General features: G+C 43.2%; 2 protein-coding genes across 2 annotated transcripts in view; both read left to right on the forward strand.

Moving 5' to 3' along the window:
• Nucleotides 1-4,920, forward strand: part of LOC138796494 (vomeronasal type-2 receptor 26-like) — a 9,965-nt gene extending 5,045 nt beyond the window's left edge. Inside the window, exons 3-4 of the mRNA XM_069976100.1 lie at nt 887-1,010; nt 4,022-4,920. Of these exons, the coding sequence (XP_069832201.1) occupies nt 887-1,010; nt 4,022-4,920 (1,023 nt within the window). The remainder of the gene's footprint in view (nt 1-886; nt 1,011-4,021) is intronic.
• A 5,753-nt stretch (nt 4,921-10,673) lies between these two features.
• On the forward strand, nt 10,674-29,910 carry LOC138796495 (vomeronasal type-2 receptor 26-like). Its single transcript, XM_069976101.1, has 7 exons — nt 10,674-10,867; nt 12,078-12,369; nt 14,994-15,857; nt 24,301-24,360; nt 24,903-25,124; nt 27,036-27,159; nt 29,012-29,910. Exons 1-7 carry the CDS (start codon nt 10,674-10,676, stop codon nt 29,908-29,910), a joined length of 2,655 nt encoding a protein of 884 aa, XP_069832202.1.
• The last annotated feature ends 42,179 nt before the right edge of the window (nt 29,911-72,089 follow it).

Consider the following 72,089-nt stretch of genomic DNA (forward strand, 5'->3'; position numbering starts at 1 on the left):
CGGCGTAAGCGCAAAAAAATCCCAAAGTGCAAAATTGTGCATTTTTGGTTGCATCAAATCCAGAAAAATTGTAATAAAAAGCGATCAAAAAGTTACATATGTGCAATCAAGGTCCCAATAGAAAGAACACATCATGGCGCAAAAAATGACACCTCACACATCCCCATACACCAAAGGATAAAAGCGCTATAAGCCTGGGAATAGAGAGATTTTAAGGGACATATATTTGTTAACAATCATTTGAATTTTTTTACAAGCCATCTTATACTATAAAAGTTATACATGTTACATATATTTTTAATCGTAACGACTTAAGGAACATATATAACAAGTCAGTTTTACCCCAGGGTGAACGGCGCAAAAACAAATACCCCCCAAGAAAACAAAATGTGTTTTGTTTTTTTCAATTTCACCACACATTAAATTTTTTGGGGGGTTTTGCAGTCTACTTTATGAAAAAATTCAGTCTGTCATTGCAAAGTACAATTAGTGGCGCAAAAAATATGGGCTTGTGTGAGTTTCTAGGTGAAAAAAATGCAAGTGCTTTTTTAAGCACAAGGAGGAAATAAAACAAAGTGCAAAAATTCAAGTTGGCTCTGTCCTTATACAGGGTTATACAGCTCCTGCTGCAGCCACGTGGGTACGTGCCGTGGCTTCTGCAGGAGCTGTATACAGCGGTTCAGGGAACCATATCATCCCGATTGGGCCTTTAAAGATCTCTCTTGGAAATCTGCTACAGGTAAATTAAGCTAACACCATTCACAATTTTAATGGGCCATCAATAGTTTTGACTGGGAGACCCCTTTTGAGAAAGAAATATATAATAAATTAGCAAACTAAAGAAAATAAATAATTTAAGTAAAGGAAATATCATTGTTTTTAACAGATACCAAGATCTCAATGTTCAGAGTATTGTCCACCTGGCAGCAGAAAGCTCAAGAATGAAAAGAAGCCGATCTGCTGTTATGACTGTGTAATGTGTCCTGATGGAGAAATATCAAACACCACTGGTAATTTCAGAAATGTCTTCGAATGTAAATAAATAAATAAATTAAAACAAACATTATTTACTTTATTTTCATCAGGTTTATGGTCTGTATATTGAGTCAAAACCAGGAATTGGGTTGACGAAGGCAAACAATAATGAAAAGATTTGTACAGTTTCAGTGTTTTAAACCCAATCCTGATTTTGGTTAAAATAATACTGACCAAAATACTGGGCAAAATATTGTCTGTGAACATACCCTAATAGCTATATCAGTACCAAACTAAGCTCAAGTTGAAGGTCAGCACTCCGTTCAATCCTTGAGTTAAGTATCTCCATAGGACTTTGCTTCCTAACTAGAGATGAGCGAATAGTGAAATATTCGATTCGATTAGATTCAATTCGATTAGCTCCCGATATTGAACTATTCGAATATTCAAATATTGAATCCCATTATAGTCTATGGGAGAAAAATCCTTGGGACCTGGAAATCAAGATTCGACGAATTGGAGGTCACCAAGTCCAAGACATCTTTAGAAAGTGATGCAAACACCTCTGGAATGCATCTGGGAAAGCAGGGAATCAGTATTACAGGGCACGGTATTACCGGGGTTAGCGATCCCCGGCAATAATGCCGATTCCTGTAATAGTTAATATTTATTTAATAAAATAAAGTTTTTCTTAAAAAGTTATTTTCGTTGTTCAATAGGTTAATTAAAATGAATCCATGCTTTTGCAATTAAATATACTGTTAATAAAAAAAAATATATATAAAAATAAATATGTATATTTTTTTATTTATTTACAGTATATTTAATTGCAAAAGTATGTATTCGTTTTAATTAAGCTATTGAACAACGGAAATAAGTTTATTCGAACAAAAATGTGTTTTATTAATAAAATATCAACTACTACAGGAAGCTCTATTGCCGCCAATTCCTATTGCCGGTAATACAACTGAATGTACTAAATAATACTTTACTTAAAACAGCAAATGTTTCCTCTAATGATGCTATTTTTTTTAAATCACAATAGCAACATTAGAAGAAACATTTAGATTTATATGTCCGCTCAGCTGATTGGCTGAGCGAACATATAAAGAGCTGATCCCGTCACACTAAGCTCAGTGTGCTGGGGACCGGCGAAGAGAGAAGATAAAAGAGAGAAGATAGAACACATCGGAGGGTTAGTAGAAGCTCCCCCCCCCCCTACTGCACTACACCCATCCCAGCAAGGAAAGAGGGTCACTTAACTCCTTCCTTGCTGGTATGGGTGCAGCCTGACATCAGTCTGGCCCCTAAGGGGTTAAGTGGGGACCCTTATGTAACCCCCTGGGGCCAGATTGTTCAGTATGGCACCCATTGGGTGCCACACTGTAAGCAGCGATCTGTAAAGATGCTGCATACTGTAAGGTGCACAACACCGCTCACAATGATGGGTATTGTGCTCCTGTTTGTGTGTTTTTTTGTGTGTTGCTCCCTTTTTGTTTTTCAGATAGCAGTATCATGTGGATTACGGCGGATTCGATGGACTACATCGAAGACCAGCGGTTGTTGGGATTTTTTTCTTTAAATAAAATGGTCAACAAGGGGTGTGGGGGTGTTTTTATTTGAATAAAAAATATTTTTCACTTGTGTCTTGTCTTTATTTCTTTACTATATAGACTTAGTAGTGGAAGCCGTCTTATAGACGGAATCCATTACTAAGTCAGGTCTTAGTGTTAGCCGGTATAAAATGGCTAACACTACCCCCCCCCCATTATTACCCCAGTACCCAATGTCACCAGGGAAGAGCCAGGTGCCAGTGGGCCTGGAGCATCAAAATTGGCGCTCCTGGACTGGGCGGCAGCAGGCTGGTAATTTTAAGGTTGGGGAGGGCCAAAAACAGTGGCACTTCCCACCCTGGTGTTACTAGGCTGCTGTTGCTTGGTTTTTAACCCGGCTGGTTGTGAAAATAGGGGGAACCCTATGTGTGTTTTTTTAATTATTTATTTATAAAAAAAAAAAGGGGGGGGTAGGGTTCGTCCTATTTTCATAACCAGCCGGGTTAAAAACCAAGCAACAGCAGCTTATGATGTGCTCCCACATAGAAATAATGTCCCCTGCTGTGCACCTGATACAATAATGCCCCCTGCTTTGCCCCCTTATGCTGATAATGCTTCCTGTGGTGCCCCTACATAGCAATAATGTCCCCTAATGTGCCCTCCATATAGTAATAATGTCCCCTAATGTGCCCTCCATATAGTAATAATGCCTCCAGTGCTGAGCCAAAATGAAGGAATTCCAAGAAGGCGTCTGTCAATCGGGATGTTGGGGGAACACAGCCTAAGGCCATATTCAGACGTCCCGTAATTTACAGATCCGTATTTCCATATTCGAGTTAGTGCACATTGATGTCTATTAGGCTATTCACACAATCAGTAGATTACAATGATCCTCTCATAGAAATCAATGGGATCCGCTATTTTTTTACAGATTGTAACCTGAGGCCCTCCAGTATTAGAGGGCAGAAACGCGTTTCCACCATTAAAATTGTTGGAATCATTACTGATGACTCCAGGTTTACTACCGCTAATGCACACAATCCAAGCGGTTTGTTTGCTTCCATCCTGTTATATCACCTGTGCCATCTTCAAGGGAGGTATCTTTCCCTTGTTATAGTAAAGTAAACCAGAAATGGCAAAGTAAAATGGCTGACAAACAATTATGTCACATATTTTTTGGTGGTTGGGCATACTGGTGCTATTTTTTTTTCAAAACTACTCAACTTTATTATTGGTATTGTGCAGTCAGTAAAAAAATGGATTTACGGAAATACGGTTGCAATATGGATACAATACGGGTGCCAAATCCGTAATTTTTAGCAGATTGTGCGGAAGGACTTTACGGACTTGAAAACAATACTGAACGTGTGAATAAGGCTTAACTTTATTTTACAAACAAATATTGACAGTGTTGTGGTCAAATTTACTTTTGCCAAAAGTAAATTTAAATTTTTTTAACATGTTAATATTCACACGTTATTGTTTCTTTCCAGATAGTGAAAATTGTTTAAAGTGTTTGGATACTGAATGGTCTAGCAGTAAAAGAGATCAATGTTTTCCCAAACTTGAAGACTTCCTCGCCTTCTCCGATGGACTCTCCATAGCTCTATCCTCCATTGCTGTTCTGTTCTGGACAATATCTATTCTGATATTAGGGGTTTTTATGTCACATAAAGATTCCCCCATTGTGAAGGCAAATAACAAGACCCTGAGCTTCATCCTCCTCATCTCGCTGTCATTGTGCTTCCTGTGTGTCTTCTTATTTATTGGTCGTCCTGTCGATAGAACCTGCAAATTACGACAAATAGTTTTTGGCATCATCTTCTCCATCTCGGTATCTTCTGTTTTGGCCAAAACCATCATGGTCTATATGGCTTTTAGAATATCCAGACCTGGAAATCGATGGAAAAAACTGATTGGGGTAAAAGTGTCCAACTCTATAGTTGTGGTGGCCTCATCCATTGAGGTTATTCTCAGCATTATTTGGCTGTACTTTTCTCCCCCATACCTGGAGCAGGACACCCATTCCTATCACAGGAAAGTCATCATTCAGTGCAATGAAGGGTCTCAAGTTGGTTTCTTTGCTGTTCTAGGTTACTTATTTGTCCTGGCAGCTGTTAGTTTTACTGTAGCTTATTTGGCCAGAACATTACCAGATCGTTTTAATGAAGCCAAGTACATCACATTCAGTATGCTGGTGTTCTGTAGTGTCTGGATTACTATGGTCCCTTCCTATCTGAGCACCAAAGGAAAAAACATGGTGGCCGTAGAAATTTTCTCCATCTTGGCTTCAAGTGCTGGACTTTTAGGCTTTATATTTTTCCCTAAATGTTATATTATTGTGATCAAGCCTCAATTAAATACAAAAATGCGTATACATATAGGACAATAAACAGACTAAGGAGTCAACATATGTAAAAAATATTCTAAAACAAAGAAAAGTATGTCTTCCTTTTTAGGTACATTCTTTCTATTAAATAATAATAATTAAACTACTCATATTATTAAAATAATTGAAACTCTTTTTGAGAAAAGGTGGATTTTGCATACCTTCTGAGCAGACATTAACCCTCTGTATTGTAATTAGGCATGAGCGAATTTACTGTAGGAACAAAGGGGCATTCTGCTCATTAATCTGTGGGACTCTGAAGTGCTCTCCACTCCATGCCGCTCCTCCCCAGGTGCTGGGAAAAAATGGATCCCAGCCTGGGAAACTTCACCTAGTTTTCCAGGACTGTATCCATCCTTTTTACAGTACCTTGGACGGAGCAAATTTCAAAGCCCCGCAGCCCTGGTGTCCTAAAAAGAACAACTCTGTAGTCCCGTATATCCAGGAAATTGGTCCCGCCTTTTTCTTTGGGAAGCATTAGGTCATTAAGGGCAATTGGAGGGGTTTTCCCTATCCCATTTGAATTTTTTACAGCTTGAGTTCAGTCGTCTCCTAACAGAAAGTTTAGGAAGTAGGGGGACAGTTTGTAAGGCATATAATAATTTAGAAAAGCTGCACATTTTAATCAAACGGCAGCGGCCTCCAAACAAAAGAAGTTCAGGCCAACAATGCAATTCAGATTGGATACCAGTGATTAAGGGGGATAATTTTAAGCATGGAGGGACAGTTTTTTGTTTTTTCAATGTTAATACTTTTAATATAATTTTTTTTAGAAAGTTATTAGATGCCTGGGATTTAGGGAGAAGAAGGATTTCCAATTTAGATATATTAAATCTATATCCAAAGTATCTCTGGAAGTACTCCAAAGCATCAAGCACCAATAAAAGTGCTGAAACCGGGTTCCTCTTTGAAAAAAATGATACTGTCTGCAAAAGGAACCATACAAACCTATTGCTGACCTACCTGGATACCCTGTACCACCTGGGGAGAGTTTAGATACCAAACTAAAGACTTGAGGGCTAAGTCAAATAATATTGGAGAAATTGGACACTAATGGCATGTACAGTATATTTGCAGAGGTGGATGATAGGAGTAGATTCTTGCTTTAGGAGAGGCATAAATAAAAACACTCACAATACCCACAGGTAAAAGCACAGACCCCTAATCATCTCCAAATGACATTATCAAACACTTTTTTCACCTCAAGTGTTAGCAAAGAAGGGACCTGTTCTGGTAGTGGTCTGTGCTGAACCCTATTGAGCACCATAAGCGATGTTCTTAAGTTAGTGTCAGCGGATATACCCCACCAAACTGCTGAGAGACTTTCTTTTTCAGTCCAGAGAGATAGGCAATGATATGTCCTCTAAGAGCAACCTTAGCTGCATCCCAGAAAACTGTGGGGCATTCGTAGAGGAGAAGCCTTATCACCAATGTCTCAGAATTTAAGAAAAAGATTCATGCATGTAAAGCATTGTTGGAAAATATCAGATATTGTTGGTCCCACTAGGAAACACTTCACTTCTTCAATAGGCCCTTCTAGATTCTAGACTTTTAAATGCAGTAAAGGGCAAAAAAAAAAAAAAATCATATTTTCTTGAAAAGCAAATTGCCTATCCGCAGGATGAAAAAGTCTGGAGGCATCCACCATCCTGTTACTTTCCAACAACAGAGATAACAAGAGTTTAGCGTGATTGAATGAAAGTTTTGCTTTTGGGTAGCGGGGATTGTAGGAACGATGTATCTTCTAAGAGGTCGACAACAGCATTAAAGTAACCCCCTTCTACTTTAAAGGGGTTATCCAGCGCTACAAAAACATGGCCACTTTCCCCCCCTACTGTTGTCTCCAGTTCAGGTGCGGTTTGCAATTAAGCTCCATTTATTTCAATGGAACTGAGTTTCGAACCCCCACCCAAACTGGAGACAACAGTAGGGGGAAAGTGGGCATGAGTTTGTAGCGCTGGATAATCCCTTTAACTGCAGTTTGTCAATCAATAGTTCGGACTGAAGAGAATGTGGTTTGATTCGTCTGTGGGCCGTAAACATTGTAAACACACAAAAACACAGGAAAAATGCAACAGCTCACCGCAATGGCAAAATACAGACCCCTACAGACATGAAAATAGTTAAAATGCCCGGAGCATAGGCGTATTAGATGCCATGGGGAGGCCAGAATACAGTGTTGGGACCATCCCGAGCATGAGGCCACCTCATCGTGGTGGGAAGGTTTTCACTGTTTGCAAATGGTAACCAAGAGCCTCATTATTATTGCGGGGGGGCTGCTTTTAACTATTTTCATGTCTGTAGTGGGTCTGTATCTTGCAATTGCGTTGAGCTGTTGCATTTTTCTGTGTTTTTGTGTGTTTGCAATTTCAGCAAGAGCAACGTGCTCCTGTCTAGTGTGAATGGTGTGCTAGGAGAGCTGACTAAACTTGTCTTTTTTTCCGTAGACATTGTACACACTAACCACTCCACGAGGAGTGTCAAATGATACGATATCCAAGCCACCTAGCTGATCAGAGGTAGAATGAATCAGCTTACAGAAAAAGTTCTTACGGATAAGTGTTAAGACTAGAGATGAGAGAATTTACAGTAATAAGGCAAAGATATCTGCTCATCAACCTGCTGCCTTTAAACTCACTTCCGCTCCGTGCTTCTCCTCCCCGATTGCAGGGCCATATTAACAGCTGCTGCTGCTGCCCTAGGCACTAAACTTTAAGACACCTCACCACAAGAATGGTAGATTGATAGGTAATATCTCCAGGAGTCATATTTAACACCGCCATACCAGACGTGACCAATACTGGCTGGATAACACCATCATACCAATCTCCCTAACTCTACTCTGCTCCCCCCCCCCCCCCAAAAAAAAAAAAAAAACAGATTTACTGGCAAGTCGTAAAGGGAGGTGGGAGACTACAAAAAATACAAACCAAAAAAAAAAAGGTGATTTCTTTCCCCTGCTCCCTGGTGCTGCCCCCTGCAAGGTGCTGCCCTAGGCACCGGACCACCGGTGCCTAGTGGTAAATACGTCCCTGCCCGGTTGCTGAAAAAAGCTGGATCCAGTCCTGGGAAACTAGTAGAGGTTTCCTAAGACTGGATCCAGCTTTTCCCAGCAACCGGGGAGGAGTGGCAGTGAGTTAAAAGGCAGCAGGCTCATGAGAGGATTGCAGACATAACAAAGAGCTTTGCTTTGTGAGGGTATATGCACACTGATGTCTCTGATAATTCGCCACCCTCGCTTCCATCTGAAGATCCGCTCGTCACATAGGCTCCATTCTAAGCCCGCAATGTAAATTGTTTTGGGGGACAGAAAAATCAACCTGACCATAGGATGGACTCTGTGGGACAGGCAGAAAGCCAAGTGGTAGCACGCGAGGATGAGAGGCGGAATCTGTGTGGAGTTATCAACAACATTTACTCAGTGTGCATATACCCTTATTACTGTAAAAACGCTCATCACTAATCAAGACCCCAACTTTACAGCTGCAGGATTGACCTCAAAATACCATCCCCACCCAAGATTTTCTTATTCTGTGAAAATCTTTCACTCACAGGTGCATGTCCTGTAATAAAGCTATGTCAGCTTTAAGTTTGCTGAGGTGGAGGAGAATCAGTATTCGCTCTTCCGGGGAAGCCCCAAAGCCCCAAAGAAGCAGACATTTCCTAGATGTGAAAGAGAACATGTTAACATCAGTACATGAAGAATAATATGACAGTAAAAACCTCAAACATACTTTGCGCCCACGGCTTAGGGTAACAGGACCTCTCAGGTCTTCCTAAGTAATAAAACACTCTCTTCCCAGAGAACCTGCTGATATGCCGCAGTAGCTGTGTATGTCAGTAGTAGATAGCCATTACTTTAACCCCTCTACGCCATCGCATTGTGTGTAAAATCACTTAAATTGTCACTGTCATTAAAAAAATTTTTTTGCAGAAATCAATAGTACAGGCGATTTTAAGAAACTTTGTAATTGGGTTTTTTAGCCGAAAAATTAATTTTTATCATGAAAAACCAGTTTGAAGCTCTCCCCCCTGTCTTAATTGTTCTCCTATGGAGAGAGGGAAATAAGACACCAAAACAGGACAACAAGGAGTTAATTTACAACTACATTACCTGGCTATCTCCTCTGACAGTCAGCACTGACCTCTCTTACCTCTGAATACCGCTGTCACCCACCTCCGTGTTGTGTAATCCTTTGTTCTCTGCTCTCGCTGCCGACTCATGTCCCTCCTCCCCCTCCCCTCTCTTTAGAACAGACAGGGTTGTGTCTGATGCAACAAGTCACAATTTCCTGATATTTTGCAGTGAATGGAAAAGAGGAGGGGGGGGGGGGCTGGGAAAAGGCTTTTTAAATGCAGATAATGGCATATTTGCCTAATAAACCCAATAAACAACATTTCTTAAAATCGCCTGGACTATTGATTTCTGCAGAGAGAAAAAATACCACAGTGACTAATGTTCTTATGCAAATTACTACCATAAGAGCATTTAGGGAGTTGCTCGGGCCCCGCCCCCTGGCGTCCTGCCCACTATGCATATTTGGCTGCACAGGGGCATGCGGCTGCACAGGGAAGCAGTCCAGGCTGCTTCCCGCACATGCGTGAACCCCCTGAGCCTCCGCCGATCCTCCTGGAGGTCCCTCAGAACGTAACTGTAAGATAGACTTTATACTTACGTCTCATAATATGGCCCCATACATCCCTCACAGTTTCTAGTGTTATTTCACCTGTATTTTTCTTCTCTGCTGTTCAGAGTATTGCCAATAGGTTCTAAAACCAATGATGATAGTAATTTATTTTTTCAATATAGGAACCAGAAGAAAAGAAAGCACTATACCAGCACACCTTTGATATGCCACAAAAATTTATAATTTTATTAGAGCACAGAAAAGTGTTAAAAACATTTAAAAACATACAAACATATAGTACAATCCATGATAAGGTATACTACCAACTCTGTACAAAGCGGCAATGGTATATTGCCTATATCCCTGAATAGGGGAAACAAAACTAAATAGACTAATGCAAATTGATTTGGGGTGCAGATAAGTACATGATCCAGATATCAAATATGCATAATATACTGCTCCTTCTGGCCTTTATATTCTCATGCACTAGGGCACTTTTGCATATAGGAAGAAGACAAAGCAATACAACCTGCATCAGGTACTGTCAGTGAGGACAGAGAGGGTAGAACAGCCCAACGCGTTGCGTCCCGCAGTGCTACTTCGTCAGGGACAAAAAAACTGTTCCATGTCTTTTATATGTTCAGGATTACTTAAAGCAGGTGCCACCATGTCCCAGTGTCTCGCCACGGCCGCGCAGACCTGAAGCGTCCTCCGAACAGGAAATGGTATATGGCGCATACGCAGTGGTGTGCTGCCCCACCGCTTTGTGGACATTAAAAGAATATTATTACTCTATATTTATTTTTTATCTACATCATTTAAAGGACGGACCGAAAGAAAAAGTAAGACAGATAAAAAAGACAAAAATGAAATAGCAAACTTTTATTAAGTTTGTATTCATGACTTGGCTACATCTGATGGAATAAGATTAGAGCGTGTATTCTCCAGGAATTAGTCTCCACAATATATATAATGGCTGAGATTCTGCATGTTTAATCATTGATGGAAAATCATTCTGATATGTCAGGGAGGCCGTTTAACCTATATACAAAAAGTTTCACTGCATGAGATATTTCTCTAACCATATACAAAATGCTGATATTCGGAATATCCTGCTTTCCAGCAATGATGCGTCTGATCATCTCATCCCTGACACTGTCTATGACTTTGGCATTGTCCTGTGTGTGTAAGCTGAGCCTGAAAACCGCATTTGAAGATTATAAGTATTATAAGCATGGGGACATCATCATCGGAGGGATATTTACTGTAAATAACTTTATGGATGAAATTAATACATTTGAGAAAATAATATATTGTGAAGGGTAAGTCATCAAACATGTAAAACATAGTATTACTATATCACTGTCTCAAAGGCTATAGGTGTCTGTTGACTGAATCGTTTTTATAGTTATTTTCCTAATGAAAGATAAAACCTATTTCTTAGCAATCTTTATAAAAAATTTTATACCATTTAGCTGCTATTTAGGCAATAAGACAAAAAATCAGAACCAGTGAAATTTCTTCTCTGTCATTGATAATGTATTGATAATTGAGTTTACACACCAGCTCAGATAATACAGAGACGTGAGGGAGAATCCTTGAAGGACGGTTCACACAGGCTTTTTTTTTTGTTTGTTTGTTTTTCCTAGAAGCTATAGCAAATTTTTCAGGAGTCCTATAGGGCCTAGTTTAATTTTTATGCCATGAAGGTTATGGTAAAAAATGACATGTCTATATTCTGCAGTTCAGTGCGATTGGAAAATACCCAATCCCAATGTACAGTATGTAGTTTTGGTTTATTTTACTATTTAAAAAAAAAACTCAATTTGCTTTAATTTTTTTCTTGTTTTAACACCTATAACTTTTTTTTTTAATGAAACTGTATGGGGCAAATTTTTTAATATATAATATTTATTGCTAACATCTTGGCTTAGATGGGATTTTCCGATAATTTTTAAAATACCTTTTCTTATATATATCATGTGACCAAAATTAGCAATTTTTATGTTTGGCTTTTTTTCCATTTATCCATGACATCACTGTACCATAGGTGGGACGGGAACAGAAGAATGCCCAAAATCACGGGCAAGTGGGTCATGTATCTTGAGTATATACTGACATGCAAAAGGGTTGAAATGTTTATCTCACCATCTACTACAGCTTAGAACGTGACTACCATCATTTTATAGGCTATCATTTTGGTTATCTCAATCATACATTTAACGTGTAACTATTTAGCACATGGGTCTCCAAACTGCGGCCCTCCAGCTGTTGTGAAACCACAACTCCCATCATGCCTGGACAGATAAAGCTTTGGATTTGGCTGTCCAGGCATGATGGGAATTGTAGTTTTGCAACAGCTGGAGGGCCGCAGTTTGGAGACCCATGATTTAGCATATGCTGAGTTATGCAGATTTTTGTCATGTAACCGCATTGTTACTGCTGCTGTATCCAGTCTACATACAATTGCCTGTATAACCGACAGTCTTTCAGTATGTATTGCAATCTGCGTCATATGTTTTATACCTGCAGAATAATTGCAATGAATTACAAATACTTTCTGAACTTTCTTTTTGCTATTGAAGAAGTGAATAAAGATCTAAACATTTTACCCAATGTAACTTTGGGCTATCACGTCTATGATTCTTGTTCCAATGCGAATAAAGCTGTGAAAAGTACAATACAGATATTATCTGGCCCTGGAGCTACTGTACCCAACTACTACTGCACAGGAGAAGATAACATTGCCGGATTTATTGGAGATCTTTTATCTGTAACCACTGTGCCCATAGCACAACTCCTGAATGTGTACGGATATACACAGGTAGCTAATATAATTGTAGGTACATTCATTATACATTACATTAATACCTCCAGCTTGCTACTGGAAGGTCTTCCTTGTCCTGCAAAAACAGAATTTGTTGAGATATGTAAAGCCACCCTCAAGACAACATGCAGTGTGAGGCTATGTTCACAGTACCTAAGTTTGATATTAATCACGGCCGTTGTTCCCGATTTGCAACAACGGCTTAATGTAATATGAAACTTACATTATGATTCCGTCTATGGAATCAATGCCGGAGTGTATATACAAAGTATATACTCCGGCCAGGATCGTTAGCGGCCACGCAAAAAAATGAAATGTCAGTTTTCTGCGGCTGCTGTTCATAAAATAGTGGGCGCAGAGAACCTGTCAGTTCACACAATGGAGCGTGTGCAGCGGGGAATTCGTATGCGTGCCCGCATCCGAGTTCAGCAAAAATAAAGATCATCCATCTGGTACTGCAGTACCGGCTGGGATGATTTTCAGTAACACCAGCCGTTCTGTGATCCGGCCGGGTCACAGAACGGCTGGTGTTATACTTAGTGTGAACATTGCCTGACACTGCATTGACCTTAAGCATGTCGCCACTGAGGAGCATTTAGTCAGGACTCTATGGTATCCTGATCTGATCTGAGATTCAAAGCACTGTGGCTCGGTGGGCACTTGGATGTGAGGCATGTTACCCTATGTCCGACCAGGTGATGCTTGATAGGGGCATAGTGGCTATAGGATACAGATTTTCCTTTACTGCATAAGTGTTAGAGTCTGTCAGTTACCTAAACTGGCCCTAAAATGTAAGTAGTTCCACAAAAGAGGGAAATGATAAGAAAATGGTTGGTAAGAATGACAAGATGTTTAGATCACCAGGAGTGGGAAGTAAAAATAGGGCTAGCAGCAAAGAATGAGGTCATAGTTTTGGGGAAAATAAAGATCAATCTATCACATCTGATAGGGAGGGATCAGATCAGCCTAGATGGCGAATGAAAGTTCTTTCCACTATTGCAAAATGTGATTCAGTAAGAGACACTTGGTACAGACATTTATATAATATTGATAAGATAGGAGAAAGGTTTGATGAAGCTGAGCAAAGAATCTGCAACTTGGAAGGTGAGGTTAAAACCTTCAAAGTAGAATGAGGGAGTCTCAAACTTGACCATCAGCAACTAAAAAAGAAAACACTGGATTTGGAGGATAGGTCCAGGTGTAGCAACCTTAGGTTGGTGGGTTTTCCAGAAGGAGCAAAATGTAAGGACCCAAGAACATTTGTCCACCAGTGGATGATTTTAACTATTGGGCAAAATTATTGAGCATCTTACGACTGCATTGAAAGAGCACCTAGAGTGTCCTCAAAGCCACCACCTCCAGGAAATTGCTCAAGACTGACTAAAGTTATGTTTCAGTGATTGTGTGAACTGACACACTCCCCAGCTGGCCCTGCCTACTTGCCTTTACAACCATCAGTTTTGATTATCGAAAATGTAGCATCTTAGGTATTACTAATGACTGGTTTATGCATTCTGTCTGCCCATTAGTCTCGGGGTGAAACGCAGACAAGAATGACAATTGTTTCCCTAATAAACCACAGAATGCTTTCCAGAATTTGGAGACGAACTAAACACCTCTATCCGACGCAATGTTGTCTGGAATACCGTGTGGATGGAGGACATACAGACTTGCAAACAAACAGACTTGCCTACGACTTACCACATTTTTCAAGGGCCACTAAATGACATATCTTACTAAGTCTATCAACTATTACCCATACTACAGTTCTTCCCCGAGAGGGAGGAAGATCTGTGACACCATGTGAGACTATGGTTGAATGGGCAAAGGGAGGTGTTAAAGTAGATCCTCTGGCAAGGATCTATGGGTTTTTGCCCGGGCACAGATTTCACAAGACCTCACATAGTCTCGGATATCCTTCTGCCACGAAGGTCACCAACAGGAATGGTTAAGCTGATAACCTGTCCCAGCTATACCTGGGTTACCAGCCAGGACACAGGAATTAACTTATTTCAACACAGCCCACCCGAGATTCATTGGCACCTATTATTTGTCTATAGAAGCATTTACAGGAGCATAATTTTAAGCGTTCAGGATAACATTTTTCATACTGGCTAGGGTAAAATAGTCTCTGGTTCTACCTCAGGTGTTTCACTGAAACCAAAACTCTGAGATAAGGCGTCTGCCTTTATATTTTTAGACCCTGGGTGATAGGTCACCATAAAATTGAACCAGGTGGAGAAAAGAGCCCAGCGAGCTTGTCTGGGAGTTATCCTTTTGGCTTTCTCTAAATATAACAAAATAATTTTTATGGTCTGTAAGGACCATAACTTGGTATAAATTGCTATTACTTTTGTTGGGCAATAACATACTTTAAAATAGCTTTTGGCCGGATTGCTCCTTTAAATAAAAATTAAAATCCACTGAAGAATTGCAAAACGGGGGTGGGGGTGGGGGGGTGGGGGGGTTGGGGGAGCATATACCAAATACTGTATACATTCCTTTGCATATATATTATTAGACCAACTTTGCTTCTTGCTATACCTCTTTGAATGGAACAGCCTCTGCATATGGCATAAATTAGTATTATAGAACTCAAACAAAGATGTATCTCTCTCTAGATCAGTTATGGAGCTACAGATCCGATGCTCGGTGACAGAGTCTTGTATCCATATCTATTTCGTACAGCACGTAGTGACCATGTCTCTGCTCTGGTAACTGTACTGAAACATTTTTCATGGAACTGGGTTGGGATTATCACTAGCGCTGATGACAGTGGAGCCAAAGAGAGTCAAGTTGTCTCCTCAATTCTTAATAGTCATGGTGTCTGTATAGAGTATACAGTGAAAATTTTTACTGCAAGTATTTCAGAAATAAAAAATATAAGAGCTGTCAATAAAAAAAGCAAGATGATCATCTCCCGTTCCTCCGCTAGTATCATTATTGTTTGTGGAACAGATTCCTATTTCATGTTGGAAATGTTTCTGTTACCTGATGATGTTCTCAATACAAAGACTTTTCTCTTACCACCCAACTGGTTCATCAACATTCAGACACTACACATTTATTTTAAGGCTTTTAATTGTTCCTTGGGCTTTCTGTTCTTTATGAACGATGATCTAGAACGTAACAGTGGTCAAGAACTTTTGAGGGATCCATACAATACCAACAACATGAAACTATTTCTTTTGAACATTCACCCTTCAAATTATCCAGATGATAAATGGCTTGAACAAGTATGGATTATCCATTTTAGGTGCTTGTCGCCAAATAATTATAAAAACGAACTCTATCGATCATTAAAATTGAAAAACTGTTCAGGAAAAGAGAATATCACCGAATTACCTCTCATTCTATTCCATGATGGTTCTCCTATTGTATACAATGCATTAATAACCATGGCTTATGCACTTCATGCTATGCATACATCTCTAGGAAGAGAGGTTCCTGCCAAATATAGGAAAGCATCCATATATAGACATAAGGTACAATACAAATAGTTGACTTCAAAGGAGAAAAAAAAAAAAAACACAGGTTTGAGTTTTAAAACCACAGAATGGACAGGATAGAGTTCTGAATTTGGGACTAACTGAATGAAATAAGAGCATCTAGTAAAGGAGAAGTTCGGCGATTTCTAAAAGCCGGCAGGCTACAGGGGGAGGGGGAAAATTGATTACAAGTAACAACTTACCTTTCCCTGTGCCTGTGGTGAGCAGCCAGAGTGGTTGTGGTTGCAGCCCTGTGTCAAATTGGCGTGGCCTAGAGTACCCATGCCCTTGGCTTGCTCGGCCTCTGCAGGCAGGATTTTTCCTATGCATCACCTGTTTGAAACAGCACAGGTGCCTTAATATTAGTGTTCACACAGGTGATGAATAGGAGAAATTGTTCTAGGGTCATTCCTAATAATGAAGAGGGCGGAGAGGAGGAACGGAGGGGTGTTGCAAACCTAGGACATGGGTACTCTAGGCCATGCCAATTTGACACAGGGCTGCAAGTTTTAACCCCTTGCCTCTAAAGCCTGTTTTGGCCTTAATGACCAGGCTCATTTTTTAAAATCTGACCTGTCTCACTTTATGCACTTATAGCTCAGTGATTCTTTAACGTATGCTAGCCATTCTGAGATTGTTTTTTCGTCACATATGTCACTTTATATTAGTAGCAAAATTTGGTCACTACTTTGTGTATTTTTTGTGAAAAACATCAAAATATCATGAAAAATTTGAACATTTTGCATTTTATGAACTTCTGAAATTCTCTGCTTTTAAAAAAGCAAGTCATAGCACATAAATTAGTTACTAAATCACATTACCAATATGTCCTCTTTATTCTGGCATAATTTGGGAAACATATTTTACTTTTTTAGGGTGTTACGGGGCTTAGAAATTTATTAGCAAATTATCACATTTTGTGAAAATTTCCAAAACTGATTTTTTTTAGGGACCAGTTCTTTTTTTAAATGGATTTAGAAGGCTTGTATACTGGAAACCCCCATAAGTGACCCCATTTTGGAAACTAGACACCTTAAAGAATTAATCTAGGGGTATAATGAGCATTTTAACCCTACAGGGGCTGGAGGAAATTATTCACAATTAGGCCGTAAAAAAATCGAAAATTTAAATTTTCAAATAATATATACGTTTAGATTAAAGTTTCTCATTTTCAAAAGGAACATGAGAAAAAAAGCATGCCAAAATTTGTAACGCAGGTTCTTCTGAATACAACGGTACCCCATATGTGGGCGTAAACCACTGTATGGGCACACAGCCGGGCTCAGAAGGGAAGGAGCGCCAATTAGCTTTTTTAATGCAGATTTTGCTGAAGAAGTTTCTGAGCGCCAGGTGCGTTTGCAGAGCCCCTGTAATGTCAGCAGAATAGAACCCCCCCAAAAGTCACCCCATTTTGGAAAGTGCACCCCTCAAAGAATACATCTTTGGGTAGGATGAGCATTTTGACCCCACATGCATTAGAGGAAAGTATTCAAAATTAGACAGTAAAAATGAAAAACACAAATTTTTTCAATAATATGTTTGTTTAGTTTGAAATTTCTCAATTTCACGAGGAACAAGAGAAAAAAGTACCTCAAAATTTGTAAAGAAGGTTGTCCTGAATACAACGGTACCCCATATGTGGGCATAAATCACTGTATGGGCACACAGCGGGGCTCAGAAGAAAAGGAGCGCCAATTAGCTTTTTCAATGCAGATTTTGCTGAAGAAGTTTCTGAGCGCCAGGTGCGTTTGCAGAGCCCCTGTAGTGTCCGCAGAAGAGAAACCCCCCAAAAGTCACCCCATTTTGGAAAGTACACCCCTCAAAGAATTCATCTTGTGGTGTGGTGACCATTTTGACCCCCCAGGTATTAGAGGAAAGTATTTAAAATTAGACAGTAAAAATGAAAAACTTGAATTTTTCCAATAATATGTTCGTTTAGTTTGAAATTTCTCAATTTCACAAGGAACATGAGAGAATCAGCACCCCAAAATTTGTAACGCAGGTTCTCCTGAGTAGAACGGTACCCCATATGTGGGCATAAACCACTGTATGGCCACACAGGAGGGCTCAGAAGGAAGGGAGCACCAATTAGCATTTTCAGTTCAGATTTTGCTGAAGTAGTTTCTGAGCGCCAGGTGTGTTTGCAGTGCCCCTGTAGTGTCCGCAGAAGAGAACCCCCCCAAAAGTCACCCCATTTTGGAAAGTACACCCCTCAAAGAATTCATCTTGGGGTGTGGTGACCATTTTGACCCCACAGGTATTAGAGGAAAGTATTCAAAATAAGACAGTAAAATTGAAAAACTAGAATTTTTCCAATAATATATTGGTTTAGTTTGAAATTTTTCAATTTCACTAGGAACAGGGGAGAAGCTGCATGCCCAAATCTGTAACGCAGGTTCTCCTGAGTAGAACGGTACCCCATATGTGGGCATAAACCACTGTATGGGCACCCAGCCGGGCTCAGAAGGGAAGGAGCGCCAATTAGCATTTTCAGTGCAGATTTTTCCGAAGAAGCTTCTGAGCGCCAGGTGCGTTTGCAGCGCCCCTGTAGTGTCAGCAGAATAGAACTCCCCAAAAGGTCACCCCATTTAGGAAAGTACACCCCTGAAAGAATTTATCTTGGGGTGCAGTGAGTGGTTTGACCCCACAGGTATTAGAGGAAAGTATTCAAAATAAGACAGTAAAAATGAAAAACTCGAATTTTTCCAATACTATGTTTGTTTAGTTAAAAATGTCTTAATTTCACGAGGAATGGGAGAAAAAACGTACCCCAAAATCTGTAACGCAGCTTCTTCTGAGTAAAACGGTACCCCATATGTGGGCATAAACCACAGTATGGGCACACAGCAGGGCTCAGAAGGAAGGGAGCGCCAATTTGCTGGAGCAAAACCGCAGCTAGAAATAGTTATTAGAATAGCGTAGTTACTAAAATACAATAAAAAATGAGATTACAGGTAATGTGGGGTGGTCACGGGCAACCTGGTGTGGTCACGGGCAACCTGGTGTGGTCACGGGCAAGCTGGTGTGGTTATGGGCAACCTGCGGTGGTTATGGGCAACCTGCGGTGGTTACAGACAATCTGGGGTGGTTACGGGCAATGTGGGGTGGTTACGGGCAACGTGGGGTGGTAACGGGCAACGTGGGGTGGTAACAGGCAACGTGGGGTGGTTACGGATAAACTGAAGTGCTTATAGGTAATCTGGGATGGGTACCTGTAATTTGGGGTCGTTACAGGCAATCTGGCGTGGTTACGGGAAATCTGGAGAGGGTCACTGGCAATTTGGGGTGGTTAGAGGCAACGTGCGGTGGTTATAGGCAACGTGCGGTGGTTATAGGCAACGTGTGGTGGTCAGAGGCAACGTGCGGTGGTCAGAGGCAATGTGCGGTGGTCAGAGGCAACGTGCGGTGGTCAGAAGCAACGTGCGGTGGTTACGTGCAATCTGGGGGGTTACGGGCAATCGGGGCTGATTACGCACAATCTGGAGGGGGTCACTGGCAATTCGGGGTGGTTACGGTCAACATGTGGTGGTTACAGGCAAAGTGCGGTGGTTATAGGCAACGTGCGGTGGTTAGAGGCAACGTGCGGTGGTTAGAGGCAACGTGCGGTGGTCAGAGGCAACGTGCGGTGGTCAGAGGCAACGTGCGGTGGTCAGAGGCAACGTGCGGTGGTCAGAGGCAACGTGTGGTTGTCAGAAGCAACGTGCGGTGGTCAGAAGCAACGTGCGGTGGTTATGTGCAATCTGGGGGGTTACGGGCAATCGGTGCTGATTACGCACCATCTGGAGGGGGTCACTGGCAATTCGGGGTGGTTACGGTCAACATGTGGTGGTTACAGGCAATGTGCGGTGGTTAGAGGCAACGTGCGGTGGTTAGAAGCGACGTGCGGTGGTTAGGGGCGACGTGCGGTGGTTAGGGGCGACGTGCGGTGGTTAGGGGCAACGTGCGGTGGTTAGGGGCGACGTGCGGTGGTTAGAGGCAACGTGCGGTGGTTAGAGGCAACGTGCGGTGGTTAGGGACAACGTGCGGTGGTTAGGGGCGACGTGCGGTGGTTAGAGGCGACGTGCGGTGGTTAGGGACGACGTGCGGTGGTTAGAGGCGACGTGCGGTGGTTAGGGACAACGTGCGGTGGTTAGGGGCGACGTGCGGTGGTTAGAGGCGACGTGCGGTGGTTAGGGACGACGTGCGGTGGTTAGAGGCGACGTGCGGTGGTTAGGGGCGACGTGCGGTGGTTAGGGGCGACGTGCGGTGGTTAGAGGCGACGTGCGGTGGTAAGCGCCAATGTGCGGTGGTTTGGGGCGACGTGCGGTGGTTATGGGCAACGTGCGGTGGTTATGGGCAACGTGCGGTGATTACGTGCAATCTGGCGTGATTACGGGCAACGTGCGGTGGTTACAGGCAATGTGCAGTTGTTACGGGCAACGTGCGGTGGTTACGTGCAATCTGGCGTGATTACGGGCAACCTGGGGCGGATATGGGCAACCTGCGGTGGTGACGGGTAATCTGGGGGGGTTAGGGGTAATTTGGGAGTAAACTGCAATTATTACTATAATAAAAAGTGTGTGTTTTATTTTTTTGTATGTTTTTCACTTTTTTTACTTTATACATTCATTTTCACTGTATTACTATGATTACTGTGATATTTTCTATCACAGTAATCATAGTTCAGTGACAGAGACCAAATTGGTCTCTGTCACTTTAAATTTTCAGAGCTGGCTGGTTGTGAAGCGCATGCGCACTTCATAACCAGCCAGGACACTGACGAGGAAGGAGCTCCAGGAGCAGGTAACGTATATGGGGAAGGGGGGGGTGACTGGGGGACGGGGGTGACAGGGGGGTGGGGGGCGACTTGGGGGGCGACACACTAAAACTTTTTATCCCCTGTCACCAATGATTTATGGTGACAGGGGATAAAAAGTGCTTTTTTGCACTGGGAACAGGCGATCAGCGGTATATAGTATATACCGCCGATCGCCTGCACCGGGACCACACGGGGGGTCCCCGATCACTGCCCCATGCTCTCCGCTACCTCCGGTGGCGGAGAGCATGGGGCTTTGATCATTTATTTATTTCCATCCCTGCGAACAAACATCGTTTGTTCGCAGGGATGGGGGCGGCCATCTTGGATGTGATGGCCGCCCGGGGAGGGGAGGGTTAGTGATCGCCCACTAGGGGGGCTGATCTGGGGTCTGATTTATACATTTTCATCTCCCCCCACCGTGGATTCACGGTGGGGGGAGATGAAAGCGATCGGCGGCGCCGGTAATACCCGTTACCGGCGGATCGCCGCTATAACGGTAATAGCGGCGATCCGCCGGTTTCGTGGGACGAGGGGGGGGTCCGGGGGATACATCAGATGTGGCGGCGGGAGGAGGCAACGTTCTGCAGCCTCCTCCCGCCGCCCGATCGGCGGGGGAACTCAAGTCTCCCCCATAGACGCCGCGGTCGCATTGACCGCGGCGTTTATGGGGTTAACTGCCCGCGGGGGGGCGGGGCTCCCCTCCGGGCAGATGCAGCGGGAGGATGCAATGTGACATAGCCTCCTCCCGCTGCCCGATCGCCGTCAGGGACAGCGGGGGGAGGCAGGGAAAGCATGACGTTTGGGGAACGTCATGTTGCGGGAACTACTTGTTTTACATGACGTTCCCCAAACGTCATTTTGCCGCAAGGGGTTAAAGTTGTTCTTTTTTAGAACAAGAACTGCATCACTTGGCGAACGGACCCCAGGAAAGTCTGTGGATTAAAAGCAGCTATCTGACGGTACGAGTGGTTTGGGGAGTCAGATTGTGTGTACAAAGTTGCTTAAAGGAACAAAACCCATTTTTAAAATATGACCTGACTAACGTTATGCGGTTATAGCTCTATTCTACAGCTATTATTTTCATTGAGAATATAGGCATTATGGGGGAGATTTATCAAACTGGTGTAAAGTAGAATTGGCTCAGTTGCCCCTAGCAACCAATCAGATACTACCTTTCATTTTCTAAAGGATGTGTGAGGAATGGAAGGTGGAATCTGATTGGTTGCTAGGGGCAACAGAGCCAGCTTCACTTTACACCAGTTTGATAAATCTCCCCCTGCGTGTATATTTTACTTCAATTATTTTATTTTTATTTTTTGCATTCTTTTTACATGTTTACTTTTTTTTTTTTTTTTACTGTCCCGCCTTGGAGACTTCACTACCTGATTGTCAAATGACAGACACATTACATTGCAGTGTTGATCTGTACTGCATTGTACTGTGCCTGTTATAGACATAGCTGATCAGACTCAGTCTTAGTGCTGAGCCTGATCAGCTTCCATAACTATAGCATTAGAGGCCTCCAATTGTAATAGCTACCACATTGAAATTGCTTTACACATCCCTTAACCCGTTAACGACAAAGGGCGTATAGGTACGCCCTATTGCCGGTAAGGGCGTTCAGAGCGGGGCAGCGCGGCGACCCCGCTCTGATCCGCGGCGGTCCCGGGTGCCTCGTATAGCCCGAGACCGTAGGTATTAGCGGGCACGGTCCGATCGCCGTGCCCGCTAATACAGTAATCAGATGCAGCTGTCAAACATGACAGCTGCATCCGATTACCGGATCCAGCATCTCCCTGGTGTCTAGTGGCGGAGATCGCTCCTCCGGGATGTTATCCCGGAGGAGCGATCTCCGTTTCTGAAGCCGGACGGGGACCGCTCCAAGATGGCGCCATCCCCGGCTCGGCACTCGTTTGTTTCCGGCTGCAGCAGCCGAAAGCAAACGAGTACCGATCTCATGGATCTCTGCAGCATATCTATGCTGCAGAGATCTCAATGAGAGATCAAAGTGTATATACTAGAAGTCCCCCAGGGGGGCTTCTAGTATATGTGTAAAAAAAATAAGAAAAATGTTATTGTGAATAAAAAGCCCCCTCCCCTAATAAAAGTCTGAATCACCATCCTTTTCCCAGGTTATAAATAAAAGTAAATAAATAAATAAATAAATAAACATGTTTGCTATCGCCGCGTGCGTAATCGCCCGAACTATTAATTAATCACATTCCTGATCTCGCACGGTAAACGGCGTAAGCGCAAAAAAATCCCAAAGTGCAAAATTGCGCATTTTTGGTCGCATCAAATAAAGAAAAATTGTAATAAAAAGCGATCAAAAAGTTGTATATGCACAATCAAGGTACCGATAGAAAGAACACATCATGGCGCAAAGAATGACACCTCACACAGCCCCATAGACCAAAGGATAAAAGCGCTATAAGCCTGGGAATGGAGCGGTTTTAAGTGACGTATATTTGTTGACAATGGTTTGAATTTTTTACAGGCCATCAGATACAATATAAGTTATACATGTTATATATCGTTTTAATCGTAACGACTTGAGGAACGTGCATAACAAGTCAGTTTTACCCCAGGGCGAATGGCGTAAAAACACATTTCCCCAAAATAAACAAAATGCTTTTTTTTTTTTTCAATTTCACCACACTTTGAATTTTTTTCTGGTTTTGCAGTGTACTTTATGCAAAAATTCAGCCTGTCATTGCAAAGTACAATTAGTGACGCAAAAAATAAGGGCTCATGTGGGTTTCTAGGTGGAAAAATGCAAGTGCTATGGCCTTTTATGCACAAGGAGGAAAAAACGAAAATGCAAAAATCGGGGTTAAAGTGAACAGAGGGAAAATTCTCCCTCTGTTCTTTCCTGCAAATGCTGCAATTGCACTGATCTTTAGGGTTAACTGCCGGGATTGGAGCATGGTTCAGGTCCCAGCAGTTTTGGTGGGTGCCCAAATATCACTGACATCTGTGCCTGTTTCAACCACGGACATAATTGTATATCCATGAAAATACGGAAATCAACAGTAAAAAATAATCACCAAAGGAACGGGCTAATAGAAGTGGAGGTTAGTGTAACAGAATTGACTTGGGAAGAGGCACAGTATCACACAGGTTAAAGTTAATTCACAGAACAAGAGGCTGCACTGACAGCACTGTGTGTGTATAGAGGGAAAAGAAAACAGGCAATAGACGGCGCCTCGTGTGATAGCGTACACTAAGGGAAAAGGAAGGTGAGGTAAGTAGGAGGCTCTCCTTTCAGATAGCACAAATATAACACGTTTCCAGAGCCTAAGCTCTCTTCATCAGATACAGTGCACTGTATCTGGTCCTGTTTAGTGAGACATATGCCCACGTTTATAATTTTTGCATTGTTCTGCTGAGAGACTCTTTTTCTTCAATACCACACCAATCACTAGTTTAGAGGATAGGGACCTCCTATAAATATGACATATCTATCATCTGGGCATATCCCAAGCAAATATTTGATACCAAACATGAATGCATACGGTCCACGTTGTCAGACAATATCTAATATCACCTTGCTGCTCTGGGCATATCGCCATGATTTTGACATATGTTTGGTAGCTCCAACTATAAATTATGATGAAAATCCCTTTGATATAATATTTTCAGTTTGAACTGTCTTTGTTTCATCTTAATCAAGCCATAGTGGGCTCAGAAATGTGGGTGAAGGTCAGGGGGGAGAAACTGGCTCAGTTGCCCCTAGCAACCAATCAGATTCAACCTTTCATTTTTCAAAGAGTCTGTGAGGAGTGAAAGGTGGAATTGGGTTGGTTGCTAGGGGCAACTGAGCCAGTTTCACTTTACACCATGTTTGATAAATCTCCCCCATTATCTTATATTATCTTACAGGAGAGAAGCTGTATTTAAAGATTTGGGAGTTAGGTCTAACTCCATGGCAGAGGCCAAATGTTTCTCCTGAAAAACAGGTCAATTAATAACTCTCCTAGGAGTCACTAGGCTGCCTATATATCACACTATACATGTAAAAGTTTCTTTTCACGTGCAAAATAGGTGAAAGCAGCGGTAATATATAAATAAATATATATATATATTTTTTTTTTTTTTTTTTTTTTTTTTTTACTATATCCCAGTAAAATCACATACATTAGGTAAGGCTTAGAGCTCACTGGTTTGTAGCAGGAAAAAGTATATTTTGTGTGTATGTTCTGAACATTTTCTCCCCCTCTTTTTCTCTCATCTTTTATTGAAAGTTAACCAAATATTTGAGAGAATGTGAATACACAGATCAGTCAGGGAAGAGGAAATATTATGATGGCCGAGGAGAAATAAATACAATAGTCAATTTTTATAACTGGATATCGACAGAAAAAAAATATTCCCCATACAGACATGTGGGCTCCTTTACCCCCTGGACTTCACCAGATGAGCAGCTTTCCATCAATACCGCTAAGATAGTCTGGAAGAATAACACGGTGAGGAAAGACTTTTAAAATGACAAATTGTTTTAGTAGATTAACAGCTTAAGGCTATGTTCACACAATGTATATTTTCGTAAAACTATCTCGGGCGGAGTGTATAAACATCGTATACGCTCCGGCCGGGATCTCTAGTGGCTCCGTGTGAAACTGACATTTCAGATTTCTACGGCCGCAATTCAATGAATAGCGGCCGCATAAAAGCCTGTCAGCGCACACTATGGAGCGAGCGGCTCTGGCCCATTTTGTTCAGTGGGGATTTCTGATGCGGGTGCACATGGATGCACCCGCATTAGAACTCAGCGGCGCTAAAGATCATCCGTCCGGTACTGCACATTCAAATCAACAGCGATCGTTAGAATGAACCTAGAGAAGTGATTGGGTAAGCAGTTCTCTCCCTGTCTTGCTGATCATTGCAGGAGTCAAACAGTGAGAGGTTAAAAGTAGTGCCCTTACTAAATTCGATCTTAAAGGGCCGTACCAATTTCCCCCCGTAAATAGGTTGGCAACAAAGTCATTCTTAAAATGCCTCTTTTACATGTGTTTTTTTTTTTTTTTTTTGTGTTACTTTCATGTGTATTTTATAAAAAGACAGTTTTCTTTTCGAGGATTTTGCTTTGTTAGCTTTGAAAAACCATAACAATTTTTTTCTCCATGTCCGGGATACAAGAACTTTATTTTTTTTAGGCAGCACTTGTACTTTGAAATGACACTCTTAGGTTATGTTCACACAACATCCAAAAAAGAAAAAAAAAAAAAAGTTTGCTTTTTGTGTTTAAAAAGACGTCCGTTATTGCATCATTTTAATTGGCTTGACAAAACTGTGAACATGGCAATAAAGCGAGGATAAAAATGGAAAATTTTTACTGTTTGTTAAAGATGACATGAAAATTTATGTACCTTTTATTTTATTTACTACTTTAAAAAATAATACTTAAAAGGTACCTGTTGTTATATCAAAATGTAAATCAAAAGAAGATATGATATAAATCCAGTTGCAATTTACATGCTTTATTTTTCCAAAGAGTCTAAAAACAAGTCCCACGTTTCCCAGGCCATCTGAGCGCTCACAGAGAAGGCTGTCATTTGATTCACTGACGTATTGAGCGTGACTCTCTGTACTGGCCGAGACTTCATGTGTTTAGTTTATTTTTTTCAATTGGCACAAGACTAAAAAGCTGCCTTTTAGTCTTTCATAATAATAATGAATGTAAATTGCAAACCTGTTTTATATCACATCCACTATTAATTTAGATTTCGAAAGTTACAACAGGAATGCATTAAACAAATGTGCTTAATATTTCCCTATTCTGAGTCTTATAACTAGAGATGAGCGAACCTGGAGCATGCTTGAGTCGATACGAACTCGAACGATCGGCATTTGATTAGCGGTGGCTGCTGAAGTTGGATAAAGCCCTAAGATTATGTGGAAAACATGGATATAGTCATTGGCTGTATCCATGATTTCCAGACAACCTTAGAGCTTTATCAAAGTTCAGCAGCCACCGATAATCAAATACAGAACGTTCGGGTTCGGATCGACTCGAACCCGAACCCGGTTTGCTCATCTCTACTTATGACTTTTTTTTTTTACCTTTCGGTCCATAGCTTTCAATCCAGGACTGTAAGAAGGCTCTTTATTTGCGCTGTGATTGATAGTTTTTCTCAGTACCACTTATGCATAAATGTAACTTTTTTAAAATCACGTTTTAGTTGATTTTATCTGTGATGTGATCAATAATCAGCACTTTTGGACTTTTTTTAACCCATTGTTTTCGCTGTTTATTGAGCAACATTAAGAATGTGATTGTTACATATTTCGGGCAATTCTGCATGCAACCATACCAAATATGTTTATTATTACTATGATTGCTCATAGACATCTGTGCAATATAATTTTTTTTACAGATACCAAAATCTCGATGCTCAGAAAATTGTCCCACTGGGAGCAGAAAGCTCAAGAATGAGAAAAAGCAAATCTGCTGCTATGACTGTGTTGTTTGCCCAGAAGGAGAAATCGCGAACAAAACCGGTAATACAAAATTGTTGTTAAACATTAAAAACTAACTTATCTTTTAAAAAGTTGTCTTTCCTTAGCCGTGAGATCAGGCTTGTCCCAGATCCGTTAGTGGAGCTGAGGAGCATTTTCCTCACCAGGATACGGGATCCTGTGAGTGGCTCAAATGATCCAGGGCATTCTATTATATCATGTAGTGATTGTTACCCAGTCAATCTGACCGATTACGTCTATGACTGAAACCAACATACCGCAGGTTGACTTTTTTGTCAATTAATCTTATCCTTACTTTCTGAACCTGTATATGCTGTTAGGCTACTGTCTTGTAGAATTATTGGTCTCCTGATGAACCCGGTGTACGGGGAAATGCGTAGAGATCCTGGCGAAGAGATGATTGGCTGCCACTATTTTCTATAAGCTATTTTTGTTGTTCTCTTTTGGGTCAAATTTTTTTTTGCCCTGATTACTGACTTCTCAGTTTACTGCTATGGTCCATGTCATTAAGTGATCGCACACGTGATACCCCGCATCTTGCATGAATATAGATTTTTTCTGGACCTAATTTAATGCATATCGAATAAAATATTTTAGTTTTAACTTTACATGCTGCAGTGATATTTTGGTGTACTGTGCAGATATCTATGTGTCTACAAATTGGCTATATGTGATAATACTGTATCCTTCTAAATAATAGTCATATAGCTACCGTACAAGGTATACATATTATTAACATACATACTAATTAGTGATGAGTGAATTTACAGTAGGTACAAATCAAATCGCTTTGTTCCTATCTGTATTCTGCTCATCGAGCTGCGGAACTTTGAAGCCTTTCTGCTGCTGGTGCTGGGAAAATCCAGTCCTGGGAAACTTTTCCCAGTTTCCCAGGACTGGATCCATCTTTTTTTCCAGCACCCAGGGAGGAGCAGCAGGAAGCGGAGCAGACGTCAAAGCCCGATGAGCAGAATACAGATAGGACCGAAGCGATTCACTTCGTTCCTACTGTAGATTCACACATCACTAATACTATTCAAACCCATATTACCAAGACCAACATTACCAATAATAACAGTATACAAGGGGGACATAATCCAGGGAAATTACTGTACTGTTACTAGACAAAAAACAATATGTGTAGACTAATATTACCCATAATACTACTATAAAAGGAACAAATAATACCACTAGACCATAACTACATAGCATAACAACATAGTATCTGATAGTTATCTTATCTACTGTTACAGAAAATAACACCCTAAAGTATATACACGCTAATATTACCCAGTATAGTGTCCACATAGCGGTGGATGCAAAGGCTCCACAGATCATATCTGTAAGTGTCTTCTTTGCTTCTCCACATGGCCCAGATTGCACTGATGACTTCACCCATCCATGACTCATACGTGCAAAATCTGTAGACATTTTCCAATACCATAACCCACCCCCCACCCCCAAAGTGTCCCATAGGTAATTTATGTCCCCTTGGTGGGTGGGTGGCAGGGTAGGTAGGTGCCCTTTTAGCTATCTGTTCTCCCAGTTGGGATACAGGTGCACTTATAGGTAGATAGGTGCCTACTGTGCATATAGCTCCCCCTCAGCTGTTAAATAGGTGACTATTCCAGTAGGTATTTGCTCCCTTATATGTATCCATGTGGCCATCATATATAGATATGTGCTTCTAGTGAAGAACTGCCTCCCCCAATAAGTAGTTGCCTCCCTGATGAAGGAAGAAAGGAAAGGAGGAATTACTACAAAAAAATAATGGAAGCAGGAAAACTGGATCTAAAAGTAGCTAATGCAAATTTGTTTCGTATCAGTGTTTTAGTAAAAATGCTCATGTCCAAATCTTATTGTTTCCTTCCAGATAGCGAAAATTGTATAAAATGTTTGGATACTGAATGGTCGAGCATTAAAAGAGATCAATGTTTTCCTAAAATTGAAGAATTCCTCGCCTTCTCCGATGGACTCTCCATAGCTCTATCCTCCATTGCTGTTCTGTTCTGGACAATGTCTGTTCTGGTATTAGGGATTTTTGTATCACATAAAGATTCCCCTATTGTGAAGGCAAATAACAAGACCCTGAGCTTCATCCTCCTCATCTCGCTGTCATTGTGCTTCCTCTGTGTCTTCTTATTTATTGGCCGTCCTGTGGATAGAACCTGCAGATTACGACAAATAGTTTTTGGCATTACTTTCTCCATTTCGGTATCTTCTGTTTTGGCCAAAACCATCATGGTCTATATGGCTTTTAGAATTTCCAGACCCGGGGGTCGATGGAAAAAACTGATTGAAGTGAAAGTGTCCAACTCTATAGTTGTGGTGGCCACATCCATTGAGGTTATTATCAGCATTATTTGGCTGTACTCTTCTCCCCCATACCTGGAGCAGGACACCTATTCCTTTTACAGAAAAGTCATCATTCAGTGCAACGAAGGGTCTCAAGTTGGTTTCTTTGCTGTTCTAGGTTACTTATTTGTCCTGGCAGCTGTTAGTTTTACTGTTGCTTATTTGGCTAGAACATTACCTGATCGTTTTAATGAAGCCAAGTACATCACATTCAGTATGCTGGTGTTCTGTAGTGTCTGGATTACTATGGTCCCTTCCTATCTGAGCACCAAAGGAAAAAACATGGTGGCCGTAGAAATTTTCTCCATCTTGACTTCAAGTGCTGGACTTCTAGGCTTTATGTTTTTCCCTAAATGTTACCTTATTGTGGTCAAACCTCAATTAAATAGAAAAACATGTATACATATAAAAAAATAAACTGAGACTAATAAGCAATAAATTCAATAGATATATGTAAAAATGAGATATTTAAAAACAATATAATAAAGTAATTGAAACCCATTCATGGTATGGTTACACATTTAGGTTTTGGTGACAATTAATGAATGAAAACAAAGCCAAGAATGGATATGAAAAGAAGAGACATCTAAGTCTTTCCTTTATGACTTATCCTCTATTTAAATCCTATTTTTCCTATGAAAGGGGAAGGATGGTTAAGACACAATGGAAATTATGGGGTGCTTTGTTCAGTATGATAAAGAACTGTATACTTCGGAGGAAGAAATAAGCTGTATGAGAAAGTGGGATTTGTTAGAATACTTGCATTTTCCAGTGGTGTCTGTAAAACAGAAAGGGAGGTTAGGTGCCCCTCTGACACTTCAAGAACTCCAAGAGGCATTGTGGGAGATAAGAGGCAATTCAGTTCCGGGCTTGGACGACCCCCATATGAGACCTACTGTAGGTACAATGAGCAATTGCTCCCAGGACTTCATTGAGTCTTGCTGGAGGCAGGAAGGGAGATTCTGTTGCCAGATTCGATGAGAGGGGCAAGAATCATTTAGATAAAGAAGGAGGGGAAAGATGAGACAAAGGTGAAAGCATACAGGCCAGTATCAATGTGGATATTAGGCTGCGTTCACACTACATATATTTCAGTCAGTATATTTCAGTCAGTATTGCAACCAAAACCAGGAGTGGATTAAAAACACAGAAAGGCTCTGTTCACACAATGTTGAAATTGAGGGGATGGCCGCCATATAACAGTAAATTACTGCCATTATTTCAATATAACAGCCGTTGTTCTAAAATAACAGCAAATATTTCCCATTAAATGGCGGCCATCCACTCAATTTCAACATTGTGTGAACAGATCCTTTCTGTGTTTTTAATCCACTCCTGGTTTTGGTTGCAATACTGACTAAAATATACATATACTGACTGAAATATACGTAGTGTGAACGCAGCCTAAATCTGTAAATTTGTAAATAAGGATATTAAGATCTATAACACAGTACTGGCAAGGAGACTTAAAACGGTGATTAAAGAGCTGGTTTGTCCCGGGTAGGCATATAAAGCAAATATGGCCAGGCTGTATTGGAAAGTGCAGGTGGGCTCTGGGCGGGGGATCCCACTCCATCCTGTCTTTGGATGCAGCAAAAGCCTTTGACAGGGTGGAGTGGAATTTCCTTTGGGAAGTAATGAGTAGGTTTGGTCTGGGGGATTCATTTATAGATAAAACATTGAAGGATAAAAACATTGCAGGATAAAATATCTGGTGTGGCCTAATTAGAAACAAGGCATATAGAATAGTGTTAGTTAAAGCAATAGTTCTTCCTGTGGAAAACAGGGGAAGGGGGACCTGGACATGTGGAAAAAAGGGGAAGGGGGACCTGGACATGTGGAAAACAGGGGGAGGGGGACGTGTGGAAAACGGGGAGCTGGACATGTGGAGCATGAGGGGGCGGGGGTGAAGCGTGTTGGGGCAGGGCATGTGGCAACAGGGGGAGGGGGTGCTGGACATGTGGAAAACGGGGAGCTGGACATGTGGAGCATGAGGGGGCGGGGGTGAAGAGTGTTGGGGCTGGGCATGTGGGGGCGGGGCAGGGGTGGAGCTAGTGGGGGCGGGGCAGGGGCCCATGCATTGTAAACTGCTCAGGGCCCATGGGATCCTTAATCCACCCCTGATTAGGATTGAGAACTCCCCATGATAAAGATGGATTTGCACTCCCTGACATGAAATTGTCAGCACAACTCAATGAAATCTGGGAAGAGGATAAAGGTGAATGGTGTATGGTACATTTGGGAGCTTATAGAATCAGGTCAACAAAAGAATAAGAAGTGGAATTCTCTCCCGTCAGTACATAACCCCCTCCCACCCCGCCTATACCCTATGCTGCAGCAATGATAATTAACGCTCTAGGATGACACAAGCGCAGGAGCTGCACCTGTGTCATCAGCAGCGGGTCCCAGCTATCAGTAATAGCCGGGGACCCGCCGCAACTCTCAGCACCGGAGCCGCACTCTGCTGCTGAGAGTTAACCCTATAGATACTGCAGTCAGCAAGGCTGCAGCATCTATAGGGCTTCCGGTTTCCTGGATACTGAAGCCGGCAGGGGTCGGGAGGGAAGGCTGGGCGTGCGGGGCGCGCGCCTGTGAGCTCTGCTCCCTCCCCTTTCTGCCCTGCTGCTGTTACAAGATCAACAACAGCAGTGGACAGTGTAGAGGGGGCAGAGATACGGACATCAGCTTATGGTATCATTATGAGATCCCATAAGCTGATGTCAAATTACGATCTGGGCATTGAGGCATCAATGACCACAGGTCGTAAAAGGGTTAAAGAAGTTTTGAAGATAAAAAGGGGATTAAGTTTCTCGCCAATTTGGTATAATGCAAATTTGAAGGTATTTAATAAGTTAAAATTTTAATAAGTTAATAAGTTAAAATTAAAAAAGTTAAAAGTGGGTATAAACAAAATAAGACTTAATTGCGAATGGGGAAATAAAATCATGGAAAGAGCTGAAGGAAGAAAAAAATGATATCAGATAAGTTAGAATACTGTAGCCTGTATCATGCCTATTTAGCAACTAAAAATGAAGAGATATTTATGGTACAGGAGACCCCAGTTACAATAAAATTGGTATTTACAGAAGGGAAAAAAAAGGGGTTGTCAAGACTGTACGGAAGTTTGAGAAATAGGAAATATAAAGGTATGCAAATAAAGAGTTGCAAAAAATGGGAAGAAGAGTTAGGAAGAATATCTGACGAACAGTGGATGTTAGTTTTTAAAAAAAATATAAAAAAGGTCTCACCAAATAATACAATAGAATCATAGAACTAGATTTGCATTTCCAGGGAAATACATAGTGCTTCAAAAAACTTTAAAGTGACTTCCCTTTAAGAGAAACTTAAACCTTTTATGCCCTCCCTTTAACCCCTTAAAGACAGAGCCAATTTCTATTTTTGCACTTCCGTTTTTTTTCCTCCTTGTGCTTAACCCCTTAGGGACCAAGCCTGTTTGGGCCTTAATGACCAGGCTCATTTTTCAAAATCTGACCTGTCTCACTTTATGCGCTTATAGCTCAGTGATGCTTTAACGTATGCTAGCGATTCTGAGATTGTTTTTTCGTAACATATGGTACTTTATGTTAGTGGCAAAATTTGGTCACTGTCTTGTGTGTTTTTTGTGAAAAACATCAAAATATAATGAAAAATTTGAAAATTTTGCACTTTACGAACTTTGAAATTCTTTGCTTCTAAAAAAAAAAGGCACATGACAAAAATTAGTTAGTAAGTCACATTATCAATATGTCCTCTTTATTCTGGCTTCATTTCGTAAACATATTTAACTTTTTTAGGCTGTTATGGGGCTTAGAAATGTATCAGCAAATTATCAAATTTTCATGAAATTTCCAAAACTGATTTCTTTAGGGACCAGTTCTTTTTTTAAGTTGATTTAGGAGGCTTGTATACTGGAAACCCCCATAAGTGACCCCATTTTGGAAACTAGACACCTTAAAGAATTAATCTAGGGGTATAATGAGCATTTTAACCCTACAGGGGCTGGAGGAAAGTATTCACAATTAGGCCGGAAAAAAATGGAAAATAGAAATTTTCCAATAATATATTTGTTAAGATTAAAGTATCTCATTTTCATAATAAACAAGAGAGAAAATGCACCCCAAATTTTGTAATGCAGGTTCTCCTGAGTAGAACGGTACCCCATATGTGGGCGTAAACCACTGTATGGGCACACAGCAGGCCTCAGAAGGAAGGGAGCACCTATTAGCATTTCCAGTTCAGATTTTGCTGAAGAAATTTCTGAGCGCCAGGTGCGTTTGCAGAGCCCCTGTAGTGTCAGCAGAATAGAACCCCCCCAAAAGTCACCCCATTTTGGAAAGTACACCCATCAAAGAATACATCTTGGGGTGTGGTGACCATTTTGACCCCACAGGTATTAGAGGAAAGTATTCAAAAGAAGACAGTAAAAATGAAAAAATAGAATTTTTCCAATAATATGTTTGTTTAGTTTGAAATTTCTCAATTTCACGAGGAACAGGGGAGAAAACTCACCCCAATATATGTAAGGCAGGTACTCCTGAGTAGAACGATACCCCATATGTGGGCATAAACCACTGTGTGGGCACACAGCGGGGCTCAGAAGGGAAGGAGCGCCAATTAGCATTTCCAGTTCAGATTTTGCTGAAGAAATTTCTGAGCGCCAGGTGCGTTTGCAGAGCCCCTGTAGTGTCAGCAGAATAGAACCCCCCCAAAAGTCACCCCATTTTGGAAAGTACACCCATCAAAGAATACATCTTGGGGTGTGGTGACCATTTTGACCCCACAGGTATTAGAGGAAAGTATTCAAAAGAAGACAGTAAAAATGAAAAAATAGAATTTTTCCAATAATATGTTTGTTTAGTTTGAAATTTCTCAATTTCACGAGGAACAGGGGAGAAAACTCACCCCAATATATGTAAGGCAGGTACTCCTGAGTAGAACGATACCCCATATGTGGGCATAAACCACTGTGTGGGCACACAGCGGGGCTCAGAAGGGAAGGAGCGCCAATTAGCATTTCCAGTTCAGATTTTGCTGAAGAAATTTCTGAGCGCCAGGTGCGTTTGCAGAGCCCCTGTAGTGTCAGCAGAATAGAACCCCCCCAAAAGTCACCCCATTTTGGAAAGTACACCCATCAAAGAATACATCTTGGGGTGTGGTGACCATTTTGACCCCACAGGTATTAGAGGAAAGTATTCAAAAGAAGACAGTAAAAATGAAAAAATAGAATTTTTCCAATAATATGTTTGTTTAGTTTGAAATTTCTCAATTTCACGAGGAACAGGGGAGAAAACTCACCCCAATATATGTAAGGCAGGTACTCCTGAGTAGAACAGTACCCCATATGTGGGCATAAACCACTGTGTGGGCACACAGCAGGGCTCAGTAGGGAGGGAGCGCCAAGCATTTTCAGTGCATGATTTTCCTGAAGAAGTTTCTGAGCGCCAGGTGCGTTTGCAGTGCCCCTGTAATGTCTACAGAATAGAACCCTCCCCCCCAAAATCACCCCATTTTGGAAAGTACACCCCTCAAGGAATTTATCTTGGGGTGTGGTGACCATTTTGACCCCACAGTTATTGGAGGAAAGTATTCAAAACTAGACCGTAAAAATGAAAAAAAAATGAATTTTTTCAATAACATGTTTGTTTAGTTTGAAATTTCTCAATTTCACTAGGAACAAGGGAGAAAAAGCACCCCAAAACTTGTAATGGAGGTTCTCCTGAGTACAATGGTACCCCATATGTGGGCATAAACCACTGTATGGGCACACAGCAGGGCTCAGAAGAGAAGGAGTGTCATTTTAGTTACAGGCAATATGTGGGTGTTTACTGGTTATCTGGGGTGGTAATAGACAATCTCAGGGTGTTTACTGGCTATCTGAGGTGGCAGCAGGCAATCTGGTGGGGTTATGGGCAATCTGGGGTGGTTACGAGCAGTCTGTGCCAATCTGGGGTGGTTACGGTCAATCTGGGGTGGTTACGGTCAATCTGGGGTGGTTACGGTCAATCTGGGGTGGTTATGGTCAATCTGGGGTGGTCACAGGCAATCTGGGGTGGTCACAGGCAATCTGGGGTGGTTACGGGCAATCTGGGGTGGTTACTGGCTGTATGGGGTGGTTATGGGCAATCTTGGGGTGTTTACTGGCTATCTAGGGGTGGTTACTGGCTATCTGGGGAGGTGACGGGCAATCTGGTGGTGTTCACTGACTATCTGGGGATGCAACTGGCAATCTGGGGTGGTGACGGAAAATCTGGGGTGGTGACGGGAAATCTGGGGTGGTTGCGAGCAATCTGTGGTGGTTACAGGCAATTTGGGGTAGTTACAGGCAGTCTGTGGCAATCTGGGGTGGTTACGGGCTGTCTGGAATGGTTATGGGCTATGGGTGGGGATACGGGCAATCTGTGGAGATTACGGGCAATCTGTGGAGATTACGGGCATTCTGGGGTGGTGACAGGCAATCTGGGGTGGTTATGGGCTGTCTGGGATGGTTATGGGCTGTCTGGGATGGTTATGGGCTGTCTGGGATGGTTATGGGCTGTCTGGGATGGTTATGGGCTGTCTGGGGTGGATACGGGCAATCTGGGGTGGATACGGACAATCTGGGGAGGTTACAGACAATCTGGGGAGGTTACAGGCAATCTAGGGTGGTTACAGGCAATCTGGGGTGGTTACGGGCAATCTGGGGTGGTTATGGGCAATCTGGGGTGGTTACGGGCAATCTGGGGTGGTTACGGGTAATCTGGGGTGGTTACGGGTAATCTGGGGTGGTGATGGGTAATCTGGGGTGGTTACAGGTAATCTGGGGTGGTTACAAGTAATCCAGGGCACTTGACTTTGGTGACAGGCGTAAAAAAGTGCCGGCACCATTTGGAACAAGCGATCAGTGGTATATAGTATATACCGCTGATCACTTGTACTAGGACCACACCGGGTGGTCACCGATCATTGCCCCATGCTCTCCGCCACCTCCTGTGGTGGAAAGAATGAAGCTTGGATCATTTTTAGGAATCCATCACTGTGAACAGAGTCTGTTCACAGTGATGACGGCGGCCATCTTGGATCAGATGGCCGCCCAGGGAGGGGAGGGTCAGTGGCCAGGTCACTAGGGTTAATTCTGGGGATGGGGGGGACATGTTTTCATCTCCTCTCACTGTGGATTCACGGTGAGAAGAGATGAAAGCGTTCAGCTGCGCTGGCAATGCCCGTTACCGGTAGCCGCCTTTATACTGATAATAACGGCGATCACCGGTGAGGGGACTGGCCGGGACTGACCCCACACTTTCCCCCAACCCCTCAGCTACCTCCGATAGCTGAGAGGAGGAGGCTGCGGGCATTACCGGCGCCGCTGCACTATTCTGCACCATCGCCATAAAGAGCTGATGGCAGAAGAATAGAGCCCATTAGTGATCGCCGTAAAAATCCGTATCGGCGGTCACTAATAACATAACACATGTATTCTCTGGGTCGCTACGGTTACGGCGATACCACATTTGTATAGTTTTTTTTAACTATTACCGCTTTGGCGCAATAGAAACTATCTTCCTAGCCAAAACCCACAAAAACTGTCCCTGCATTGCAAGATCCATAGCGTTCTCATCTTTTGCGCGACAGAGCTGGTTTTGGGCTTATTTTTTGCGGGAAGATCTGTAGTTTCTATTGATACCAAGTTTTATATGTATATGACTTTTTGATCTCTTTTATGACGTATTTTCTAAAGTGGATTGATAAAATACAGCTATTCTAGTACTGTTTTTTTTATTTTTTTTTTACAGCGTGTGTCGTGCGATATAATTATTGATATAGTTTTATAGATTGGGTCGTTACGGACGTAACGATACCAAATATGTATAGGATTTGTGTTTTTGATCACTTTTATGTAATGTTTTATAGTGTATGGGGAATGTAATGCATCTTTATTATTGGGGGGGCTGGGGGGGGGGGCTGTGTTGTGTTTGGTGCACACTTTTTTTCACTTTTTTTTACTTTTACACTAGTGTACATTACTGTACACTAGTGTAAAATACTTAGATCACTGATACAATACATTGCAGTACCTGATGTACTGCAATGTATTGTATCATGCCTCATGCTGACAGGCAATAGCCGCGGCCACCCCTGTCAGCATCAGGCATCTCCATGGTGACCCCGGGGACCTTCATTAGGACCCCGGAATCACCATGGAGACATCGGGACCCCGGACGGCGCCGCGGGACATCGCGATCATGTAAGTGAACCACGGCGCCGTCCGGGATCCACCGGGACCCGTTAGATGCCGCTGTCATGGTTTGACAGAGGCATTTAACAGGTTAAACTGCCCGGAGCGGAGAATCCTCCGCTCCGGGCAGTTACAGGAGGGTGTCAGCGGTCACACTGACCGCTGATCACCCGTCCTGCAGCCGCCGCCGGGCGGTAATTTATTCCGATGCGCCCGCCGTTAAAAGGCGTACGCATCGGAATAAAGCCCATTAGTGGCCGCCGTGAAAAGGCAGCATGGCGGTCACTAAGGGGTTAAAAGGCCATAGCAGTTATATTTCTCCACCTAGAAACCCACATGAGCCCTTATTTTTTGTGCCACTAATTGTACTTTGCAATGACAGACTGATTTTTTTTAAAATAAAAAACACTGCAAAACCAGAAAAAAAAAAAAAAATTGTGGTGAAATTGAAAAAAAAAAATAAATAAAAAAAAAAATAAAATAAATAATAATAATAATAATAATAATAATAATAATTTTTTTTTTTTTTTTTTTTTTTTTTGGGGGGGGGGATCGGTATTTGTTTTTACGCTGTTGGCCCTGGGGTTAAACTGACTTGTAATATATGTTCCTCAAGTCGTTATAATTACAACGATATGTAACATGTATAACTCTTTTTTTATGTGATAGCTTGTAAAAAATTCAAACCATTGTTAACAAATATATGCTCCTTGAAATTGCTCCATTCCCAGGTTTATAGCGCTTTTATCCTTTGGTCTATGGGGCTGTGTTAGGTGTAATTTTTTGCGCCATGATGTTTTCTTTCTATCGGTACCTTGAATGCACATATGCGATTTTTTTTCATCGCTTTTTATTGCAATTTTACTGGATTTGCTGCGCAATTTTCCACTTTGGGATCTTTTTACGCCGTTTACCATGCAAGATCAGAAATAAAATAAATTAATAATTTGGGCGATTACGCACACGGCGATACCAAACATGTTTATTTGTTTATTTATTTTTATTTATAACATGGGAAAAGGGGGGTGATTCAAACTTTTTTTTAGGGGAGGGGGCTTTTTATCAATAATAACACTTTATTTATTTATTTATTTATTTCATATACTAGAAGCCCCCTGGGGTTAGGGTTATTTCCCCTGGGGTTAGGGTTATTCCCCCTGGGGGACTTCTAGTATAAGCACACTCATCTCCTATTGAGATCTATGCTGTATAGTTATACAGCATAGATCAATGACATCGGCACTCGATTATCTTCGGCTGCTGCAGCTGAGTTTCGAGCTGGGATCAGCGCCATTACAGCGCTGACCCTGGCCGGCAAAGGATGTGTGGCTCGCTCCTCTGGGACAATGTCCCGAGGAAGGGGAGCGCGATCCACACCACTAGACCACCAGGTATGAGGGACAGCAAGCAATGAGATGCAGCTGTCAACTTTGGTGGAGGACAGAGTCCTACATACAGAAAAAAAAATGGGTGAGCTGATCGCTTCGCATAAGAAGAACATCATTAACAGTATAATCATAGACATCATTGACGACATCACTGATAACAATCATTGACAACAATCATGACTTTATCTACAACATTACTGTTGACATCACTGATGGCATCTTCGAGTAGTGATGACATCACTGACGACATAATCAATGACATCATCATGGGCATCATCAATGACATCATCAATGACATCACTGATAATTATTGACAACAATGATAACTTTATCGATAACATCATTGTTGACATCATCAATTACATAATCGAATAGTGATGACATATTTGATGACATCACTGATGACAACGATTGACAACAATGATAACTTTATCGACAACATCATCATTGACATAATCAAATAGTGATGACATCATCAATGACATTATTGATGACAATTATTGACAACAATGATAACTTTATCGACAACTTCAGCATTGGCATCAATGATGATCATCAAAACTTTGGTACAGTCCCTTTCAGAGCAACTTTGGTACAGTCCCTTTAAGAGCAACTTTGGTACAGTCCCTTTAAGAGCAACTTTGGTACAGTTACTTTAAGAGCGAATTGGGTACTGTCCCCTCTGCTTAGCTATTTTACTTATTGACCTCTGCTACGTCATGCGGCTATCGGCTCTACTTCATCACTGACTGACCTCTGCTACTTATAATGGTAAAGATCATTGCTCGGTTACCATGACAATCTTACTCATGTCAGTGAGACAAAATTGTTAAGGACCTTCCATCTTCTACATCTTCTATTGGCCAGTAGTGGACATATGACTGTGTGGATGTTGTGAGGCATTGACTGACAAGACCTTAGAATTTCTATTGGCTGCTATATTTCAGCTATTTGCATATGTGTTGTGATTGGCTGTTAGCGTTTACAGTGTGGCCATTATTTAAAATCGATCATTATTTTCTATAGGAAATTATGTGTCTTCAAAGGTAAATTTGTTAAAACCGACAAATCCAATCGAAACAAAAAATAGATAGCACACCTGTCACCCCCGAGGGCTTCGAAGAGCCTTTTGAACAGAGTCTGTGCGCAAAGCGGTTCGGAGAATAAGAAGAAGAAGAAGAAGGAGAAGGAGAAGGAGAAGAAAAAGAACTTTATCGACAACATCATTGCTGAAATCATCGAATAGTGATGGCATTATCAATGAAATTACTGGTGACATCACCGATGACATCACTGATGACATCATCAATGACATCATCAATGACATCACTGATGACATCATCAATGACATCACTGATGACAATGATTGACAACAATGATAACTTTATCAACATCATCGTTGACATAACTGATGACATCATCTATGCCATCACTGTGACAATGATTGACAACAATGATAACTTTATTGACAACATCATCGTTGACATCACTGATGACATTATCGATGACATCATCAATGACCTCTTCGATGACATCATCAATGACATCACCGATGACAAAGATTGACAACAATGATAACTTTATTGACAACATAATCGATGACATCATCGATGACTTCATTGAATAGTGATGAAATCATCAATTACATCAATGATGACATCATCAATGACATAACTGATGACATCATAAATGACATCACTGATGACAATGATTGACAACAATGATAACTTTACCGACAACGTCATCGTTGACATCATCAAATAAAGATGACATCACTGATGACATCTTTAATGACATCATCAATGACATCACTGATGACAATCATGGACAACAATGATAACTTTATCAACACCATCATCATTGACATCACTGTTAATCATTAAAGAGGAACTTTGGTACAGTCCCTTTAAGAGCGACTTGGGAACTGTCCCCTCTGCTTTGCTTATTTACTGACTGATCTCTGCTACGTAAGGCTATGTTCACACTGCGTATCTTTCCGTCCGTAGTGCGAACCGCGAATATACACACGTAGTTTTGAGGTTGATGCGTTCACTTGAAAGTATACGATATACGCCCGCACAATGCACACTACGTATGAGCTTACGGCCGGATCATATACGGCGCCGTGAAAAATGAACAAGACCATTGATTGAGGACGGAAATGTTCCAACTCACGGCCGTGGATTTCGTTGTGGTCCTTGGCGATATTTCAGCCGAATTGAACTTGATTTTTCGATCCAAAAGGTTCTGTGAGTTTTATTGGGCTGGGCGAAAATTTCCAAGTAAATAACCTGTTTCAGGTCACTTCGAATCAAGCTAGGGAAGCATAACTGTACTACAGGCGTATGTTTGCGGTTCGTACGCATCCGGCTGCATGTCGATTTTTCCCACGCCCGTAGTTTCAGCCGCACATGTACGGCGGCGTACGAACTACGGACGGAATCATATGCAGTGTGAACATAGCCTAATACGGGTATCGGGAAGAAGAAGAAGAAGAAGAAGAAGAAGGAAGAAGAAAGAAGAAGAAAGAAGAAGGTATTTTTTTCAAGCACTATAGTGACATCATTAACCCTTTAAGGTCAAAGCCAATTTTCATTTTTGTGCTTTTGCTTTTTCCACTTTATGTTTAACCTCTTAAGGACCCATGTCGTACCGGTACGTCATGGATCACTGTCACCCATGACGTACCGGTACGCGGGTCCTTTAAGAGGGCGCCGCGGCCGGCCGGGTCCCGATCGGGAGAGATAGCCTGCTATAATACATAGCAGGCCATCTCTCCCTGTCGGCATGGAGGGTTGTTAACCCCCCCATGCCGACGATCGCCGCTATTGGCTGATCAGCCAATAGCGGCGATCGGAACCTTTCCGGGCCATCGGTGGCCCGATGACCCGGAAAAAAATGGCGGTCGGTGCTGTCCGAGGACGGCACCGACCGCCATTACTGTAAAAAATAATGGTGGTCACGGTACCACAGTCCCAATCGCCGTGAACGGCCGGCCGGTATCACGGCGATCACAGTACCCACAAGTAATAAATACCTGCTCCGGACCCCTCAGCTAGGTAGCTGAGGGGTCCAGAGCAGGTATTTGTACATTACTCACCTGTCAAGGGGTCCTGATCGGCGTCTTCCGGGTTCACGGCGTCCTCCGTCATTCCGTGGCATCTTCGGCTCTTTCCGGCGGTCCCCATCGGCTTTTTTCGTATTTTTCCGGCTCCAGCCTCGTCTTTTTTCGGATCTTGCGCTCTGCTGCCCCCTAGCGGCTGATAAGTGTAATACACGTATCAGCCACTATAGGGATGTTCAGAATGTAGTAAAGGTTTTTTTTTTTTCCAATTTTTTTTTTCTATTTTCCGCACCCTATCGCCGCTGAGTGTTGATCAGCATCGCACGAAAGTGCGCTGCTAATCAGCAACTCCTCCTTTTTGGCGTAGGGTGGTTTTTTTCTATATCCTACTGCCACGGTCTGCTGATAAGTGCCGCACATAAGTGCGGCATTTATCAGCAACACCATTTTTGGCGTAGGTTTTTTTTATACTTACTGTAAAAAAACACGTAAAAAAACACTACATTACACCACACTACACTACATTGAATAAAGTTTTACACTACACCACTACATACCCCATATACCAATCCCTATATAAAAGTGGCCCCCGGCTTGTTTTCGGTATCGGACGCATACATTATTATTGCCTCCGACACTGAAACAGCCAGTGAGGATGAATGGGGGGATCCTTCGTTCCTCCATTCATCCTCATCATCCAGTGACGTGTCTGGGGGTAGCGTCCCAATAAGAGATCACGGTATGGCGTGAAATTCTACAAACTCTGTGAGCGTACCTCAGGGTACACTTACAGATTTCGGGTATGTGCACACTGCGGAATGGCGAAGGATAACCCTTTGTGCATTCCGCAGCTGGCACCCACCGGCGGACTGATGCAGGCGCACGTCTCCACCCGTGTCATAGACACCATGTTATGCACAGGCGGATTCCATCGTCCGTCCAAAGAATGAACACGTTGGACGGAGAGCGGAATCCGCCCGTGCATAGAATGGAGTCTATGACACGGACGGAGACGTGCTCCTGCATCAGTCCGCCGGTGGGTGTCAGCTGCGGAATGCACAAAGGGTTATCCTTCGCCATTCCGCAGTGTGCACGTACCCTTAGAGTGTATGAAGGAAGGGACACCCGAATCCAGCCCCCAGATGCCCCCCACCCCCAATCCTCGGAGTTAGTGGGGAGATCGTTGGGGAACTGATCTTCCCACTGCTGGATAAAGGTTACCACTTGTACGGGGATAACTTTTATACCAGCAACCCCTATTCTGGTCCCTCGCTGCCCGAGCTACTGTAGCTTGCGGCACGATCTGAACATATCAGAAGTAGTAATAGCGCCCTAATATTTAGCAGCCATGGAGCGGACCCAGCGCTTCTGGATATGAATGACCCCGTATCGCACCAGGACAACATTTTCCAGGTGACGTCCCCCACACTGGAGAACGGGACACCCCAGAAGAAGTGCAGAGTGTGGGGTAATAGGGGGATCAGGAAGGACGCCATTTTCCAGTGTGACACCTGTCCTGATCACCCCGGCCTCTGCATACTGGATCACTCCAAGTCATACCACACGTCATTGGGGTTCTACATTATCTATATTCTGTCCCTTATTCCTATTTCAGGGGTTACGTTGATCCAGGGATTATTCTGTTTGCCATTATGGAGTCGGGAAGGAATTTTTTCCCTGTGATGAGGCTACTGTCATCTGCCTTACGAGGTTTTTTTTTGCCTTTCTCTGGATCAACACAGGTTGAATTTGATGGACACCTGTCATTTTCAACCTTATAAACTAATAATTGGCCTAATACCCCCAAATAAATTAGAATTTCCCTTTTCCCCAGCTAAGTAGGTATGGCCGCCATTCCCATTAGAGGATGCCATGATGCAATTACAAAGCTTCTGTGCGGCCAGGACAGTAGAAACCCCCCACAAGTGACCCCATTCTGGAAACTACACCCCATAAGAAATCTAACAAGTTGGGCAGTGGCAGGGCCGTTTCTGCCATGAGGCCATGTGAGCACTTGGCCTCAGGCGGCAGATTTTCAGGTGTCTGAGGGGCGGCAACTGGGCCTGACATTTTAGTTTAGCCAGTCAGACCAACTCACTCAGTGTTCTCTGGTGTTTGCAGTGGACAGCAGCCTCCCTATCTATTTAGCATGTGCTCTCTTCCCCCCTGCCCAAGCCACCCCTGCGCTTAGAATAATAAAGTTCAGGACCTGTGCGTGTGTAACGTAAGTGTCACACACAGGTCCTGAACCTGATTTGTGGCTGTAGCTGGGGGCTGTGCTTGGTGGGCGCTCTGCTCCGGCTCCTGACATGTCAGGACGTTCCTTACAGTGCAGAGCAGGCTGCTGGTGTCCCCCTCCCCCTTACTGACCACACTGCTCCTGCTAACTGTTGTCGTCCTCCTTGGCTGCTGTTGTCGTCCTCCTCTGGGCGGGTGCTGACTCGGGAGGCCGCTGTGTGGTGAGTGATCATGATGGGGTCAGTGAGGTCAGGGAGGGATGGGGTCAGGGAGGTCACAGTCACGGCACATGAAACAGAAAGTGCAGATTCCCTCCTCTGCTGCTTGGGACACAGTGTACATCCTGCAGCCCCGTAAGACATTCATTTAATGTGTGTTCCCCTCTTCATACTGTGTCACCATCACTGGGAAACTCAGGTTGTGGTTAGGCACTAGTGAAAGGAGCCATGAGTTATTGTGAGACACTGCCCTGTCTCAGGAGGGCACTTGACCAGTATTTGTTGGCTCCCATGTAACATTATAATTTTCTTAGGGCCTAATATATTTGGCATCAGTAATATGGGCACACTTATTTTCACTGTTATATATGTGTTACATTTCAGGGGGCACATTGTGTCTGTCACTATTTAAATCAGAGGGCACGGTATGTGGCAGCAGCGTATTCAGGGGGTACACCATGTGTGGCAGCATTATATCCAGGAGTTGCAGTGTGTGGTATTATATTCAGTGGTCATAGTGTGTGGTGCTTCTACATTTCCGTAAGTTCTATTGAAATGAATGGAGCTGCACTGTAATACCACACACAATCTTGGGACAGGGGTGCCACTGTTTTTGCAAGAAAGCAGCTGAATTCTGGATAACTTCATGATAGTTACCCACGCATTCCTGTTTACATGGGAAAAAGTGCAAGCAACTACCGATTAATGCCCAAACAGAAGCTGCTGTGAACTGAAAAACAGAGAGGGGCGCCATTTAAATTTTCGCCTCAGGCAGCAGAAAAGCAAGAATCGTCCCTGGGCAGTGGATATATGACCCCCTAGTGACGGCTACATTTGTGACGTGAAAATGAAAAAAATAGTATTTTTCATTTCCACGGCACATGTTCTACACATGTACCCATCACCAGTGGGGTCCATATGCTCACTGCACCCTTGTTAGATTCCTTATGGGGTGTAGTTTCCAGAATGGGGTCACTTATGGGGGGTTTCTACTGTCCTGGCAGCACAGGAGCTTTGAAATTGCGACATGGCCTCCATCCTCCATTCCAGCCTCTAAATGGCGCTCTGTCCCTTTGGTGGCTTGCCCTGTGCCCACATGGCACATTATGTCCACATGTGGGGTATTTTCGTGTAGGGGTATTTACCCTACACGTTTTGCTTTTATTTTCTTTTTTAACCCCTTGTGGAAATGGAAAAAAAATCAAGGCTAGACCAACATTTAGTGTAATTTTTTTTTAATTTTTACTCTAAATCATTGATCTTGTCTTGATTTTTTCATTTTCACAAGGGGCTAAAAGATAAAAAAAAAACACAATGTGTAGAGCAATTTCCCCTGAGTAAGGAAATACCCCACATGTGGACATAAAGCGCCATGCGGGTGCAGGGTAAGCCTCCAAATGGAAGGTGCGCCATTTGGTTTTTTGAGGCTGGATTTGGCTGGAATGGATTTCGAGGGGCCATGTTGCATTTAAAAGGACCCTGTGTTGCCAAGACAGTTGAAACCCTCCACAAGTGACCCCATTATGGAAACTACACCCCTCAAGGAATGTAATAAGGGGTGTAGTGAGCATATGGACCCCACTGGTGACGGGCACAAATGTGGAACAATGTGGCGTGAAAATGAAATATTACATTTTTTACACTATTATGTTGGTCTAGCCTTGAATTTATCATTTTCACAAGGTGTTAAAAGAGAAAAAAAAACATAAAATGTGTAGAGCAATTTCCCCCGAGTCCGTAAATACCCCATATGTGGACATAAAGCGCCATGTGGGCGCAGGGCAAGCCTCCGAAGGGAGGGAGCACCATTTGGATTTTAGAGGTTGGATTTGGCTAGAATGGAAACACTGGAAAACCCCCACAAGTGACCCCATTCTGGAAACTTCACCCCTTAAGGAATCTAACAAGGGGTGCAGTGAGGATATGGACCCCTTGATGACGGGCACATTTGTGTCGTGAAAGTGAAAAAATGAAAATTTTCACTTTCACGTCACATTTTTCTATATTTGTGCCCGTCACCAGTGGGGTCCATATGCTCACTGCACCCCTTGTTAGATTCCTTGAGGGGTGTAGTTTCCAGAATGGGGTCACTTGTGGGGGGTTTCCAGTGTCTTGGCAGCACGAGGGCTCTGTAAATGCGACATGGCCCTTGAAATCCATTCCAGTGAAATCCAGCTTCCAAAAGCCAATTGGCGCTCCTTCCCTTTGGAGGCTCGTCCTGCGCCCGCTTGGCACTTTATGTCCACATGTGGGGTATTTCTGTACTCGGGAGAAACTGTGTTACACATTTTGTGTTTTGTTTTTTTTCTTTTATCCCTTTGTGAAAATGAAAAATTGAAGGCTAGAACAACGTTTTAGTGTAAAAAATACTTCAGTCTTTTTTCACGCCATAATTTTCGGAAAATCTGTGAAGCACCTGTGGGGTCCAGATGCTCACTGCACCCCTTGTTATATTCCTTGAGGGGTGTAGTTTTCTAAATGGTGTCCCTTTAGGGGTGTTTTTTAGGTTTTGGCACCCCAGAGCCTCTGCCAACCTGAAGTGGTACAGTCAAAAATGACCAAATATAACGGAGCCATTGAAATTCACTAGGCGCTCCTTTGTATCTGAGGCTTGTGGTTGAGTCAAATAGCGCAATAGGGCCACATATGGGGTATTTCTATAAACTGCAAAAACGGGGAAATCAATATTGGTGTGCATTTCTCTGGTAATAAGTTTATAATTATGAAAAATATTGGATTACAATAAAATCCATGCACAGAAAATTTAAATTTTCAAATTTCTTACACAATTAGCTTTTATTTCTGTGACTCCCCTAAAGGGTTAAAACACTTTCTGGATGTGCTTTTGCAGAGTTTAGGGGGTGCAGTTTCTGAAATGGGGTGCTTTGTGGGGCTTTCTAACACACAGTCCCCTCAAATACACTTTAAGGCTATGTTCACACTACGTACGCATCCGTACGCATTTCGTACGGCGCCGTACATGTGCGGCTGAAACAACGGCCGTGCGAATACTCGATGTGCGGACAGATGCGTACGCAGTGTGTACGCTATGCGTACGCATTGCGAACGTACGCCCATAGTATACTTACGCTTCCTGAGTCCCCTACGAAGCGATCTGACAGCGGTCTTTTACGTGGAAATCTTCGCCTAGCCCCGGACACCCCACAGAACCTTTTGGATCGGCATAGAAGAGCAGAAAAATGAAGAAATCACCACTTCGTACGGAGCCGCTGGATACGCTACGGGCGTAAGTTATAAGCCTTCCGGCCAGAAACAATGGTCTTGTTCATTTCTTACGGCGCCGTATACGATCCCGGCGTACATTCGTACGAAGTGTGAACTGTGCGGCCGGGATCGTATACTTTGCTTTGTACGCTAACTACATAAGTTTCCGGCCGCGTATTCACGGAGTGCGCTACGGCCGGAAACTTACGTAGTGTGAACATAGCCTATACCTGAACAGGTCCCTAAAAATATCTGATTTTGAAATTTTACTGAAAATTTGGAAATTTCCTGCTTATGTTTTAAGCTTTCTATTGTCTAAAAAAAATGAAATATAGTTTAATAAATGCCGCCAACATAAAGTAGACATGCTGCTAATGCTATTTAATATATAATTTATGTGGTATAACCATTTTCTGTATAAGCAGAAAAGTTTTAAAGTTGGAAAAATGCATTTTTTCCACAATTTTTCACGCTATTTTGGGTTTTTTCATAAAGATTTGTTATAAGTATTGACTCCAATTTACAAGAAATGCGAAGTACAATATGACACGAGAAAACAATCTCAGAAAGAGTTGGATAGGTAAAAGCATCCCGAAGTTATTAATGAATAAAGTGACACTGGTCAAATTCATAAAATTTGCTCCGGTCCTTAAGGCCATTTCAGGCCCGGTCCTTAAGGGGTTAAAAGGCCATAGCACTTTTTTCACCTAGAGACCCATATGAGCCCTTATTTTTTGCGAAACCAATTGTACTTTGAAATGACAGACTTTATTTTTCCATAACATATGCTGCAAAACTGGAAAAAAAAATCATTTGCGCTGTACAACTGAAAAAAAAAAAAAGAAATTTGTTTTCATTTCAGGGATTTTCGTGTTTATGCCGTTCACCCTATGGTAAAAATGACTTATTGTACATATTCCTCACGTTGTTACAATAACAACGATATATAACATGTATAACTTTTATATTATTTGATGGCTTTTAAAAAAATTCAAACCATTGTTAAAAAATATATGTTCCTTAAAATCGCTCTATTCCCATTCTTAGAGCGCTTTTATCCTTTGGTCTATGGGGCTGTGTGAGGTGTCATTTTTTGCGCCATGATGTGTTCTTTCTATCGGTACCTTGATTGCGCATATACGACTTTTTGATTGCTTTTTATTAATTTTTTTCTGGATTTGATGCGACCAAAAATGCACAATTTTGTACTTTGGAATTTTTATGCGCTGACGCTGTTTACCGTGCGAGATCAGGAATGTAATAATTTAGCAGTTCGGGTGATTACGCACACATCGATACCAAACATGTTTATTTATTTATTTATTTATATTTATAAAACGGTAAAAGGGGGGTGATTTGGACTTTTATTATGGGAGGGGTATTTTTTTATTAATAAAAAAACATTTTTACTTTTTTTTACATTAAGTAGAGGTCCCCCTGGGGGACTTGTATATACACAGCAATGATCAGTGAGATCGGTGATAGATTGCTTTGGCCTGCTGCAGGCCACATCAATCTATTGCCGAGCCGGGATCAGCGTCATAGCGACTCTGAGGGCCGGCACGGGCAGTAGAACGGATCTCCCTCCTGCAATGCGATTGCGGGGGGGGGGGGATCCGACCCACTAGACACCAGGGACGTGCGGCGCAAAGCCTCTAAATGCAGCTGTCAGGTTCGACAGCTGCATTTACAGGCTTAACCTCTTAAGGACATAGGACGTACCGGTACGTCCTATGTCCTCACTTGCACTTCAAAGCGGGGCCGCGCGGCGGCCCCGCTTTGAAGTGCCGCGATCCCGGGTGCCGCGTGTAGCCCGGGACCGCCGCTATTAGCGGGCACGGTCTGATCGCCGTGCCCGCTAATTAGCTAATCGGAGGCAGCTGTCAACTTTGACAGCTGCCTCCGATTACCGGAGGCAACGTTTCCCTGGTGTCTAGTGGGGGAGATCGCTCCTCCGGGACCTTGTCCCGGAGGAGCGATCTCCGTTACTGATGCCGGCCGGGGACGCGTCCAAGATGGCGCCGTCCTCGGCTCGGCACTCGTTTGTTTCCGGCTGCAGCAGCCGAAAGCAAACGAGTGCCGATCTCATGGATCTCTGCAGCATATCTATGCTGCAGAGATCTCAATGAGAGATCACAGTGTATATACTAGAAGTCCCCCAGGGGGGCTTCTAGTATATGTGTAAAAAAAAAAAAAAAAAGTGTTGTTAATAGTAAAAAGCCCCCTCCCCTAATAAAAGTCTGAATCACCCCCCTTTTCCCCAGGTTTTAAATAAAAGTAAACAAATAAATAAATAAACATGTTTGCTATCGCCGCGTGCGTAATCGCCCGAACTATTAATTAATCACATTCCTGATCTCGTACGGTAAACGGCGTCAGCGCAAAAAAATCCCAAAGTGCAAAATTGCGCATTTTTGGTCGCATCAAATCCAGAAAAAATGTAATAAAAAGCGATCAAAAAGACGTATATGGGCAATCAAGGTACCGATAGAAAGAACACATCATGGCGCAAAAAATGACACCTCGCACAGCCCCATAGACCAAAGGATAAAAGTGCTATAAGCCTGGGAATGGAGCGATTTTAAGGAACGTATATTGGTTAACAACGGTTTGAATTTTTTACAGGCCATCAGATACAATATAAGTTATACATGTTATATATCGTTTTAATCGTAACGACTTGAGGAACATGCATAACAAGTCAGTTTTACCCCAGGGTGAATGGCGTAAAAACACATTTCCCCCAAATAAAAGAAATGCGTTTTTTTTTTCAATTTCACCACACTTCGAATTTTTTTCTGGTTTCGCAGTGTACTTTATGCAAAAATTCAGCCTGTAATTGCAAAGTACAATTAGTGACGCAAAAAATAAGGGGTCATGTGGGTTTCTAGGTGGAAAAATGCAAGTGCTATGACCTTTTAAACACAAGGAGGAAAAACCGAAAACGTAAAAACGAAAATGGGCCATGTCCTTAAAGGGTTAATTAGCTGGTGGGGCTACGGGACCCACGCCCGCTAATAGAGGTACTCCCCGGCTGCAGATATCACCCGGGAGCGGTGCCATTCAGAGGGGGGTTCGGGCGAGACCCCTCCCTGAACTCAGTCATGGGTCGCTTAGGGGTTTATAGTATAATCATAGACATCATTGAAAACATTGACAACAATGATAACTTTATCAATAATACCAATAGTGACTGTGTGTAAGTTGTGAGGCATTGACTGACAAGACCTTAGAATTTCTATTGGCTGCTATATTTCAGCTTATTGCATATGTGCTGTAATTGGCTGTTAGCATTTACAGTGTGGCCATTATTTCCTAAGAAGAAAAAGAAGAAGAATTGGATTTCCAGGGAAATACATAGTGCTTGAAAAGAGCGGCCCTTTCACAGTGACTCCCCTTTAAGAGAAACTTTAACCCTTGATACCCTCCTTTTAAAAGCGACGTTGGTACAGTCCCTTTAAGAGCAAATTTGGTACAGTCCCTTAACCCATTAAGGATGGGGCCCATTTTCGTTTTTGCGTTATCGGTTTTTCCTCCTTGTGTTTAAAAGGCCATAGCAGTTGCATTTTTACACTTAGAAACCCATATGAGCCCTTATTTTTTGTGTCACTAATTGTACTTTGCAATTACAGGCTGAATTTTTGCATTTGGTACACTACGAAACCAGAAAAAAATTCAAAGTGTGGTGAAATTGAAAAAAAAAACAAAAAACACATTTCCTTTATTTGGGGTAACTGTGTTTTTACGCCATTCGCCCTGGGGTAAAACTGACTTGTTATGCATGTTCCTCAAGTCGTTACGATTAAAACGATATATAACATGTATAACTTATATTGTATCTGATGGCCTATAAAAAATTCAAACCATTGTTAACAAATATAGGTTCCTTAAAATCGCTCCATTCCCAGGCTTATAGCGCTTTTATTCTTGGGTCTATGGGGCTGTGTCAGGTGTCATTTTTTGCTCCATGATGTGATCTTTCTATCGGTACCTTGATTGCGCATATGCAACTTTTAGATCGCTTTTTATTACATTTTTTCTGGATTTGATGCGACCAAAAATACGCAATTTTGCACTTTGAGATTTTTTTGCGCTGATGCCGTTTACCGTTTGAGATCAGTAATGTGATTAATTAATAGTTCGGGCGATTACGCACGCGGTGATACCAAACATGTTTATTTATTTATTTGTTTAATTTTATTTAAAACCTGGGAAAAGGGGGGTGATTCAGACTTTTATTAGGGGAGGGGGCTTTTTACTATAAACAACACTTTTTTTTTTTTTTTTTTTTACACATATACTAGAAGCCCCCTTAGGGGACTTCTAGTATATATACTTTTATCTCTCATTGAGATTTTTGCTGTATAGATATACAGCAAAGATCAATGAGATAGGCACTCGTTTGTTTTCGGCTGCTGCAGCCGGAAACAAACGAGTGCCGAGCCGGGGACGGCGCCATCTTGGACGAGTCCCAAGCCGGCATCAGACAGGGAGATCGCTTCTCCGGGACAACGTCCTGAAGGAGCGATCTCCCCCACTAGACACCAGGGAAAGGTTGCCTCCGATTAGCTAATTAGCGGGCACGGTGATCAGACTGTGCCCGCTAATAGCGGCGGTCCCGGGCTACACACGGCACCCGCGCAGCCCCACTTTGAAATGCTAATGAGGCTACATCATATGTCCTTAAGAGGTTAAGGAGCGACTTTGGTGCACCGTCCCTTCAAGAGCAACTTGGGTATCGTCCCTTCAAGAGCGACTTGGGTACCGTCCCTTCAAGAGCAACTTGGGTAACGTCCCTTTAAGAGCGACTTTGGTAACGTCCCTTTAAGAGTGACTTGGGTACCGTCCCTTTAACCCTTAGAGGACCCAGCCAATTAAAATTTTTGCGTTTTCGTTTTTTCCTCCTTGTTCTTAGAAGGCCATAGCACTTGCATGTTTTCACCTAGAAACCCACATGAGCCCTTATTTTTTGTGCCACTAATTGTACTTTGCAATGACAGGCAGAATTTTTTCATAAAGTACACTGCGAAACCAGAAAAAAATTCAATGTGTGTTGAAAAAAAAAAAAAAAAAAAAACATTTATTTTATTTGGAGGGTATTTGTTTTTATGCCGTTCGCCCTGGGGTAAAACTGACTTGTTATATATGTTCCTTAAGTCGTTACGATTACAACGATATGTAACATGTATAATTTTTATATTATGTGATGGCCTGTAAAAAATTCAAACCGTTGTTAACAAAAATATGTTCATTAAAATCGCTCCATTCCCAGGCTTATAGCGCTTTTATCCTTTGGTCTATGGGGCTGTGTGAGGTGTCATTTTTTGCGCCATGATGTGTTCTTTCTATCGGTACCTTAAATGCGCAAATGCGACTTTTTGATTATTTTTGCTTATTATAATTTTTCTGGATTTAATGTGACCAAAAATGTGCAATTTTGCACTTTGGGATTTTTTTGCTCTTGCGCAGTTTAAAGGGAACCAATCATGGCGAAAATCCATCTTAAGATAAGGAAACGTGCTGGCACATCACCCAGCACGTTTCCCAAACATCCCTCTGTAACCTCCGTGCCCCCCTCCATCAGTCTTTAACCTTACTTTGAAGAAGTCCCGTGCTGTATGTAAATTTCCGGCAAGTAGTCACGGTGGGCGGAATTAGTCACGGTGGACAGAATCAGTCACAGGTTCTGGGCGTCTGTAATCGCTGTAATCACGCCCAGAGGGGCTTGATTGAGAGGTCTGCCTTCCATCCACGTGACCCAGCGGCTTACGTTTCACGGCGCTGACGTTATCCGCATGGAGCGCCGACGTCTTCCGGAGTCCGCACATGCGCAGTGCGGTGGGAGACGACGCAGGTGCTGCGTGCGGATTACATATCCAATGAAATCATCAATGACATCACTGATGACACCATCAATGACATCACTGATGACAATGATTGACAACAATAACTTTATTGACAGCATAATGACATCAACGAACAGTGATGACATCATCGATGACATCTTTGATAACATCTTTGATAACAAGGAGAAGGAGAAGGAGAAGAAAAAGAACTTTATCGACAACATCATTGCTGAAATCATCGAATAGTGATGGCATTATCAATGACATTACTGGTGACATCACCGATGACATCACTGATGACATCATCAATGACATCATCAATGACATCACTGATGACATCATCGATGAAATTACTGATGACAATCATTGACAACAATGATAACTTTATCAACAACATCATCATTGACATCACTGAAGATCATCAAAAAGTAACTTTGGTACTGTCCCTTTCAGTGCAACTTTGGTACAGTCCCTTTAAGAGCAACTTTGGTACAGTCACTTTAAAGGGGTTTTCTAGCGCTACAAAAACATGGCCACTTTCCCTACTGTTGTCTCCAGTTTGGGTGGGGTTTTGAAACTCAGTTTCATTGAAGTAAATGGAGCTTAATTGCAAACCACACCTGAACTGGAGACAACAGTAGGGGGAAAGTGGCCATGTTTTTGTAGTGCTGGATAACCCCTTTAAGAGCGGACCTTCCATCTTCTACATCTTCTATTGGCCAATAGTGGACATGTAACTGTGTGGATGTTGAGAGGCATTGACTGACAAGACCTTAGAATTTCTATTGGCTGCTATATTTCAGCTATTTGCATATGTGCTGTGTTTGGCTGTTAGTGTATACAGGGTGACCATTATTTCCAATGGGCCATTATTTTAGCACTAAAATTAGTGCTCAACCCCTTAAAGGGCCATATAACATATCTGGGGATGTTCAGCTAAACTAGAACCTTCTCCAAAAGGAAGAGTCCCCCATCTGTAGAAAGCTGGAGCGCAACAGAACGGGTTGGGGATGGGGGGTGGAGAGGCCTTGTATGTCTGTTGTGTCTCACTGAGTAGCACAAGTGTATGTGGGGCGACACGTTGTAATATCCCTGAAACTATAACCTATTTGTAAGGCATGAATATGTATATTGGGGCTTTGATGTAGTTGTAGTCAGTATGTCGGGCCATGGTGGTGGTCAGTGTAGTCTGTACTCTCAGCTCTCTGCCCATTGCTTTTAGTGACTGTGGGGTCTCAGCAATGATTATAACCCAACATTTCCGTTATTTTAAAACTTTAGGTTTCCTTTAAGAAAACCTGCTGAGCACAGTGATCCCTGATTCACTATATGAGTTCAGTCTCTACTACAATGTATTGGTATTGGTTTCAGCCATTTTACTTAGTAAATGTAAAGTCTTTATTCATCACTTTCATCATGTTACAGAAGAATAAGAGACATTTCGATATCTAATTCCCAATATGCAGAAAGTTTCTGAGATAAAATAACCAGAAGTTTCTCTATGCTCTCTGGTGTACGGTGTCTCCCCTGTGATTACAGCTCTGAATGGGCAGAAAGTTTCTGAGATAAAATAACCAGAAGTTTCTCTATGCTCTCTGGTGTACGGTGTCTCCCCTGTGATTACAGCTCTGAATGGGCAGAAAGTTTCTGAGATAAAATAACCAGAAGTTTCTCTATGCTCTCTGGTGTACGGTGTCTCCCCTGTGATTACAGCTCTGAATGGGCAGAAAGTTTCTGATCTGTAATTATTACAACACAATATGGCGGCTCCCCTGTGATTACAGCTCTGAATGATCCGCGTGTGGCGGGGGAATTCTACACCGCGGCATTGTGAGCGCTGAGGAGGGGGCCGCACCTGTCACCTCCATCAGTGTAACTTTCTATAACCCATTCATTGTCCATACTGTGTAATTATGTATCCAGGTAACTGAGTCCTGGATGTGTTACAGATTTATCCATGTAGTGAGGAGTGCGGGCGGGGGAGCGGAGCGCGACAGCTGTGACCGCTGCTCTGATCTCTCATCTGGTTATACAGAGAATAGTGTGTCATGTCTAATACAATGTATAATATACACATAGACCGGACACTACAGGATATAATACACTGTATAATATACACATACACCGGTCACTACAGGATATAATACAATGTATAATATACACAAAGACCGGACACTACAGGATATAATACAATGTATAATATACGTGGCCGAGTAAACTCCCCAAGACTTTCAGCTACTGTACTGAGATGATCTTTTGAGGAATGGGAGGTTAGTCAGCATTTGGATGGCAGCTTTGAAACTCCAGGGGTTGCTAGGTCGGAAAGCAGTCAGGAGAGCCAGGCAGGGGTATCTTCTTACAAAGCAATGGGATCAAAAGGCATGCCACTGGAGGAAGACAGCCTTGGAGAGGAAACCTTCATCCCAGACTATGACGATTATGTGGCAGACCCCACGTGGAATCTGGAAGCACAGGCATTATCATTTTTAGGGGACGAAGATGTGTTCATTCCACCAAGCCAGCGTCAGGTCCCAAGAACAACGTGACTCCAGAGGGGAAAGGGTACACCAAGGGGTACACCAGTAGCTAGTTGGCAAAGTAGTGTTTAGGAAGGCCCACGCACTCAACAGGTACCCCAAGGCAGCGGCGGCCATCAACAGCAGTCAAGCAGTGCACCTGCTGCAATGGCCTGCCCACTGGGATCAGAGGTGGAACAGTTTTTCTGTCTCGTGGCAGCAAAGACCATCACACTATATGCACCATCTGTGATCATAAAGTGGGTTGGGTTTGGATTAAAACCCAGGTAAAATTATTATATCGCAGCACATGGAACGTAACCACCCCACTGCCTGTAAGAACCGAGACCCCCATGCCACTTCTTGCTTGGAACCACCAACAGCTGCAGCCCCATCTCTGCAAGTCTGGGGTCAGCAGCCTCTATTGGAAGCAGGAGGTCAATAACATTTACCTCTGTCTCCTCTGTCGGGACCACTGTCTCTGTGTGAAGCCATCACAATAGGACAGCACTACGTCAGCATTCACCCTACAGCAAAGATGCTAAATGGACAACTGGCTAAGTTAATTTCCAGATAATTTCCAGATATTTCTAAATATAACAATAAATAAACACAAGAATTAACATACCATATCAGAACAAAAGAATAAAAATTTACAAACCATAATTAACCACACCATAAGAAAAGGGTAAAACCATTCCATCCCCACACTCATTCCTCCCCACTAACAACCTATCCAATCTATATACACGCTATATTCAAAATGTATTTTAACTACTACTAACCCTAACATATCAATAAACTACACACACTACTATATCAAAACTAAAGGGGTAGTGCGGCGTTAGAAAATTATTCACTAAATAACACACATTACAAAGTTATACAACTTTGTAATGATTGTATGTTAGTGAATGGCCCCCTTCCCCGTGTCCCCCCCACCCCCAGAAGTGTAGTGCACTATAAATACCTGATTCGTGTCGACCCCGGCCACCATCTTGGGGACAATGACGTAGTCTTCGGGAGGCCGGCCGGACCGCACCAGCCCTTCTTCATGCCGGACCCCTCTGCCGCGTCATCAGCTGCTCAGCCGCGACTGGCTGAGCATAACTAAGCTCAGCCAATCGCGGCTGAGCAGCTGATGATGCGTCCCTCATGCCGGCCCCCCTCTGCCGCGTCGTCAGCTGCTCAGCTGCGATTGGCTGAGCTTAGTTATGCTCAGCCAATCGCGGCTGAGCAGCTGATGGCGCGGCAGAGGGGGGCAGGCATGAGGGACGGCTCCAGTGGTTCGGCTTGCCTCCTGAAGATGACATCATTGTCACAAGATGGCGGCCCGGGGATCGGCACGAATCAGGTGAGTATAATGCACCACACTTCCGGGTTTACCGTGGGTGGGGGGGGGACACGGGGAAGGGTTCCATTAACATACATAACATACATTATAAAGTTCACAGTAACGATCTAAGCTCACCTGTATCTGAATTAGCTGAGGTTAACTGGAATACACCATCCAATGTACACAGTGACTACAAATTCTAAACATACCAGTCCTCAAAGCAAAATCTGATAATATATATAAATTTATTGTAATAAAAAATAATCTTAAACCTGCAGTATCTTTCTGTCTAGTCCAGGATAAAATACTCATAGACACATTAAAAACATAAACCATACAAATACATAACCCCCGGGGCCCTTATGCAATAGATCAACACAGAGGGTTAGGGAATGTGGTACAAAAGCATATGAAAACAATGAAAAATTAATGAAAAAATAAATAATTAAAAAAATAAATAATAAAAATAAAAAATATCATAAAGATGTATAAAGTGTATAAAACCACTAGTCATATAAATAGCCATATAGTCATTATACTGCAATGCTTCAAGTTTGTGGTCAGCACAAATGTGGTAGAACTGGTCTTTTGGTTCAGACCAAGAGAGGGATTCCCATCATCCTCTCACTGACTTGCAAGTCAGTTTCAGCTCCAGATGTTGCTGCTTGCTGTCAGCTGGTGGACTATGAGTTATAGCTGAATCTGGTGTCCGAGGTCTCCTCTGCTTCTCAGTCATTCTGGAGGAGAATCCTGTAGCATCAGACACCAGTGATCTCCGAGCAGGCATCTGGCATTGAAAGGGTGCCAAATGCCTCCTATTAGATCTGTGACATCTGATGCTGCAAGCAGCTGCCGATCTCCAGGATGACTGAGAAGCAGAGGAGACTGAGATTGTGCAGAGGAGGGAGCCCGAAAGATAATATAGTATGTATTGTAAAACTGGGCGGGCAGAGGAGGAGTGGGGCGGGCAGAGGAGAAGTGGGGCGGGCAGAGGAGGAGTGGGGCGGGCAGAGGATGTGTTGAGGGGCGGGTTTCCCTGTGACAGAGAGGAAATACATCACGTCTCAATATGGCACCTGTGGAACAGCATTGAGACGTGATGTGTTTCCTTCTTCCTGAACTACAGAACTTCCTGTGGGACTTTGATTCTTTGAAAAACGGGTAACATTACAGCTGTCCTAATGAGTGTAAATGGCAATGTGATATAACTTTCCTTTGTAAGTGCAGTGTTAAATTATGTAAGCTAAAGTACCCCTTTAAGCTATAGAAGTAACTAAATGTGAACTCCCTGGCCCATTTGCATTGTGCATAACTTAATACCACCAAAACTACAACTAAATAAGACATTATACATCAACAAACTACAACTAAATAAGACATGATACAAAAATAATCTAAGGCCCTATTACAAGGCTCGATCATAAACTGCTAGATAGTTAGCGATGTCCGTGCAGCTCTGGCCTTTAGTGTACAATAATAAAGTATTAATTTACCTTACCATGTCATCAGCCCTTCCCCGGTGTTCTCAGGCCTTCCCTGGTCTCTGCAGCTCTGCCTTCCGTTCCAGTCTCTAAACTGACAGGCCTCTCTTGGCCAAATATTCGATAAGTGGCTGTGGCCTGTTAGTTCAGAGACCGGAACAGAAGGGAGCAGAAGACACAGCTACAGAGACCAGGAAAGGACACCGGGGAAGGCACAAGGACACCAGAATACATGGTAAGGTAAGTTAATACTTTGTTATTTTATACTACAATCATCTGCCGTCAGCCGTGTATCTCTATTACACGTAGCAATGTGCGCGATTATATGTCAGGACCAAAAGAAACGATCAGCCAATGATCATTTTACTGTTCCCTCTATTAGGGTATATGCACACTGAGCAATTCTCGAGGAATTGAAGCAGAAATTTTTCATGGAGAATTTAAGCTCCCCATTGACTTCTATAGGATTCCTCTAGCAGATCTACAGCAGAAAATTCTGCTTGGAAATTCTGCAGTGTGAACAATAGAGCAGAAAACCCATTGAACACAATGGGACTTTGGCCTGTACATATTTTACGGGAGAATTTTCAAGCTGAAATTCCTCTTCAATTCCTCACCTAATTCCTCGCCTTTTCCTTAGTGTGCACATACCCTTACATAGAGCGATATTCGGCCTGATTCAGCAGATTATCGCTCTGTGTAATAGGACCCTAAAACAATAATACACATCCAATTTCCCCAGTACTCGGTTGCCCTGTAGTCTCTCCCATTGCAGGTAGTACAGTCCAAGCCAATTAGAGAGCTGATGGCTGGTGCCCAACCAAACATGGAGAGTGGCAAGTCACCATTTTTTGTCCAATAAGGCAATACCATCTCTGCACAGCTACCTGGAGAAGACTTGAGATCTTTAAATGGAAGTAAATTACAAATCTATATAGCTTTCTGGCAACAGTTGATTTGAAAGAAAAAGATTTTTGCTGGACAACCCCTTTAACTGCACCCACAGACTGGATTCACTGGACACTGGCTTCACAGCACCCATACACTGCAATATCAATTAGGTTAACTGGACCAACAGACTGGATTTACAGGACTCTGGCTTAACAGCACCAACAAACTGGGATATCAATCTGTTTAACTGAACTCCCAGACTGGTTTCACTGGACTGAAAAGTCTTGAGATTTTTTTTTAATAGAAATAAATTACAAATCTCTGGCACTTTGAAGCACCAGTTGATTTAAAAGAAAAATTTTTCAGGTAAACTACCCCTTTAAATCTCTTTTTTTCTCCCCAAGACACTCCTTCCTCACCCCTCTAACAACCTAACACTTGGCCTTTATTTTTATGTATTGACTCTCTTATTTTGACTTTGTCCCTCCTATTTCATTCCCTCTTAAATGAAACATCAGGCGTTTTCTAAAAGCTGGCAACCTGATGGGGGAGGGAGGAAATTGATTTCAAGTAACTCTCCCTGTGCTTGCAGTGAGCAACGGGAGCTACCGCGGAACCCCCGCCGGGGTTCCCCGTTCTCCGGGGTGTCAACATCATGACCCATCATGATGGAGTGGCCACTCAGTGACTGCCGCTCCAGTCAATGAATGACTGAGTGGCCAGTCCATCAGCCACAGAGACAGGCGTTTTCCCCTGCGTTGTGATGTCATCACAACTTGGGGGGAAATTACTTACGACTGGGGTCCCGCGGCCACTCCAGCTGCTCACTGCGGGCACGGGGAGACGTAAGTGTGTACTTGAAATCAATTTAATCTCTCCCCTTGCAGACTGCCGGATTTTAGAAAACGCTGGACTTCTCCTTTAAGTTTCAGATGCCTTAAACTTGCCAAGATGGAAGCGCCACTACTATAGAGCAGACAGCACTGTCTCGACTTTCTCACAAGCAGTCCCCTAGTGTGTAAATTGCTGACCGGCACACTGTCCACGAATACAAGGGCACCTCTTCCAAAGTATAGGAACCTTAGCAATATTTTGATATACATATATTCAGTCTCTGGTCAGCCTGTTTAAAAGGCGTCATTAATATGTTATTTAGAGAAATGGAAAGGGCACAAGGGGGATAGGGATCAACGTACTTTAACCTTTAACACATAAACTTACAGAAACAAGAAGAGAAAAAAGAAAAAAGAGCAATTCCTCTGCTCCCAGCCCCTACAGTCCCTCACACCTTACTTCTAGGGGGGAAATAAAAAAGAATAAAGGTAAATCCAATCACTACTTATCTTGTTAACTACTTACCCTTGATTCATGAGAAGCCCTCAACCCTTTACATAAGCCACACCATCTCTTGATCAGTAACCCAAAAATCCTATTACCCCCCAAGGGTATGTGAACACTGAGGAATTCAGACGGAACCTCCGTCGCGGAATTCCCAGCTTGCGCCCCCTCGGGGACTGCAGCGGGCGTGGGAGTCTCCGCCCGTGTCATAGACTCCATTCTATGCACAGATGGATTCCTTCCTCTGTTTAAAGAATGATCAAGTTCATTCTTCGGAGGGAGGAAGGAATCCGCCCGTGCATAGAGTCTATGACACGGGCGGAGACGAGCGTGCCCGCTGCAGTCCGAGAGTGGGAGCGAGCTGGGAATTCCGCGACGGAGGTTCCGTCTGAATTCCTCAGTGTGCACATACCCCAAGAGAGAAGCCAAAGAGAGGAAGAAAAGAAAGGAAAATACAAAACGCTTACTTCCTTAAACACCTTGACATACATTTCTCTCTTGCGCTGGGAGTTTCTTTTATTCTGTAGATAAAACATCACATCTGTCCTCAGGGTCTGCAAAACCCACCCCCAATCTGAGGACAAGAGTGGCGCTATAATTGAACAAAACAGATATGTTTTTCCAATCCTCTAAAAACCCCTTTAAATGGATGGGATCACATTTGTCTCTGATATTACAGGAGGCTGTAAGCTGTGAGTTATGGTGTGTTTACCCAGAAAGATTTATCTGGCAGATTTTTGAAGCCAAAGCCAGGAATGGACTTGATAATAGGAGAAATCTCAGTCTTGCCTTTATGACCTGTTCTGTTTATAGTCTGTTCCTGGCTTTGGCTTAAAAAATAAACGCTCCATTACAGAGGGCACTCCCTGGTGATTACAAGGGGTCGGCTGATGTACCTGCACTAGTACTAGTATAGCAGTCCGTGAGAACAATCTGCTCATTACAGCACATTATACCACATGGGCTGGGAAGGGATTAATCCTTTAGTCATATCTGAATTGCATTGATGAGGAATGTGCACTTAATAAATAAGGACTAATGCACATGTCTGTAGAATTCCGTCCCTACACGGACGCTGCTCTGCGGACTGGACCCTTGGAGCTCCCAGCATCATGATTAATTTTGATGTCGGGAGCTCTGATACTGGTTGAAAGTTTACGCTAGTGTCCTGACATAGCCGCCAGGCCGAGATTTATAACAGGTAAATATTTAGATACCCAGGGTGTAATGGAAGACTGCTAAAATGACAGTATGCTGTAATACAGATGTATTGCTGTTAGAGACAAGAAAACTCACAGTAAGTTCAGGTTCGCCAAAGCCCGTCTGGTGGCTGGAGAAGATGGATGCGGCCCTAGGGCAGCCTAAACAACATGGATACAGCCAAAGGCTACGAGCACGGTGACATTGGAAGAAACAATGGCTGCCTAAGTAGTAGCTACAATAAGATGTCCCATTCTGCAGAGTAAGAACAAGCTTGGGGTTCCTTAAGTAAAATACTTCTATATATCACCCTAAAAATCCGCCCTTTGATGGGAACCATTTCATGTTTTCTCACATTTACTCTGTGTGGCCAGGAAAGGGTTCCCAGCAAAAGCCATGTAGTATAGAACATGAGCCGTAAGACCATGAGGGACAACAATGGTGGCAGTACGGTAATTGTGACAGCACATCGATGGGGATGGGGTGAAAGTGTAGCAATGTGGATGGTTTCAGTCATAGCCACAGTGATGGGAGTAGCAGCAGTACAGTGTGGAACATGGTGGACAAGGCAGAAGATGGTTGGCCTTGTAGGCTAGTAGCAGCAGGTCCAGGGTAGCAGCCACCCCACCATATACTGTAGTATAGTAGGAAACTCGACTGACAACAGAAATGTGATTCTGCAGAGGGCTAACAGAAGGGCCACTGGTACCAACCAGCCAGCACCACAAAGAACAATTCAAGCTTTTAAATCTGTGCGTGTGTCAGGACTGTGTCTTGATGCTCCTCGGTGCGGGCTGTGCGGCCAAGAAGGCGCTGAGTTTGGTGTTTCTGTGCAGTGTCCTGAACCCTGTCTAAATACAGGTGTATTTTAGGTTTGTTCAGTCCCACCCGCCATGCTTGCTATGCTTTTGACAGCTTTAGGGTTAACCCTGCTGCTGTTCAGGTGATCTGTGTTGAGGAACAGGGACAGGTCCAACCAGCCGCTGGACTGAGTCCCTGATCCCCCATAAATAATATTCAGCTCCAGAAATCCTTGCTGGCTATTAGTTTTCCTTGCTAGGCTAAATGTGTCTCTGCTGTGACCTGACCTTTGCTTGTTCTTTGAGTTCCCAGTTTTCCGCCTGCCTTGATCATATTGCCTGACCCATGACTACCCGACTGCCTCCGATTTTGTACTTTTGCTGCCCGCAGTTGTTGACCCAGATTGTCCACTAAGTATTATTGTGTTTGTTTGTTTTGTCTGTGTTTCGTGTATCACCTATATTAGTGCACCGTCTTCATGGTTGTCCGCAGCTGCATAGGGCTGTCAGTGGCAATTAGGCACGGACAGCGGGAACAGAGCAGGGCTCACTGTCCATGTCCTAGTCTTTTCCACTGGTTGTCACTGACTGAGCTAACAGAATAGTAGCCCCTTACTGCCTCACCCCTTCCATGGATATGGTTGTTGTTCAGGATCTCAAGAATCGTCTAGAGGAGATGGCAGATTTGGGTTCTGAACGAGACCGAGATTGCGCCTGTTTCGCCTGTTTTAGTTCACTCCCATGAGTCCAAGATGCTCCTTCCTGACAGGTTTTCAGGGGACAAGGAATAATTAAAAATTTCCGCAAGTCATGTTATTTGTATTTCTGGGTCAATCAAGTACAGTCTCAAGAGGAGACAGTGGGTATTGTGGTGTCTCTGCTACAGGGAGATCCATTGGTCTGGGCCCTGAAACTTCCCCCCAATGCTGAGGAATTTTGTAGTCTAGTGTTGTCCTGTTTTGGTGCCTCATCTCCCTCCACCCCTCCCCTCTCCATACACAATGATGAAGACAGGGGGGAGAGCTTCAAACTGCTTTTTCGTGATAAAAAATGTATTTTTCGGCTAATAAACTAAATGACAAAGTTTCTTAAAATCGCCTGTACTATTGATTTCTGCAAAAAAATAATAATAAATAAACAACACTGACACTTTAAGGCCCTATCACACAAAGCAATTATTGTGTGATAATCGTCCCTTGTAATAGATAACAACGATCATCCGACATGCACGATGGCACGAGGCAGCCTATAGGCTGCCTGGACGATCTAATGATCACAAGAGCAGCCACCCCCGGATCTTACCAGCTCGATGTGGAGAACGAGGACAGGTCGGCGCTCGCTTGCTCCCTCTTGTTGCCCCATGTAATAGGGGCTTTACTCTGCTGCTGGATTCTCTGCTAGTATTGTGTTTCCCTTGACTGACAGGTGTCCCTTCCAGTCAGGATTTACTTGCACATTTGGGTTCTTTGTTAATCTGAGCATCGGTCCAATGGGGATCTGGACCGTGCCCCTGGTTCCTGATAAATAGTCTCTGTGGCCAGTAGTAGTTGCTGGCTAAGTGTGTTCCTGCTAGGCTAAACGTGTTCTTGCTGTTATTTCTCTGTTTTGCTGCCTGCCCTGACCATTTTTTGCTTAACTATGACTACCCGATTGCCTCCGTTTTTGTACCTTAGCTGTTCGCCATTGATGACCAGGACTGTTTACCACACCTTAATAAGTCTGTCTCTGCTTTGTGTCATATCTTACCAGCGTAGGGACCGTCCTCATGGTTGTACACGGCTGCCTAGGGCTGTCTTGTGGAAGGTAGGCAGGGACAGTGGGTGAGGTCAGCTTAGGGCTCACTGTCCGTGTCTTTTCAGATTGCCTCTTGCCATACCTGACGCTAACAGAATAGCTAGTGTTAGAGTTAATTCTCCATATAGCAATACAGTAGCCATCTTGTATCCTTCTATGTAATGGTATATAGACAGTAATAGACAGTATGATATTCTAACTACAGGTACTGGGATGTTCAGACATAAGCTAATGTTGTCTCTTGCGTAAAAGGGCTTGTCTTGAGATGATCCACTTGATATCTATATATACTTTTGTATATATCTTGTGATATTTAGGCATGTAGCCGGAAATTTGCCTTAAAGTGTCAGTCGTTTTATTTTTTTTTTGCAGAAATCAATAGTACAGGCGATTTTAAGGAACATTGTAATTAGGTATATTGACAAATATGCCATTATCTGCATTCAAAAAGCCTTTACCCAGCCCCCCCCCCTCTCCTCTCTCTCATCCACTGCTCATTATCAGGAAATCTTGGGAAGAGGGAGATTAGTCAGCAGCAGAGAGCAGAGAACAAAGGATTACACAGCGGGAGCTGCATGAAAGCCGGTATTTAGAGGTCAGAGAGGTCAGTGCTGACTTACAGAGGAGATAGCAAGTGATGTAGCTGTAAATTAACTCTTTGTTGTCCTGTTTTGGTGCCTTATTTCCCTCCACCCCACCCCTCTCCATAGAAAATCATGAAGACAAGGGGGAGAGCTTCAAAATGCTTTTTCATGATAAAAATGCAATTACAAAGTTTCTTAAAATCGCCAGGCCGGTTACATAATCTCTAATTAGGATCTCTACAACATACTCTATGGGGACCTTTGATGTCCCTAACAGTGTTAGAATTAGGGTGTCCATATACTAGTGGATGGGAACTTAAAAGGAACCTGTAACTAGGTTTATTCCACCTTAAATGAGGGCGGCATAAACTAGTGACATAAATGCTGAACAGATCTCTGTATTACTTACATCATTTGTTTCTCCTGTTCTCCTAATATGCAGGAGAATAGGATTGTTGCCAGACCCCTCCCCCACCCTCCAGCTGCTGATTGACAGTTGACTGCCTATACTAAGCATCAATAGATAACTGCCAATCAGCAGCTGGTGGGCGGAGTTTTCTGCTTCTCATGAATATTCAGGACTACTGAGCTCATGCACATAATGGAGAGGACTACTTAGTTCGTGGATTGATCAGTTAAAAATGAACTAATCTTTAAACTGACCTTAATTAGTTCACATTCCTGGCAAAGATTAGTTCAAAATGAACTACAGCCAGGGGGCTACAGAGAGTCCAGTCCAGTAGCCGGTGGACGGCAGAGAGTCCAGCCTAGCAGCCGGGGGGGGGGGGGGGGGGGGGGGATAGAGAGTCCAGCTCGGCAGCCGGGGGGCGACAGAGAGTCCAGCCCAGCAGCCACAAAATTAACAAAATAAAAAAACCTATGAAACTGCTCTATACACAGCCCAAGTGTGAGAGAGTCTGAGTGTGTGTGTGTGTGTGTGTGTGTGTGACAGAATGTTCTTCCAGCTCACCTGTAGTGTGGCCATCTTGTTAGCCCAGAGCTCCAGTCTTGTTGCCAGCACTGGCTCCTGTATCCTCACTCTGTGCTGTATATATACTATATATATTACCTGCAGCTATACTGCTTTCCTGCTCCCTCACACATTCACCACAGTCAGTACCTGTAACCACCACAGGTGTCACTGCTCAGCTCTCCTGATTCTGGCTCATATAGCTCAGTAGGTAACTGATCAGCTCCCTCACACATTCACTATGGGTCAGTACCTGTAACTACCACAGGTGTCACTGCTGAGCTCAGTCATAAACATGTGACTGATTCTTCAGATCACATGACTCTCTCAATCACATGACTCTCTTGATCTTGTGGCTCATATAGTTCATAGCTGTGTGAGAGAACTGATTCTACTTATTGGTTCTCCTGTAGCTCAGTAGGTCACAGGTCACATGATGCTTTATCACCTAGGAGGCTCCTCAGGACACAGAGCTGTAAGCTGCAGCCATGTTGGGGCCTGTACTGTACTTCTCTGTAATCCACCAGGTATCTCCATCTTATTACAGTCTTTAGCAATGTTGTTTCTGCCATTTTGCCCCCTATAGAGGAGCCTGGAAAATGTCACAGCCGAAGCAGGGAATTATACTGGGAAATGTCACAGCCGGAGCAGGGAATTATACTGGGAAATGTCACAGCTGGAGCAGGGAATTATACTAGGAAATGTCACAGCCGGAGCGGGGAATTATACTGGGAAATGTCACAGCCAGAGCAGGGAATTATACTGGGAAATGTCACAGCCGGAGGGGGGAATTATACTGGGAAATGTCACAGCCGGAGCAGGGAATTATACTGGGAAATGTCACAGCCGGAGGGGGGAATTATACTGGGAAATGTCACAGCCGGAGCAGGGAATTATACTGGGAAATGTCACAGCCGGAGCAGGGAATTATACTGGGAAATGTCACAGCCGGAGCAGAGAATTATACTGGGAAATGTCACAGCCGGAGAGGGGAATTATACTGGGAAATGTCACAGCCGGAGCGGGGAATTATACTGGGAAATGTCACAGCCGGAGGGGGGAATTATACTGGGAAATGTCACAGCCGGAGCAGAGAATTATACTGGGAAATGTCACAGCCGGAGCAGGGAATTATACTGGGAAATGTCACAGCCGGAGCAGGGAATTATACTAGGAAATGTCACAGCCGGAGCGGGGAATTATACTGGGAAATGTCACAGCCAGAGCAGGGAATTATACTGGGAAATGTCACAGCCGGAGGGGGGAATTATACTGGGAAATGTCACAGCCGGAGCAGGGAATTATACTGGGAAATGTCACAGCCGGAGGGGGGAATTATACTGGGAAATGTCACAGCCGGAGCAGGGAATTATACTGGGAAATGTCACAGCCGGAGCAGGGAATTATACTGGGAAATGTCACAGCCGGAGCAGAGAATTATACTGGGAAATGTCACAGCCGGAGAGGGGAATTATACTGGGAAATGTCACAGCCGGAGCGGGGAATTATACTGGGAAATGTCACAGCCGGAGGGGGGAATTATACTGGGAAATGTCACAGCCGGAGCAGAGAATTATACTGGGAAATGTCACAGCCGGAGAGGGGAATTATACTGGGAAATGTCACAGCCGGAGCAGGGAATTATACTGGGAAATGTCACAGCCGGTGCAGGGAATTATATTGGGAAATGTCACAGCCGGAGCGGGGTATTATACTGGAAAATGTCACAGCCGGAGCGGGGAATTATACTGGGAAATGTCATAGCCGGAGAGGGAATTATACTGGGAAATGTCACAGCCGGAGCGGGGAATTATACTGGGAAATGTCACAGCCGGAGCAGGGAATTATACTGGGAAAGCTATCACTGAGCTAAAAGATGGCAAATATAACAATATCATGTAGGTATGAGGGGTATGTGGGTATGAGAGGAATGTATGTGGGTAGGAGGGGTATGTATGTGGGTATGAGGGGTATGTATGTGGGTATGAGGGGTATGTATGTGGGTAGGAGGGGTGGGTATATGGTAGGAGGGGTGGGTATGGGGGGTATGTATGTGGGTAGGAGGGGTATGTATGTGGGTAGGAGGGGTGGGTATGGGGGGTATGTATGTGGGTATGAGAGGAATGTATGTGGGTAGGAGGGGTGGGTATAAGGGTAGGAGGAGTGGGTATGGGGGGTATGTATGTGGGTATGAGTGGAATGAATGTGGGTATGAGGGGTATGTTGGGTGAGAATGTGGGTATGAGGGGTATGTATGTGTTTATGGGGGGTATGTATGTAGGTATGAGTGGAATGAATGTAGGTATGAGGGGTATGTTGGGTGAGAATGTGGGTATGAGGGGTATGTATGTGGGTATGGGGGGTATGTATGAATGTTATGTACAGTATGTAGATATGAGGGGTATGTATGTGGGTATGACATCTCATATTACTCTAGTGACTTACAGCTGATTTATAGCAGTAGAGTTTTTGGACAATAAAATATTCAATAGAGTGTAATAGAGAAGCTAGCTTTAGTGTGTAGTAGAGAGGAAGGGCCGGGTGTCCGGAGCCGCCTCATTCAGAGGAATGGAAGTGATATGGAGATGATATGTAACCCCTCCCGCTCAGGAGTCTGAGAATCAGGTTCTAAGAGCGCAGTCTCTGCCGCATACAATGAGCTGAGGACAGCGCCAAAGTCAGAACAGGCCAGGTATGACAGGGGGTTAGGGTCAGCCATTGTATGGGCTAACACCACGCCTCAGCTTAGTAATGGATGCTTTCACTACCAAGCCTGTAAAGTACATAAAAAAAGATAATACACACTGGGAAAATAAGTTTTATGGAAATAAAAACACCCCCACACTCCTCATTGACCAAAAGAAAAATCCACTGGTCATCCACATAGTCCAAGAAATCCAAAGGTCCCGATCCTACGCGGCTGTGTCACTACAGTAGCGGGAAGATCTGAGCAGGCTCGGAGCTCCCGACACCATAATGATACGGCAGCTTCTGTGATCTGCGGAGCGTGTGAATGCACCCTTAGTATGGCGGCTCATGAGAACAATCTGCTCATTACAACACATTATACCACATGGGCTGGGAAGGGTTTAACCCTTTGGTGATGTCTGAATCGCATCGATGAGGAACGTGCACTTCATAAATAAGGAGAGTTCCTGCTGTGAGTTACAGCTGCTACCTGCCAACAGCAACCAGAATTAGGGTGCGTGCACTCTACGGATTTCCCGCGGTGTATTCCGTCGCACGTACCCGCATGTCAATTCTTTTGGCAGAATGCGGAATTCGCCCATGCATAAAATAGTGTCTATGGCACGGGCAGAGATGCGCGCCGCCACATGCGGGTACGAGCGACAGAATACGCTGCGGGTCATACGTGGGATCTCCGTAGTGTGCATGCACCCTTAGAGAGAACTCAGATCCCGGCCATTTTAACATTTCAGACGTTTGTGGCATTTGAAGGGATAAACACCCAATCAGATCTACTACAACACAACTGTAGGGTGCTGCTTGTTGTCATGGCAGCCAGGGTGTAATAGAAGGTTGCTAAAATAAGAGTTTGCTGTAATACAGAAGTATTTGCATTTCCATAGACTCCTAAAGTAAAATATATACAACCCTAAAAATCCGCTCTTTTTTGTTACATTTAGCCTGTGTGGCCAGCAAAGGGTTCCCAACAGAAGCCGTGTAGTATAGAACATGAGCTGTATGACCATGAGGGCCAACAATGGTGGCAGCATCAGCACAGTAATGGCGACGACACATCGAAATTACAGGATGGGATCGAAGTGTAGCAATGTGGGTGGTTACAGTCATACTCAGTGATGGGAGCAGCAGCAGTAAAGCAGGTGCGTAATGGGGTGGGCGCAATTGGGGCACAAGATTAGGGGGGGCGCCAGCCTCCCTGAACATGTAGCACCTTTATAGAGCCCCACACACACAGTGTCCCTGTCAGTAGCTGTATTCTGTGGATATAAAGCCCTGAACTCCTCTGTGATGAAAGAGGGAGGTAGAACACATGGCTGATGGTGGTGAGATAATCTGCATAGTCCTGTGTGATGGGAGTAGGTAGAACATCACATGAATGATGGTGGTGAGATAATCTGCATATACCTCTGCCATGCGCCGGGGTGCTGTGAGGTGGTGGTATAGCAAGGTGGGCTTGAGTACACCTGCAACAATGACCAGGAGTGGTGTTGGAACCAAACCCCTGGACACACAGGAACTGTGCTTTTAAAAGGATAGCCCAAGTGTAAGGTGTTTGTGCAGGTGCGAGTCCAGCCCTTAAACAGGATGACTTTTACTTGAAGAAATTCAGTGCAACACAAGAATACTATTGACAACTTCAAGAGCAGGTGACAGAGGTGTAGGATAGGAGCGGTAGTTGAGGTAGCTTTGAGTAGGTATATGGACCGTCTTGGGGGCCTTGCGCAAGTAGCAATGTGCTCTGCCATGATGTTTGTGAGGTAGTACGAGCCCCAGGCCCTTACAACTGGGATTAACAGACTTCCCGAGACCTCCCAGTAGAGATGTGAATTCTTAAATACTTGGGGGTCCAACTGACACCGGACATGGGTTCCTTGTATGTGGCAAACCTTGTCCCTTTGCTTAAGGAGCTTGAGAAGGATGTGGAGGGATGGCAACACCTTAATCTCTCATTGTTTGGCCGCTTGGTCAATAAAGATGGACGTTTTACCACAGGTGCTGTATTACTTCCAGACCCTGCCCATGGTCCCTGTAGGACCTTTTTTGAGAAAATTTAAATCCTTATTAAATAAATTCATATGGTGTAACAAGAATGACCAGCTTCCCTACAGACTATTAGCTAGACCTAAAGCGAAAGGTGGAATAGGGGTGCCTTATTTTAGGGTATATCATCAAGAGGTATTAGGATCTTGTCACCTGGATCTTATTCACTCCAAGGACACTAAACAATGGGTACTTCTACTGGGATATAGATCTGTATGCTCACCGATTGCACTTTTTGCACCTAGGACCTGTGGCGTTTAAGGGGTTAATGATATGCTGCAGCACGTACGCTTAGTGCTCAGTGTAAACATACCCATACCTTTCCCCTTTCCCCCCCCACACACACTTTTTGTTTTGTTTTGTTTCGCTTATTATGCTTTGTTTTACTTTTGTATTTTACTTGTTCTCTATAATAAAATATTGATTTACCAAAAAAAAGACACAGTTCCTGCTGCAGTGAAGCCAGGGCCTGGCTCAAGCCAGGGCCCTTGACAGAGACCTAGAGACTTAAGCTTTCTTTATGCAAGAAACCACTGCTAGCATGCAGTGCTAGATTCTGCTGGAGGAAAGGACGTCCTCTGAGGATCACCTTGTCCACGCAAGGGATACTCTCAACAATACACTGGGCAGCATACCTGAGTTAGGTACTGACCCCAGTAGGCCAAAGCTGCAACTCGCCTATGTATCCTACTGCTATTTTAGGAAAATCTGGGAAGTCTGCTCAACCCAGCGCAGGGACCTGGGACCTC

This window comes from Dendropsophus ebraccatus, chromosome 7 (assembly GCF_027789765.1).
Source record: "Dendropsophus ebraccatus isolate aDenEbr1 chromosome 7, aDenEbr1.pat, whole genome shotgun sequence".
Taxonomy (NCBI): domain Eukaryota; kingdom Metazoa; phylum Chordata; class Amphibia; order Anura; family Hylidae; genus Dendropsophus; species Dendropsophus ebraccatus.

What these genes read in the sequence shown, in the direction of transcription:
- LOC138796495 (XM_069976101.1), top strand. Translation starts at nt 10,674, where the DNA reads ATGCGTCTGATCATCTCATCCCTGACACTGTCTATGACTTTGGCATTG. An exon ending in CATCCATATATAGACATAAG is followed by an intron (nt 15,858 to 24,300) that starts GTACAATACAAA and finishes TAATATTTTCAG; the next exon opens with TTTGAACTGTCTTTGTTTCA. An exon ending in AGAAATCGCGAACAAAACCG is followed by an intron (nt 27,160 to 29,011) that starts GTAATACAAAAT and finishes GTTTCCTTCCAG; the next exon opens with ATAGCGAAAATTGTATAAAA.